The 72,089-nt window shown below is 37.5% G+C and overlaps 1 protein-coding gene across 4 annotated transcripts; it reads right to left on the bottom strand.

Moving 5' to 3' along the window:
• Nucleotides 1–53,104: 53,104 nt before the first annotated feature.
• LOC110915454 (alpha-mannosidase) lies at nt 53,105–68,375 on the bottom strand. 4 transcript variants are annotated; one of them, XR_004883465.1, is made up of 28 exons: nt 67,820–68,031; nt 67,612–67,695; nt 65,852–65,940; nt 65,585–65,759; nt 65,282–65,485; nt 65,030–65,101; nt 64,097–64,210; nt 63,922–64,022; nt 63,751–63,844; nt 63,499–63,666; nt 62,316–62,399; nt 62,131–62,193; nt 61,998–62,054; nt 61,534–61,887; nt 61,393–61,449; nt 60,637–60,696; nt 60,450–60,521; nt 60,312–60,359; nt 60,049–60,168; nt 59,885–59,950; nt 59,696–59,808; nt 56,256–56,807; nt 54,873–54,957; nt 54,627–54,737; nt 53,991–54,086; nt 53,875–53,922; nt 53,489–53,557; nt 53,111–53,412 (listed from the first exon to the last, which is right to left on the bottom strand). XR_004883465.1 is itself a non-coding variant. In XM_022160154.2 (27 exons), exons 1-27 carry the CDS (start codon nt 68,024–68,026, stop codon nt 53,224–53,226), a joined length of 3,000 nt encoding a protein of 999 aa, XP_022015846.1. In that variant the 5' UTR covers nt 68,027–68,375; the 3' UTR covers nt 53,105–53,223. The 4 variants fall into 4 exon arrangements, 2 of the variants coding, with proteins under 2 accessions (XP_022015846.1, XP_035840993.1); XM_022160154.2 differs by lacking the exon at nt 56,256–56,807 and having other exon boundaries at nt 53,105–53,412; nt 67,820–68,375; XR_004883466.1 differs by lacking the exons at nt 54,873–54,957; nt 56,256–56,807 and having other exon boundaries at nt 53,105–53,412.
• Between the last annotated feature and the right edge of the window lie 3,714 nt (nt 68,376–72,089).

Below are 72,089 nucleotides of genomic sequence, written 5' to 3'. Positions count from 1 at the left end.
CCCCCTCACAAAATGGTCATCATGTTCAGCACTTGGAATTTTGAAAATCAGTTCTCCAACATCAGTTGTCAAAAATCTTTTTGAATTTTTCAAAATATAATGCTAAAACACATAGAAAATATTTTTGGATTTTTCATATGAAATGCAATAAAGAAATATTTACAGACAATATTTTTGTGAGTTTGTGTAAGAGGATCATATCAGTTTATGAGACAAATCACTAACATCGTTAAGCTTCATTTTCATTTTAAGTTCTAAACAATTCACTTAGATTGTCAGTATATCGGTCCACTTAAATTTTCACACAAAGTTCAACTGTTTCGAGATACGAGATTAATGTCTTAAGAACTTAAACTTATTCGCGTGTCTCACTACTTGAATATACTCCCGTATCCATATCCCAATATTCAGTCTTACAGGTGAGTATACCACAAATGATAAATGTAAAGGAGTTAGATGCAAAACCGTGAGAGCTCAGGTCAGAACTTCCGTTCAGCAGAGAGATGACGGCTCGACTATTGGTGTGTCCCCTTTAGAGGATCTTTTCTTCAACAACAATGATTATCAATTTTATTGTTTCATCATTTTTGCTGAGGGCGAGCTTATATTTCAAAGCATTTTGCAAAGTATTATACGAGGACTAGGTCAGAATTCCCATTCAGCAGAAGTCTCGGGATAATACCCCAGATATCACTGAGTATAAAGACCTAGTATCTCAGAAAGAGGGACCTTTCAAACAAGATTTCGGGGGTTACCCATATATCCAAGAAATTGTTACCCACGATATAAGCAAGTTTGAAATTTAGGTTTATATCTCGTCACAGTCTACTAAATGTGTAAAAACCTACTGGCATATCATCAGTGAGATTGTTTAGCACATTTTTAACTTTCCATTTCTTTAGTATGTTGTGATAGTCCACTGATGTACTATCATTTCCTCTTTTTTCACAACAAAACTCATTTTTGATTTTATCATGTTTTTTACTTTTTCAAATTTTCTAATGTTTTTGGATTTTATGAAATTTTTACTCCCCCTAAAATGCAAACACATTTAAAGAAATTTGAAACCAAACTATACAGAAAGTTGACAACCGATATCAAATCACATCAATTCGCCATCCAATTGGCATAAACAATCAGAACTCCCCCTTTCAACAAACTATTTTCTCATTAAGATTTCAAAACACTTAAGTTTGTTTTAATCAAAATGATTTTTTCCAGAAAATAAGTTTGTTTTTACCACTTGTAGGTTAGGGTTCATCATCTTGTTCAATCTTAACCACTTGTAGTAAATCAAGTACAATTTAATGTCCTTGATTTACCATTTTGCAAATATGCACAATTAAAACCTCTGTATCAGTTGTAAGAACAAACTTGTACCAATTGTAAGTAAACACTTGTAGGAATATCACATCTACATAAATTATTTTTACCAACAAAGATGCCGATTCCTGCTTTACACTTACCAACCTGGAAGCTCCAGCAATTCCTGCGCTGATAAAAATTTCAACAACATAAAATTTATTCACAAAAAAAAATTCAAGAATGATGCTGATTCCTGATCCACAATTACAAACTTGGGATCTCCGGCAAGTCAGGTTTTTCAATGAAAGAAAATGTCCACCCAAGCCTGACCAGCCTTGGGTGATACCAACTCATCTGCAGTCGGGGTGTAAGTTGCTTTCTTTGTGGCATAAAAGTCTTTTACCCCTTTTGCCTTACCTTCGACCATCTTTCCAAAAATTTTCTTCACATTTCCACTAAAAGTTTACTCAACATCAAATTCATTCTTTTCAGAATAAAATTGATTCGAGATCTCCACTTTCCCAACTTTTTGTTTAAGATTCTCAGTCCTCAAAGGTGGAAAGTTCTCATCATCCATTGGAGGAACTGAGTTTTCACTCTTTTTAACAACATTTGGCTCCTCTGACTTTGTGGAATCAGATTCATAACCAGATTTTGCCTCAGATTTCTTAACAGCCCACTTTTGGTTGTCAAGCTTAACACTTCTCCTGTAAAACCTCTTTGAACATTCACCAACTTTATAAATTGAATTTTTAAACATTTTAAATTTCTCAGTTGGTGGTTCAGTTTTATCAACAACTACTTCTTTTAGTTTTCCAGAAACTTCCTATTTTGTTTTTGTTGCTAATGGACAATTCCATGCGATGTGTCCAATTTCCTGACACCTATAAGAGGTTCTAGTCTCTCTTCTCTGATGAGCTTCACTTTTCTTCTTTCCAGCAAGAAATTCTTGATTTGATTGACTCCAGAATGAGCTCCTCTTTTCTTCTTCAGCAGATAGACCTGGAACAAATTTTGTATTTTTAGAAATTTTCTCATTTTTATAATTTTCAGGGGGGATAAAACCAAGACCTTTCTTTTTGTAGTTACCATTATGGTTTGATTTCTTTTGAAAACCAGAACCAGAATTGTAACCCTTTTTCTTGTTTAAACGTTGTTGAACTCTTGAAGTGTATTTTTTAGGTTTTTCAATAAAATTTAAATCTTTTATTTCAGAAATATTAATTTCTGTAAGTTTGAAAACCTTTTTGATCATTTCAGGTTTAACACCTCTTATTGGAAACTCTTTATCAAAATATAATTTGTCAGAATCATTCAAAGTATATGCAACTTCAAATGTTTCGTCCTTCAAATTAGATTTTAACAACAAAAATTCTTTACTATAAACCCGTTTTCCCGACGTTTTTGAACTCCTGACAGACGAACTCGAACTCCCGACTGACAAACACGAACTTTCGGACTCGGACTTTGACTCTGACTCCTCATCCTTATCCAACACCTGATCGACCATTCTTTTAATTAATTCGGACTCATGATCTGTGTCGGACGCTGTGAATGTTGTCTGGTAATACATCGGTTAACTCGGACTCTAACTTTATATTGACCGCCTTTTTTACTTGTTCCTCATTTGGTTTTCTAGGCTAATACCCTTCCCATATCGGAGGTGAACACTTGTTATAACAGACACTCTGTCTCTTACCAGTATCCTTTTTCTTCTTTGACTTCTTTTCTTCATCTTTAAACGCCTCAAAACCTGCAACAGTAGGATAAATTCTGTCAATTAAGTAATCAGAACTTGTGTAACTTCTCAATAAACGTCTAATTCTTTCATTTTCAACTTTTTCACCATCCAACTCTTGCTTCCATTTCGCACATTCTTCAATGTAAAAAATTTATCTCTTTCTGCTTCGACATCATTGTTGCATTCATCATCTTCAAAGCAGCTTCTCTCTCCGAATTTGTTTTCTGCAAACTATTTACAGTTCTGTTTAATACATCGTACAACTCTTTCAAATTCTTAACATCAAAAAGCAACTTTTCTTTCAACTTTTCTGATTCACTAAACTTCTTGTCTTTTTCTTCACATTGTTTGCAAGGTTGCACACATGTAAGACATGGTTTTGTGACTTCAACAATCTTTTCGACCTCCACAATCTTCTCGACTTCAACTATCTTCTCCACTTCAACTATCTTCTCCACTTCAACTATCTTCTCCACAATCTTGATTTCTTTCATTTCTTTTGCAGCTTTTCTCTCTTTGAGTTTCTTCAATTTATCTGCAAAATAAAATTCAAAACTGTCAGAAGATAAATGAGTTTTTCCAACATTTATCTGTTCAATTTCTTCATCATCATCACTGCTTTCTGTTGAACTATCTTCTGAAGAAACAGATTTTTCATCTTCATCAGATAACACGGCCATCCATTCCTTTATCAACTATGGCTTTTGAACAATCTGAGCAATAAAAGCTTTAACATTTGGATCAGCTGGAATGTACTTGTTCCAGCTAAATCCTTCAGCCACTTTCTCATCATCTTGATCAATAATGCCATAGTAAGCTTTCTTGTTTGCATCTTCGATCATTTTCTCATGTGCAGTTTGTGAATCCTTTTGTTGATACGGTTGATTGGTAATTTGTTGATATATAGCCTTTCGATAGTAATCATACAATTTCACGGATTTCACGGATTTGCTCATAACCCATTTCTTAAAAGTTCATACAATTTCACGGATTTGCTCATAACCCATTTCTTAAAAGTTCACCAAATAACAATCTACAACTTACCACATGTTTGTTAATGTTGGGTGACGCAAATTCTTCATTCATGCATGATTTTCCATTAGATTTTAGCTTTGATTGGGCTGAATTTGTGTTGATGTTCTTGAGAGCTAGGGTTCATCCTTCTGCTCTTTCTCCTGATCGAAGTCACGCACACACACCTTGTGTGTGTGTGATATTTTGTTTAATAAATTTTAGTTTCCATTTTGGCACCCTAAGTCCCTCAAGATTCACCATATTCCCATACTTACCACAACTTCATTCCTTTAAATAAAACACTTTCCATTTATCCTCTTTTAACCCTTGAAATTTGTTAATTGTTAGTCACAAAAATTCCATTCCTAATATTTAACTTGTAACTATAACTAAGTTAACTAACTTAGTTACCATGTCACATCGTGTCAAACAAAACATGCTCAAAATTTAACATTCGGGTTTTGGGGTGTTACAAGTCTACCCTCCTTAAAAGAGGTTTCGTCCCCGAAACCTTGCTCATTCTTACTCTTACCTTTCCTTTGTACCCATTCAGAGTGCATAATACAATATGAATACATTCGAGATATTGGCCTAAAATTTTATTCATAATTAATGTAATTGTACGCATTGTCCTTGCCTACTTAAATTAAGCAAACTTTACCTTCACAAACACATGAAAGGTCGGAAACTTATCCAGAGATCTTATTAGTGTCATTTTCACTTTTTATGATTTATTTCAATCTATTATTATATCGTACACATTATTTCATTATGTTCACCACGATCAAACCCTAACACCCCGTTACTAACGTCCCTTCTACTTACTTTCTCATTCATTGAATGGTCGGCGTATCACTATACGCATACGATAAACATTCTATATACCAATTCTTACTCATAAGCAAGCTAAATGTTTTACTAACCTCGTTTCCATAGCATAATCCAATTGCCTGCGACCCGAATCGACCCAATTCATTGTGAGTCATGCGATACCTGGGTTGATCATATTTGTTCCTTGATAAGCTTCCTTTTAAATGCGTTCTTTCAACAATGTCTTGTTCAAATGAACATGGCCAACAAGCCTAGCATCAAGTTAGTATTTTCAACGATACTTACTGTCTTGTATATTCTATCAGAATTTCCACAGTTACATTCAACTTTGATCAAACATAATGTTTATTGCATTTCTTATTTTTATATTAATTCTTTCTCGACTTATTTCTCAAAACATTGGTACGTTCAACCTGTTTAAACAGGTCAATACATGACCATTACCTAACATTTTAATTTCTTTATTCTCCTCATTCATAACAGGTCGATACATATTCATTCCTTGGCATACTATTTCTACTCGGCCCTTTATGGTATTCAGTGTTGAATCACCTATGTCATTTTGAAATCCTTACTACTAGTATTTCACTTTACACATTGCGTTTCTTACGTAATACTTTTCAACTTTCGTAAATAATTATTTACCGACATCTACAATTTGACTCTTCAAGGTCAACTGCCACTCAGTACCTAGTGTTATACAAGTATCATAGTACGCGTTGTACTCACTTTCCGTTCGAACATTCTTACAAAAATTATTTCATTACTTTAACGTTTTCTTGCAAAAACCCTTCATCCTCGTCCATACCCGAGGCATTCACTTGGGTCATAACCGTCATTCATTCTAACTCCCAAAAGCCAATCTAAATACATGTCTAGCATGTAACTCATTTCAAGATTACCTCTTTCTACTAAGGTTTCTTGCCACTACAATAGCTTTCCTTGTTTTTATTTACTTGGCGAATCAATTACTTCGTGCTAACTTTACTAATACCTGCTTAGCAACTATCACTTACTTTGTTTAACTTGTTCGGAATTCCAATTGTAAAATACATTCTGACCATATATCTACCAATTACCCATTTATGGCACATTCCTCTCTAGTCGAGTTATAAGCCCCTACTCAAAAGAAAACATAACCTTGTACATACCTTGCGCGAATCAAAACCTTTGACTCGTTATCCATAACTTACGATGGCCATTTCCTTCCAATCTGTGGCATTGGATGATCATACATTATGCTCGCCTACAACTATAAGACTTGACAACTTAAAACTTTAAATATCAGGTTCAATGGCAATCCCTATTTGACCCGTATGAATCATTTATACATCTCAACCATCTTGCATACAACATGTTTACATAAACATACTTATATGGGTAGAAGTTTTAATCATAACTTGCGTAATACCTGCTTTTTAAAGAATATTTACTCGTTTGGTCTGTAATTACTTACAAATTCAAATCTTTCATTATATCGTTCCTTCCCTTCTATGATTCGAATCCGTCTCGAGGATTCTGACATATCATTCATATCCTTCCTTCTTTCTATGTTTCGAATCCATCTCACGGATTCTGACATATCATTCATATCCTTTCATTCCTTTCATGTTTTGAATCCGTCTCGCAGATTCGAACATCTCATTCATGCCTTTCATCCCTTGAATCCGTCTCGCGGATTCAAACATTGCATTCACATCTTTCATTTCTTTGAATCCGTCTCGCGGATTCAAACATTTCATTCATACCTTGTGGATCCGTACTTTCTTACGGATTCAACATTCTTCATTCTTATCACTCACACTTTTCACTCTTATGTAGTACTCTCAATCTCCCGAGAGTCTTACTACCCATTTCACCCACACGCCCACCTGCTACCTAATTCTAACGGATGATGGAAGGTGTGAAACACAAAGGTTAAGTGCGTTATCTTAAGTGTTTTAATGCGTTTTATGTAATTATATGCATTGAATGAGTTAACTACGAGAGATTGTGACTGTACAGGTTAATTTGCTTAATTCAAGGAAGTTAACTGGGTTAGAGATGAAGTGGAGCGTCCATCGTTGATGAATGCAGTATATAGTGATGTTCGGGATGTGTTTTGGATCATAAACTATCTTTAATGTGAGGACACAATATCAATAAGTATCACATCTAGAAAGTGGAGTTATTAGTGGGAAACATTGCAATAAAGGGGCAGCTAGTCACGTGGCTTTTGAAGGTTGTTTGAGAATTCATCATTATATCTAACATATGTTGACATGCTGACTTCATGGGACATCATTAGACAAAAGAAACTCATCATCACCTTTTGGAGGTTCATTAATTCCCAGTATACAAAGTATCATTATTCATGTGTATTAGAGAAATGTGGGGGATTATTGGGAGTCGTGATATATCATCACCACACAATACATGCAGCTTTTTATTGAAGAAAATGAGTCACGTGAGAAGCCAGTCAAGAAAATATCATTATTATGGCATATTATTTGAAGAAAGTAACAGCAACATTGACTTGGGTCTTACGGTTTCCAAACCGTGACTCACGGATCGTGCATGGCTTCACAAAAATCAACAGGGACTTGAACTTGTGGTTTACGAATTACATATGGGACTTACGAATCAAGACAAAAAAAAATGATTATGTGGGGTTTAATGTGGCGCACGTGCGTTTTTTTAGTGGGGAGGTTTTATGGGTTTTTAAACCCTAATCGAGGAGAATAACACAATTTTTTGGGGAGCCTTGAGGACATCATCAATATCAATCATCATCATTCCATCGAAGTGGGGGGCAGCCGTACTCGATTGTCTTTGAGCTCTCAAAACATCATCGATCATCATACACTTCCACAAATCGCCAAGTCATCATGTCTTCTATCTCATTCCAATCCTTTGAAGATCGCAAAAGCATCATGAGCGGCTAGTCGTCTCGTGACCGTCTCCGGGACTAGGGTTTATGTTTGAATATCGGGTTTGTGTATGTTACGAATTGTTGGATTAGGATTCGGTTAAACCTTCGGTTAGTCATTCCTATTGTTTTTGTTTTGATTAAACAATATTTGATTATCGTAATCATTCTTGTTCATCAATTATTTGGTTTGTTCATCAACAACCGGGATTAAATTCTAGGATGTCATTGTTTTAAACCTTTAATCATTGAACCGGTTAATGTTTATGAAATCTAAAATTGGTAATTAATTGGATTACTATTCATTTGCATCAATCTTTCGGTTTCGGTCGTGGATCATTGCAATCAAATATATTGTCCGTTAATTATTTATCAAAACTAGTTTACAAATCATGTCTATGTGATTTCCAACTGGTAGTAACTAAGTAAACCGATTTTCTGCATAACCTGAAAACCCGGAGATTGGTCCCTTTTCTCATAATTGTTTACAACTCTAATTTACATTTGTTTTCGCAATCATTCTCGAAACTGCAAAAAGCAATTAGTTAGAAGTAGATGATAATTACAAACAACGAACTTTCATACTTTCCACTGATTCCCCGTGGATTCGACACCCTACTTGCCCTCTACTAGTAAAAGGTGAATAGGACACTTTTTAATTATATTTTTGACCGACCTTACGACATCGATCAAAATGGCGTCGTTGCCGGGGAATCGGTGCGCTTAGTTTAGTTAGTTGTTTTTCTTAAAAATTCAAAAAATATAAAAAATTAGAAAACTCAAAAAAAATCCAAAAATATTTCTTTTTGTTTGTCTTTTATTTGTTTCGTTCAGTATTACGCTCGGTTTCTTGTTTGTTTGTGTGCTGGTGATTCTCGAGTTGCATGCATACTAGGTTTTTAAAGAAATCATCACCGCTCTTATTTGATCCAGAAATCGAAAAGACTGCTCGACAGAATCTCGTTCTTCTCCGTTCAGCAGTGAAAGCTAAAGCTCAGTCGTCAATAGTTGCTCAAGATCTTGAACAGGCAGCTCATGAGATGGCTGATCAAGAGCCACAAAACCAAGCTCCACAAAACGAACCACTCCTACCAATTCCTGATCCACCAATTCCTCTAAACCCAAATCCAAACCAAAACCAGCCCAATAACCAAAACCAGAATCAACCACCACCACAACCATTTCCACAATTCAATCCAGGCCCACAAAACCAACCGGGAAATCTAAATCTTCGACATGGGGAGATCATTCGTCACAACTAACCACAACATCAACACGGGTATGATGAGGGTTTCCAACACAGAGAAGGCAGTGTGCATACCTGGGAATCCGGTTGGCAAGAAGATGATAATCAGAATCAGTATGACGGGAGGTACGCGGACTACCGATATGATGAAGGTTATAATGTGAATCAAGGATATCTGGTACAACAACAGGTTAATCAAAGAAATCACATCCCGCGCCCGATTCCACAAAACCTAGTTCAACATGGAGTCCTGCAATTCAATGTGGGGAATCAAAGAGCTAATAATCGGGTTGGGGGCGATCAGATACAGTTTGTGGATGGTGTCCCACAAGTCATTCAAGGGGCACCCATTCAAGGCATTGAAGGTCACTGTCGACCAGTTGTAGTACCGAACTCGTCGGCTATAGTCACACCGATTGGAAATAATAACCGACCTTTTGAGGTAAGGCCTCAATACTTAGGCCATTTGCCCGAGTTTTATGGAAAAGGACTGAAGAACCATACTTGCACATTGCAAGTTTTTATTCAATTTGCCAAACAATTAGGGTTCGGGGTTTAAAAAGGATGAAGTTAAGTTGATGCTGTTTCAGTTCACCTTGAAAGACAAAGCTCGACGCTAGTTCGCGACATTACCTCCAGGTAGTATATACACTTGGCAAGAGATGCAGCAAGTGTTTTTGGAAGAGTACTACACCATGAATAGAACCAGTGAAGCTCGGGATGCAATCAGAGCATTCCAGCAACATTCAGGGGAAGCGTTCCATGAGGCGTTCACAAGGTTTAAGGAGTTGCTTAGGAAATGCCCCCATCATAGCATTCAGACATGGGAATTGATTAAAGCGTTCTATGATGGGCTACTTCCTGATGATGTAAGAGATCTCATAGCCATCAGTAATGGGACGTCTCTCACGAATACAGAAGCTGCAGATTGGGCATATTTGGAGAGACAGAGTGCTAATTCTAAGAGACAGGCACAGTCTAGCAGGAGAGCAAGATCAGCATCAGCGAGATCAGTTGATTATGAAGCTGAAGAACGGGTTGAGAAATTAAAACAGCAGAATTTGCTATTAGAGCGACAGGTAGCTCAGATGAAGTTGGGAAAGGGAGCTGAAGTTAGGGCAGCTAATGCATTCGCCGTATATACAGATTGTGGTGAGTTAGGACACTAGGTTGGAGAGTGTCTCGCAAGGATGGGTCCGAATGAAGAAGTGAACCAAGTATTCGGTGAACGAAAGCAGTATGATATGAAATCGAATACACATCATCCAGGTTTGCGAAAGCACCCCAATTTTAGTTACGGTAATTCTACTAATCAAATGAACCCTAATTTTCAGGTACCCATGCAAGGAAGCCAGCAGTATCAGAGTCGTCAAGGTAACTACTCGCAAGGTAATTACCAAACTCAGGGCCAATATAATCAGGGTAATCAGCAGGGGAACTCCTCAAGTGCTAGTGGTGGAACAAGTGATGACAAGTTGGATGCTATTATGAAGTTTATGAAGGGCATCCAAAAGGATAATGAAGTTCGAGACAAAACTTCGGAAGCAATGGAGAAACAGTTGGGGCAGCTAACAGAAGATCTAGCTCAGCTGAGAAGAGATCCAGGTAAGTTGCCAAGCACTACCACAGTTAATCCAGCACATCAGCCATCTAGCTCAAAGAATGGAAGAAATGTGCACATCAATACGGTAATTGTTCGTCCAACTTTTGACACTGGCAGCGTTGAGGTAGCTCTACCATCACAAGTAGTTGAGGAGGTGGTGGAGGATGTTGATACTGAATCCGGTTCTCAACATGATCAGGAAAGCACTAAGTTGAAAAAATCTTTTTGCGAAAAGGAAATGTTTAGGGAAGTTGATGGTAAGAAAGTGAAGGTTCCATATCCTATGGCTTTATTAGAACCATCTGAAACATTTATTTTGAGTAAACGGGGCCCACCAAGGGATAAAAGGTGGGAGAATTTTAAACAAGTTAAAATTAATCTACCCTTACTCGATGCGATTAAAGAGAACCCTGATCAGGTTGAGTGTTTGAAAGAGTTAAGTACCCAAAAACGACTTCACAAGTTTCCTAAAAAACTTGATTTGACTGCAAATGTGAATGACATTTTGTTGGGTACCCTTCCCCCAAAACTCCAAGATCCAGGAGCACCCATTATTTCAGTGCAAGTGGGTGAATTTAAAATAGACAGGACACTGTTGGATCTTGGAGCGTGTGTTAGTATCTTACCAGGGAGTCTGTATGACCAATATAATTTTGGTCCATTACAAAAAGTCAACACCACCGTGGTGTTGGCTGATCAGACTCCCATGTGTCCGAGGGGGATTGTAAGGGACATAATTGTGAAAATAGAAGAGTGTTACTACCCAGTTGACTTCTTAGTTCTTGATTGTGCCACAAGTTCAAAGAACACGCACCCTCCAGTCATTCTGGGTAGACCGTTCTTAGCGACTGCTCATGCAATTATAAACTGCGTTGATGGAACGGTAAGTATGAAGTTTGGTGACCGCGAATTGCGGTTAAATGTGTTTTCAAATGCGACTAATCCTCCCATTTCAGGTGAACGCTCAAAAGTTAAAAATGGTGATGAAAATGTCTCTCCTGCAAAGGAGATTCAAACCAAACAGGAGTGTTTTTTGGTTGACAGGTTTGACGTGGCAAGAAGCGAAGCAGTAAGGAAAAAGAAAGGTATGGCTCATGAGGAGTTTAAAACAGACAAAGGGAAGCCACGAGGGAAAAAGAAGAAAAACAAACCGCCTAAATGTGATAATGCAAAACAGAGGTTAAAGTTATTCGGTTCAATGTAGAATACAGTGGACGACTTACTAGAGCATTGACGGAGTACATACGTAGAGGCCATGGGACGCAAGCATCCCACTCGACCACCATAAGGGTATATCAGGTACGGTCTGGCTGAAGACCGATAAACTTAGCGTTCTCGGGAGGCAGCCCGAAGATGTAGAGTAGTGTATATTTGTTTTGTTTTTGTGTGAGTATTGTTGCAGGTTACCAGGTTATTAATCTCTACGGATGCAATGGTCCAAGTGTGGGGATGTTTGGTGAAGTCCCAATACGTTCTAGTTGTAGTGGCGGACAATGCATGGATTAGAGTTCAGTCAAAACTGTCCATACTCAATCTCCATTTAGACGGGGATGATCTGAACACTAAAAGTAGAGATCGACCCGAGTACTTGTTGGACCCGACCGCGAATGGAATGCTATACGGTCGTGGTGGAACATGACACATGAGGATTATACGATTAAAACCAGGGGAGTCTGTTCCACTTTTTATTATTGAATTTTTATTCGCGTATTTGGTGGTGTTAAACTTTATGTGTTAGGGAATGTGTTAATTTATTTGTTTTAAGAATGGTTGCTCATGATGTTTGTTAGTTGGTATTCCCGGGTTTTGTTTTAAAAGCACGATACATTGGGGACAATGTCGCCCAAGTGTGGGGATATGGAAACCCGGGAAGGGAAAGGCTTGGGACAGAGTTTGAAAGAGGTTGAAAAATGATTGAAAACGATGAAAAGCGAAAAAATTGAAAATTTTGAAAATTTTTAAAGAATTTCATCGCCTTAAGTGAACTAAATGGATACGAAAACCGAATGTTTCAATCACTAATGAGTTCCTTGCCGGTAGTAAACTAACATAGTCCCTTGTCATGGTCGTTCCTTTAAGTTTCATGAGAGTAGGGCCGAAAGGTGTTTTTAGGATAAAGAATTGAGAAGAGATGTCTATTTAGGGGTAACATGCTTTAGATTGCATATGCTACGTGTCGGCAGCCTTTTTACCCTTCTTTGGTGAGAATGTTGAACTTGTAGAATGATAGAATGATTTACATTATGGCTTCATTTTTTGAGAGCAGGGCGCATGTTATTCTGTGTTAGAACTTGTATGATTTGATACATGCTGAGATTGTGGTTTGACATGTGCACGTAAATGATAAAGGCATTAGGATATCCCGTACACTTGTTTGTTTGTTTATTTGTTTTGTGTTTACCTCGTTATCACCCTTAGTAGCCCTGTTGAGCCTATTTACCTTTCGTTTGTCCACCGAATGTGAATTGTTTTGATACCAACCGTGAACAACAAATTATGAATAATAGAAAAAAAAAGAAAAAGAAGAAGAAAAGAAAAGAAGAAAATATAGAAAAAGAAAAAGACAAAAACAAAGTTTTGTGAATATGGTTTATGTTCTTGGGTAGAAACCAACCCAAAAGTGTTAGTCGTTACATGTTTGCAAATAAAGTTGTCACGGTTTGGTCGTTTGTTTGTTCGCCACGAAATAAAAAATATGAATATAAGCCAAAAATTTCCCACCCTTATCCTAAGCCCAAAACCGAAAGTCCTTTTGATGCGTGTCGTGTTATACGATACAGTGGAGGTATGATTGTTATACAAGCCTATGATTACAGAATTTCATGTTGGTTTTGAGTGTTATAATTGCTAGCACATTACACGCTAGTTTATATTTTTAAACCGAGTGAAGAGTTGATTGTGAGGGGCGTGTAGCATGTGTATAATTCTAAGCATGTTAGTTTTGAATAGACAAGTCTTAAGTTTAAAAAAAAAATTTATGCACCAATTGCTTGTCGGACTGTCAATCCCGATTGTGTTAGTGTCACGGCCCCTGTACCAGGTTTGACCCGGTCCAGGAGCCGCGGGACAAAAAACCCGTGGTATTCATGTTTACAGCGGAAGTCTTAACAGGATCGTTTTAAACTTGAAAATATGCCCGAGTATTATTTATTTATACTTCGGGATAAACCCCGTAAATATCATAATTTCATTATTTTACAAACATGTTTATTTATTTATTTGAGCCACTACTTCAAGCTTGATAGTGCTCCGTAGCACGTGTACTTAATTCACAGTAGGTCACCTGAAACATGTTGTAAAAAGGTTTTGTCAGTGTAACACCTCGAAAAATTTCGTCCAATAATGTCTTGACACGTGTCATAAGGTTCCGGTATGTGAAAACAAACTTTAGAGGGACTAAAACTGACAAACAGTGAAAACTATGGAACGTAAGGGTCCAAAGTGTCAACAATGGATAAATAGACTCTATGATAACCCTACATAATGTTTACAACCTTAAACGAATGGTTCATGGATCATACGACGCGGAAATTGCACAAAAGTGAGGAATTACAAACTGTAGGGGCCAAAAGTGTCAACATGTTGAATTTATACCTCTGAGTGAACTTTTGGCAGACCCAAAGCATTGTAATGCTAAAATATACTCACTAGAATATGTGGTAAAAATTTCATGAAGTTTCGTCAACGTATGAGAAAGTTATGGCCAAAACCGTACTTGAGGGGCTAAAAGCGTCAACGTCGAATTTCATGACTTTTCGGTTGAGCGCAAAGTTACCCGAGGACATTACCATGTTGGTAAATGTCCCAAGGTTCTTAAAACCAAGTTTGGGGGTTTACGGGTCAAAATAAGCAGCAAATCATCGCGCGTGAAGGTCAGGGGCCAATTCTGCCAACTTTGGAAAGTTGCTGGCCTGACCAGGTCCTTACGGACCGTATGGGGAGGACCTTGCGGTCCGTATGACTTGCCCAGATGTACAGTTTCGCGAATTTTGCATTCTGGTCCGATTTTTGAAGTGGGGAACAGCTCATATCACCTCCTTTTGCACCAATAAACTTCCTTGCATGCCTAGGACTACTGGGAGCTTGCTATAACATCTGATTCCTCCATAAATCAGATTATTTCATTCATTTTCTTGAGCACTTGTTGCAAACAAAGAACACTAGCACTCTCAAGAACTCTCAAGGCACTTCTGGAGCAAATCTGAACGACAAGGCTGACTCTAACTGTTAACTAAGCTTCAATAGGACCTTTGTAAGCTTCTATATCAGTCTCTAATTCGTTCTTGCTTTGATTATTAGTAAAAGTCAAAACCGTTGTTCTTGTAGTTTGACTTTTCGATTAAACGAGTTTTACTCTGTCATTTCTCAAATTGAAACCACTAATATGTTGGTATTTATGTGGGAAACAAACCCTCAAAAGGGTATTCTCTGATTCCCACTTTATGCATGCTAATTGTCGAGTCAAAGTTGTTTTTAAAAAGTCAACAGAAGTTGTTTTTGCAAAAATAAGCTTAAATGGTAATGTAGATGACATGCAATCCGTTTGATCATCAAAAATAGCTTCATAAGGAATATAAGAATATGTTTTACCATGATCAACTCGACAATCTTTAGTATAAACCCGGATTGGAACCGAAAGTCTTATAAAACGACTTTTTCGTTGACTCTTGATTCGGATCCGTGCATGCATGTTTGAGATCTATATTGGAGTGTATATTAGACCACTTTTATTTTGGTTAAACTTTCTGGAATTTTTATATCTCGAGTCTATACTTAGCCGATTCATTTGCATGTTTCCAATTTATGCTTAAAGTTGACTATTTTGCCCTTTTTGATATAAAACGTGATTTTTGGAAAAGTGAAATAGTAGAAATCTTTATTTCTAATATATAAACTTGCACCGAAAATTCGAGATCAGTTAGTGGTCCAGATTTTGAGTTATGGCCGATATCGTAAAACTATATCTTAAAGTTACATAAACGGCGCATTTAGCGTATAACCTATTTCAGGCCACGTTTTGGTATAAAACTTATTATCCACTGATGTTATATAATATTTGGGGATTTTTGATGATTTTTATTTAATTTTTGGCTGATCGGATCATACGTCGCTAAGTCGATTCGGCTAATGCCGGTTTTGACCGTTTAAGCCATAAAATGAGTTTTATACATCCTTTTGACCCGAAACCTTTTTCCACTGATTTTGTATGTTAAATAAATTATTTTGAGCATTCTGGAAATATAAAAATCTCAGCTTTCTTTTGAAAACCCGGAAACGGCCCTAGATCGCATTTTTAGCATTTTTAACGCATAGTAAGCGTTATACTCATTTTAAACATATAAGACTCATACCCACTGATGTATTTAGTATATTTTCATATAATAACAGTAAGTATAAATGTTTGAACTCAGATTTCCAGTTTTGGCAGTTTTAGCCCTTGTGAAATTACTAAAATACCCCTACGGTGCATAGTTTGATTTTAAATGTTAAGTTTGGTATATGGGTCATACCCTACTGTTATAATAAGTTAAATGAAGTATATTTACTGTATAAACCAGACCCGAAACTCAGATTTCTAATTTGACTCTTTTATAATCTTTTAAATGACCAAAATGCCCTTATAAGGCATAAATTGAGTTTAAAATTAGTCCGGGCAATATAGAACATAACTTACTGATGTTATATCATATTTAAAGCATATTATCTCAGGGAACTTGCAGTTGACTCCTTTGGCTACCCGTAACGCCCTTTTAGCGTTCGGTTCGGTTTACGTAACTAGTTTGCGTAAATTGACCGAAACGGGTCAAACGTTATCATTTTTATCTCAAAATCCAGAATGTATTTAGTATACCCATATTATACAAGTATTCAAACTTGTCGGGTCTAAATCACATTCTATCCGGTCTTTCGTTTAATCGTGCGCTTGTACCGTATCGTCCTTAAAACTAACCGGTCTAAGCTAAAGCTTAAATAAAAGACCCGTTAGGAATCTAATAGGTTATTATAAACCTTTGTTCCAGATTAGGAGGCCCAGTAAAAGCTACCTACACTTACCATTTGTGATTCATACTTGCTCAGGTAAATACATTTTGACTTATTTTCCCTATACGGGCTTGGGGTACGGTATATAGAATACCGCTTGATCGAGCGCACAAATCCTGCGCCCTTGGGTGTACAGTCTTGAATAGTTTGTGCGACTCATTTAAACAGTCTTGTTTTACTTTAAGGGTTTGGGGGGTTATTGACCGTGTCCCGGATATCCTTGGCATTATCTTACGAGATGGCCACGACCAGAGCACGGGGTGTAGGCGTACACCCGGCGTGTATAACTCTTTAATGTGGTGTGTCATTTAATCTTTAGCCCGGACAGCAGATCCCGGGCCACCAAATGTACGAGTAACATGTAATTCGTTCACAAGTTTATATTGCATAATTATCCCAAGTTAATAAAAATATTTATGCCTTGTGCATTTAAATCAATTTTCAATCATTTTCAAAATGAGTCAGTTGATTTGTATTTACCAGTGTAAACTGACGTATTTTTCCCAAAAGGTTAAGTGCAGGTACTAAACGAACTAGGCTGGCTGTTTCCTAAGAGCGTCCACTATAGTCTCGCAAGCTCGGACGACAAATAAACTGTTGAACAATTTATCATATTTTATTTGATCCGCCTGTGGATCCGTTTCAACTAATTATGATGTTTATTATTACATTTTAAATAAAGTTGAAATGAATCTATTTCTGCTTCCGCTGTGCATTATTATATTGTGTTGTTTGTCTATGACGATGCCAACCACGTCACTGTACCCCACACCGGGCCCACTGGTGACACGTGGAGAACGGGGTGTGACAGGTTGGTATCAGAGCCAACGCTGAGTGAATTAAACACTAGTCTTTTGCGTTTAATCTCAGTTACACAATTGCACCTTCCTCGATTTTCGAGTCTAGACAAAGAACTTAGGAAATGTTCAAAATTTCGTTTGATTTATTTTTATTTATTATTAGCTTTGTCTTATATATTTTGTTGTGCAACTTGTTTGATTTTTGACAGGTTCATCATGCCGCCACGTATGCGAGGACGAGGAGGATTTGCCACATCACATGACCACGAGGCAGGGCCTTCGCACAGGCGAGCCCCATCAGCATCGCACAACACTGCAGCCCATGATCTTTGGAGATCATTCGCCGAGCCAGCCGGGCACTCGGTATCATTGAGTACCTCGCCATCCCTACCTCACTCCTTTGGGCCACACTCTGAAAATGGGCCCCACGACTCCCATGGATCTTTCATTCCATTACACCAGTCACCTCACCACTACCCAGCACCAGCTTATCAGGGCCTATACAACCCTGATGCTTACTTGGATGAACCAGTGGGTCATAACCCACTAGGACCTGAAGACCACTTCTCTGGTGGTAACGAGATGGAGGTCGACGAGGACACTGACCCTTCCCTGCCACCGTCCGGCACGCCTAACCATCCCATTGAGATATCGGATGGGTCACCATACAGGGGATCACCATTCAATGGTGTTGACAGCTACGAGGAGAGGTTTAAACAGCATGATTGGTTTTACACCCCCAGCCGTCACAACTCCCCCATGCACCAGTCTTACCACGGTTCTCCCGTGCACTCTCAGCACCACTCCCAGCAGCAGCAGCTTCAGCAGCCGCCTTTGCAGCAGGACCCATCTGAGGCCTTTTGGCGCGACGTGATTACTCCGTCGCCACCACCACCGCCGGTTTTGCCTCCTCCGCCTCAGAGGCCAAGGAGGAACGCGCGTATGTCTACGCGATGAGGGATTCGCATTGCCACCCCTCGACATTCAGGTAGCGGCCGCTACTCGCCGCTCCACGAGGAGTCAGAGATGGGAGAATCTCAGCATTCCGTCTCAGAGGTTACTTCTGCGACTATTGCGCCACTACCGCCGCAGAACTTTGGAGAGCCCATCCCTGCGTATGCTAGCGCAGCACAGTTCAACCCTTTCGAGCCGACTTTTCCTCCCGGTTATGATTATACGGGAGATCCCTACTGGTTAGTCTCAGGCTACAACCCTCTCAACCAGGAGAGTGCTTTTGGAGGTCCCTGGGCTACGGGACAATCAGCTTTTGGATTCCTACCGCAGGGATACCAGCAGCCGCAGCCTCCGCAGCCACCGCAGTACCAGCCACCGCCGCCGGCGCCGATGATGTCGCCACCGCAAGTCCAAGAAATCCTGCAAGGGATACACGACGTGCGACGGGAATTGCAAAATGATCGCCGACACAACCGCGGTATGTTCAAGAAGATGGTTGACCTGATTAAGGGTAAGAGTAAGAAGGATTATTAAATCCTTTGTTGTTAGCTCACTTACTCATGTCCCTGCGTAGACATTTATTCCTGTATTCTACCCCTGCGTGGGTATATTTCTCTTGTTCTACCCCTGCGTGGGTATGTTGTTCCTGTTAACCCCTGCGTGGGTTTTGTCTTTTCGTTTGTTTTGTTTGTTGTTATTTGTTTTAGCCCCTGCGTGGGCATGTTATTTGAGAAAAGTCCCGTTTAGGGAAAAAGTTGTACTAGTTTACTTCAATTTAAATGGTTAATTTAAATTTTTCATTTTATTTATGTGCATGAATTTAATATTCAAATAAATGGAAAATATCAATTTTTATTTGATTTACCATTTTAATAAGAATCTTAGTAAGGTAGAACCTAGCTTGAATGTCTTATTAACAGGCCTGGCCAGTATGGTAAAACCTGGTTGAAAAGATTCAAATCCCTGTTAACATCTGTAAACATGTTAACATTCTTGGCCAAGCGTGATCTGTAAAATCACATAAGCCACCCTTTTTAATAAATTATCTACAGATTATACCTGTATACAAGTCTGATTGTGACTTGATACCTACGGGTTATGACTATGTCGTATAAAGCAAAAAGGCAGTTGTGGTCTATGACTCCCTGCCAAGTAAAGGGTTATTTGTTTAATTATACAATACTAATCCTATGAAAATCTAAATTTATAATTTAGAAGTTGTCCGAAGTGACTAGGCCTATTGTGCCAATATATATATTTCATTCCATAATATAGTTGCTAATAAAAGCCCTGAATGAAATTAAATAAATTAACTATTATGATTCTTAATATCATGGTTAATAAATCGTCTAGAACGATAATACTGTTAGGTTTCTAAATAAGACTTCGTCCTTTTATGTAGCTTAAAGCTACATGGCTAAATCGGAGGAGACCAACAGTCATTCTGGAGAACACCCAGATGATACAAAGATTCACGTCACTGGTGCGGAACTGCAAGCACTGGTTGAAAACGTTGTTGCCAAAGCTATGGATAGGCAATTCAGAGAATCTAGCGGGACTCGGAGTAGGACCCGGACTGTAACGCACGTCAAGCCCAAGACTCATTCAGAGGCTCATAGTAAGCCACCTTCTAAGAAGAATGAGCCGAAGAAGGATGAGGGGGATAATCACTCCTCCAACCACAGCAGTATTCCTAAGCAAGAAATCAAGCTGAAGCATGATACGCACAGCAAGTCCTGTACGTACAAGTATTTCGTTTCATGCAAACCCAGGGATTTTACTGGGGAAAAAGGGGCAGTTGACTGCATGACATGGATTGATGAGATGGATACAGTTGTTGACATCAGCGGGTGTGCTGATAGGGACGTTGTGAAGTACGTGTCCCAGTCATTCAAGGGAGATGCTCTAGCATGGTGGAAGTCCCTTCTACAAGCTGCCGGTAAGGCCGCTCTGTACAGCTTGACATGGGATCAGTTTGTAGCCCTAATCAAAGAGAATTTCTGCCCGCAGCACGAGGTCGAAAGGATTGAGTCGGATTTCGTATCCCTGGTAATGAAGAACCTCGATTGTCAGGCATATCTCACCACGTTCAACACCTTATCTCGATTAGTGCCGTATTTGGTGACCCCGAAGCCGCGAAGGATTGCTCGATTTATTGGGGGTCTGGCACCAGAGATCAAAGCGAGCGTTAAGGCATGAAGGCCTACGACATTCAGATCCGTAGCTGATCTATCCCTCTCCCTCACTCAAGATGTAGTCAGATTGAGAGCTATGAAGAGCTCAGAGGAAAACAAGAGGAAACGTGAGGACGACACCTCGCGAAGATCTGAGAAACGACACAGAGGGAACAACGACCATAAGAAAGGGTCGGGATTCAAGAAAGGAGATCAGTCGGGTGAAAAACCCAGATGCAAGACCTGCAAGAGACACCATTTTGGGAAATGTCGTTTGGAAGCGAAATCCCAGTCTCACGAGAAACGATGTGGAATCTGCAAGTCCACAGACCATAAAGCCTTAGATTGCAAGAAGATTAAGGATGCAACTTGTTTTGGGTGCAACGAGAAAGGGCACATCCGGCCAAATTGCCCAAAGAATGCGAAGAAAGCTGACGACGGAAAGAAGACTAATGCGAGAGTCTTCAGAATGGACGCCAAGGAGGCAGTTCTAGACGACAACGTCATTACAGGTACTTTTCTTGTAAATGATGTTTTTGCTAGAGTCCTATTTGATTCAGGAGCTGATAAGTCATTTGTAGATGATAAGTTTTGTAAATTGTTGAACCTTCCTGTTAAAACCTTAAGTGTGAAATATGAGGTGGAATTAGCCGATGGAACCATAGAAACCGCCTCGACTGTTCTAGATGGATGTGTTATATCCATTAGGAATCATTCCTTCCCGTTATCCTTGCTTCCCTTTAAGCTAGCTGGATTCGATATAGTGATAGGCATGGATTGGTTAGCGCAAAACCAAGCCCAGATTGTGTGCAACAGAAAGCAAGTAGTAGTGAAGACTCCGTCTGGTGAGTCACTCACTATTCAAGGAGATACCCAGCATGGATTGCCTGAGCAAGTGTCCATGCTCAAGGCATCCAGATGCATGCAGAAGGGATGTGTCATTTATATGGCACAAGTTACCATTGATGAGCCGAAGCCGAAGATTGAAGATATCCCTGTTATCTCAGAATACACTGAAGTATTCCCTGAAGAACTACCCGGTTTGCCACCAGATAGGCAAGTGGAGTTTCGGATAGACATCATTCCAGGCGCTGCGCCTGTAGCAAGAGCACCATATAGATTGGCACCAACGGAGATGAAGGAGTTGAGGACATAGTTGGATGATTTGTTAGCTAAAGGTTTTATTAGACCTAGCTCGTCTCCTTGGGGAGCACCAATCTTGTTCGTTAAAAAGAAGGATGGGTCGATGCGTCTGTGCATCGATTACCGTGAGCTTAACAAAGTCACTATCAAGAATAGGTATCCGTTACCCAGGATCGACGATCTGTTCGATCAGTTGCAAGGAGCAAGCTATTTCTCCAAGATCGACCTGAGGTCCGGTTATCATCAGTTGAAGGTTAAGGAGGAAGACGTACACAAGACAGCGTTTAGGACTCGTTATGGACATTACGAGTTCCTAGTGATGCCGTTTGGGCTCACCAACGCACCAGCCGCATTCATGGATCTCATGAATCGTGTCTGCAAGCCCTATCTAGATAAATTCGTCATCGTCTTTATTGACGACATCCTTATCTACTCGAAGAGCCAAGCTGACCATGAGAAACACCTTCGTTGTATTCTCAAACTTCTGCATCAGGAGAAACTTTATGCCAAATTTTCGAAGTGTGAATTTTGGCTTCGAGAAGTCCAGTTCCTTGGACATGTAGTAAGTGAGCGTGGTATCCAAGTAGATCCCGCTAAAGTAGAAGCAGTCATGAACTGGCAGGAGCCGAAGACTCCTACCGAGATTCGCAGTTTCCTCGGATTAGCAGGATACTATAGGCGATTCATCGAGAACTTTTCGAGGATTGCTGCGCCCCTAACTTCGTTGACTCGTAAGAAGATTAAGTTTGATTGGGGCCCTAAGCAGCAGGAATCCTTCGACATCCTGAAGAAGAAGTTGAGCAACGCGCCAGTGTTGACATTGCCCGATGGTATTAAAGAATTTGTGGTGTATTGTGATGCGTCACATACTGGCATGGGCTGTGTACTCATGCAGAAAGGCAAAGTCATTGCCTACGCTTCTCGACAGCTCAAGGTGCATGAGAAGAACTACACCACCCACGATTTGGAATTGGGTGCAGTAGTATTTGCTTTGAAGCTATGGAGACATTACTTGTATGGAACCAAGTGTATAATATATTCAGATCACAAGAGTCTTCAGCATCTGTTCAATCAGAAGGAATTGAACATGCGTCAAAGGCGATGGATGGAAACTTTAAATGATTATGACTGCGAGATAAGATACCATCCAGGCAAGGCAAATGTAGTTGCCGACGCCTTAAGCAGAAAGGAAAGGGTGAAACCAATCAGAATCAATGCCAAGCGCATTGAAATAAGAAATAATTTGAACAAAAGGGTGTTAGCTGCACAGAAGGAAGCTATGTTGGAAGCTAACTATCCTGCAGAGAAGTTAGGAGTAACTGAGGAGCAGTTATCCTACGACAAAGATGGAATGCTACGACTAAACGGACGAATATGGATTCCAGTTTATGGAGGACTTCGGGATGTTATCCTCCAGGAAGCCCACGGCTCTAAATATTCCGTTTATCCTGGAGCTGATAAAATGTACCAGGATTTGAAAGCAAACTACTGGTGGATTGGTTTGAAAAAGTCAGTAGCTGAGCATGTAGCTAAATGTTTGACTTGTGCGCAAGTCAAGGCTGAGCATCAGAAGCCGTCAGGTTTGCTTCAACAACCTGAAATTCCCAAGTGGAAATGGGAAATGGTGACAATAGATTTCATCACCAAGTTGCCGAAGACGAAAAAGGGAAATGATACCATATGGGTCATAGTAGATAGACTGACTAAGTCAGCTCATTTTCTACCCATCAAGGAGACGTATAGCTCCGATATGTTAGCTCAATTATACGTCGATAAGATTGTAGCGTTACATGGTATACCTATATCTATTATCTCCGATAGAGATACTAGATATACGTCGCATTTTTGGAAAAGTTTCCAGCAATCGTTGGGCACTCGTTTGAATTTTAGTACGGCTTATCATCCTCAGACCGATGGTCAGAGTGAGCGTACTATTCAAACTTTGGAAGACATGCTTCGTGCATGTGCGATCGACTTGGGTGGTAGTTGGGATAAGAACCTACCACTGATTGAATTCTCCTACAACAATAGCTACCATTCCAGCATAAAAGCTGCGCCTTTTGAGGCTTTATACGGTAGAAAGTGTAGATCGCCCATCTGTTGGGCAGAAGTTGGAGATGTCCAACTGTCAGGACCAGATATCGTTTTTGAGACGACGGACAAGATCGTTCAGATTCGCGATCGTTTGAAAGCTGCCAGGGATAGGCAGAAAAGTTATGCGGATCCTAAGCGCAAAGACTTTCACTTCGATGTAGGTGATAAGGTATTGCTTAAGGTATCACCTTGGAAAGGAGTGATGCGATTTGGAAAGAAAGGCAAGCTAAGCCCGAGGTACATAGGACCTTTCGAGATCATCGAACGTGTCGGGTCAGTTGCTTATAAGTTAAACTTGCCTGAAGAACTTAGCGCTATTCATAATGTGTTCCACATCTGTAATTTGAAGAAGTGTTTCGCTGACGAATCACTGGTTATACCGCATACAGATATACACATAGATGAGAGTTTGAAATTCGTGGAAAAACCTTTGTCGATTGAGGATCGACAGGTGAAAAAGCTTCGAAGGAAGCACGTGCCTATTGTCGATTGAGGATCGACGGGATAAACCCCGTAAATATCATAATTTCATTATTTTACAAACATGTTTATTTATTTATTTGAGCCACTACTTCAAGCTTGATAGTGCTCCGTAGCACGTGTACTTAATTCACAGTAGGTCACCTGAAACATGTTGTAAAAAGGTTTTGTCAGTGTAACACCTCGAAAAATTTCGTCCAATAATGTCTTGACACATGTCATAAGGTTCCGGTATGTGAAAACAAACTTTAGAGGGACTAAAACTGACAAACAGTGAAAACTATGGAACGTAAGGGTCCAAAGTGTCAACAATGGATAAATAGACTCTATGATAACCCTACATAATGTTTACAACCTTAAACGAATGGTTCATGGATCATACGACGCGGAAATTGCACAAAAGTGAGGAATTACAAACTGTAGGGGCCAAAAGTGTCAACATGTTGAATTTATACCTCTGAGTGAACTTTTGGCAGACCCAAAGCATTGTAATGCTAAAATATACTCACTAGAATATGTGGTAAAAATTTCATGAAGTTTCGTCAACGTATGAGAAAGTTATGGCCAAAACCGTACTTGAGGGGCTAAAAGCGTCAACGTCGAATTTCATGACTTTTCGGTTGAGCGCAAAGTTACCCGAGGACATTACCATGTTGGTAAATGTCCCAAGGTTCTTAAAACCAAGTTTGGGGGTTTACGGGTCAAAATACGCAGCAAATCATCGCGCGTGAAGGTCGGGGGCCAATTCTGCCAACTTTGGAAAGTTGCTGGCCTGACCAGGTCCTTACGGACCATATGGGGAGGACCTTGCGGTCCGTATGACTTGCCCAGATGTACAGTTTCGCGAATTTTGCATTCTGGTCCGATTTTTGAAGTGGGGAACAGCTCATATCACCTCCTTTTGCACCAATAAACTTCCTTGCATGCCTAGGACTACTGGGAGCTTGCTATAACATCTGATTCCTCCATAAATCAGATTATTTCATTCATTTTCTTGAGCACTTGTTGCAAACAAAGAACACTAGCACTCTCAAGAACTCTCAAGGCACTTCTGGAGCAAATCTGAACGACAAGGCTGACTCTAAGTGTTAACTAAGCTTCAATAGGACCTTTGTAAGCTTCTATATCAGTCTCTAATTCGTTCTTGCTTTGATTATTAGTAAAAGTCAAAACCGTTGTTCTTGTAGTTTGACTTTTCGATTAAACGAGTTTTACTCTGTCATTTCTCAAATTGAAACCACTAATATGTTGGTATTTATGTGGGAAACAAACCCTCAAAAGGGTATTCTCTGATTCCCACTTTATGCATGCTAATTGTCGAGTCAAAGTTGTTTTTAAAAAGTCAACAGAAGTTGTTTTTGCAAAAATAAGCTTAAATGGTAATGTAGATGATATGCAATCCGTTTGATCATCAAAAATAGCTTCATAAGGAATATAAGAATATGTTTTACCATGATCAACTCGACAATCTTTAGTATAAACCCGGATTGGAACCGAAAGTCTTATAAAACGACTTTTTCGTTGACTCTCGATTCGGATCCGTGCATGCATGTTTGAGATCTGTATTGGAGTGTATTTTAGACCACTTTTATTTTGGTTAAACTTTCTGGAATTTTTATATCTCGAGTCTATACTTAGCCGATTCATTTGCATGTTTCCAATTTATGCTTAAAGTTGACTATTTTGCCCTTTTTGATATAAAACGTGATTTTTGGAAAAGTGAAAGAGTAGAAATCTTTATTTCTAATATATAAACTTGCACCGAAAATTCGAGATCAGTTAGTGGTCCAGATTTTGAGTTATGGCCGATATCGTAAAACTATATCTTAAAGTTACATAAACGGCGCATTTAGCGTATAACCTATTTCAGGCCACGTTTTGGTATAAAACTTTTTACCCACTGATGTTATATAATATTTGGGGATTTTTGATGATTTTTATTTAATTTTTTGCTGATCGGATCATACGTCGCTAAGTCGATTCGGCTAATGCCGGTTTTGACCGTTTAAGCCATAAAATGAGTTTTATACATCCTTTTGACCCGAAACCTTTTTCCACTGATTTTGTATGTTAAATAAATTATTTTGAGCATTCTGGAAATATAAAAATCTCAGCTTTCTTTTGAAAACCCGGAAACGGCCCTAGATCGCATTTTTAGCATTTTTAACGCATAGTAAGCGTTATACTCATTTTAAACATATAAGACTCATACCCACTGATGTATTTAGTATATTTTCATATAATAACAGTAAGTATAAATGTTTGAACTCAGATTTCCAGTTTTGGCAGTTTTAGCCCTTGTGAAATTACTAAAATACCCCTACGGTGCATAGTTTGATTTTAAATGTTAAGTTTGGTATATGGGTCATACCCTACTGTTATAATATGTTAAATGAAGTATATTTACTGTATAAACCAGACCCGAAACTCAGATTTCTAATTTGACTCTTTTATAATCTTTTAAATGACCAAAATGCCCTTATAAGGCATAAATTGAGTTTAAAATTATTCCGGGCAATATAGAACATAACTTACTGATGTTATATCATATTTAAAGCATATTATCTCAGGGAACTTGCATTTGACTCCTTTGGCTACCCGTAACGCCCTTTTAGCGTTCGGTTCGGTTTACGTAACTAGTTTGCGTAAATTGACCGAAACGGGTCAAACGTTATCATTTTTATCTCAAAATCCAGAATGTATTTAGTATACCCATATTATACAAGTATTCAAACTTGTCGGGTCTAAATCACATTCTATCCGGTCTTTCGTTTAATCGTGCGCTTGTACCGTATCGTCCTTAAAACTAACCGGTCTAAGCTAAAGCTTAAATAAAAGACCCGTTAGGAATCTAATAGGTTATTATAAACCTTTGTTCCAGATTAGGAGGCCCAGTAAAAGCTACCTACACTTACCATTTGTGATTCATACTTGCTCAGGTAAATACATTTTGACTTATTTTCCCTATACGGGCTTGGGGTACGGTATATAGAATACCGCTTGATCGAGCGCACAAATCCTGCGCCCTTGGGTGTACAGTCTTGAATAGTTTGTGCGACTCGTTTAAACAGTCTTGTTTTACTTTAAGGGTTTGGGGGGTTATTGACCGTGTCCCGGATATCCTTGGCATTATCTTACGAGATGGCCACGACCAGAGCACGGGGTGTAGGCGTACACCCGGCGTGTATAACTCTTTAATGTGGTGTGTCATTTAATCTTTAGCCCGGACAGCAGATCCCGGGCCACCAAATGTACGAGTAACATGTAATTCGTTCACAAGTTTATATTGCATAATTATCCCAAGTTAATAAAAATATTTATGCCTTGTGCATTTAAATCAATTTTCAATCATTTTCAAAATGAGTCAGTTGATTTGTATTTACCAGTGTAAACTGACGTATTTTTCCCAAAAGGTTAAGTGCAGGTACTAAACGAACTAGGCTGGCTGTTTCCTAAGAGCGTCCACTATAGTCTCGCAAGCTCGGACGACAAATAAACTGTTGAACAATTTATCATATTTTATTTGATCCGCCTGTGGATCCGTTTCAACTAATTATGATGTTTATTATTACATTTTAAATAAAGTTGAAATGAATCTATTTCTGCTTCCGCTGTGCATTATTATATTGTGTTGTTTGTCTATGACGATGCCAACCACGTCACTGTACCCCACACCGGGCCCACTGGTGACACGTGGAGAACGGGGTGTGACAGGTTGGTATCAGAGCCAACGCTGAGTGAATTAAACACTAGTCTTTTGCGTTTAATCTCAGTTACACAATTGCACCTTCCTCGATTTTCGAGTCTAGACAAAGAACTTAGGAAATGTTCAAAATTTCGTTTGATTTATTTTTATTTATTATTAGCTTTGTCTTATATATTTTGTTGTGCAACTTGTTTGATTTTTGACAGGTTCATCATGCCGCCACGTATGCGAGGACGAGGAGGATTTGCCACATCACATGACCACGAGGCAGGGCCTTCGCACAGGCGAGCCCCATCAGCATCGCACAACACTGCAGCCCATGATCTTTGGAGATCATTCGCCGAGCCAGCCGGGCACTCGGTATCATTGAGTACCTCGCCATCCCTACCTCACTCCTTTGGGCCACACTCTGAAAATGGGCCCCACGACTCCCAAGAGCGTCCACTATAGTCTCGCAAGCTCGGACGACAAATAAACTGTTGAACAATTTATCATATTTTATTTGATCCGCCTGTGGATCCGTTTCAACTAATTATGATGTTTATTATTACATTTTAAATAAAGTTGAAATGAATCTATTTCTGCTTCCGCTGTGCATTATTATATTGTGTTGTTTGTCTATGGCGATGCCAACCACGTCACTGTACCCCACACCGGGCCCACCGGTGACACGTGGAGAACGGGGTGTGACAGTCAGCGGGAAAATACTGAGTGAATCATTCATTTTGATAAAATAACACATAGTTATAAATTACAGCATAAGAGCGATTACTATGGCAATATCTTAATTAATATCTGGCCTTGCCACCCGTGTGACGATGGTCATACCACTATTGGGTCCAGTCACCCAATTAGTGACGTTTTGTTACTGTTAGGTCTTATTAGCCTAACCCCTGTTAGGGCTTATTGCCTAACTGTGAGAAATTAGTAATGTGCACAATACCCCACTAGCCAGTGATTTAAGATAACCACGACTTAATCCCTGTAATTATAACTTTTGAAAATAATTTGAGGTATTTAAAACAGTTGATAAAAAGAGAATGACTCACATTGCTGATTTAACGGGCAAGGTATAAGCCTACTGATTAGCCTTGATTAAACCTAATTTAATAATAATGCACACACAACGGGTTAGTAACTTAATACAGCAGTTACGACAATTCACGAGATTAAACCCTCACAACGATTAACAAGTGCAATACTTAACAATTCAATCGGATTCACAACGAATAACAGAGCATAGTCCGAATTTGAACAGCACTCAAATATTCAAGTTGAAATCACGACGAATAATCAAAGTAGAAGCTCAATTTGAGCAGCACTCAGACAATCGTTGGATAGTTATAATCGATCGGATGTTGAATCGTAATAGCGATCGAGTTATTACCCTGATTGCGGCAGCACTTCGTGACCCGTGTGTGTTTAATGGTACTACTACTGCTCTAATTCGACGTTCATAGGGAATTTGTGCGTCGTTTCAACTTCCTCAGGCAAGTCCCAAGGTCCTCTATTTATACCCGAAAAATAGCCTCGCTTACGGACCGTAAGCCGTAACCCTTACGGTCCGTAAGGGGTGCGGTCTAATTATAGGGTAGCCTAGTTGGTGGTATAGGTTTGATGAGTCAACTACCTCGACCATTCTCAGCTTAGACAATGAAGATTGTTGATAATTATCACTAGGGTTTTACCCCCCTTGAGTTTTAGGGGCCCTGATCCTGATTCCGATTGGGTTCTGAAAATTTTAGGGTTAATGTAGAATTACTTAGGTGTCTTAATTAGGGTTTCCTTAATAGATAATTATCATCCTAATTACTAATTTTCAGGAGAGTTGTTACATCCTCCCCACCTTAAGAAAAATCTCGTCCTCGAGATTTACTGGAATAAATGAGGGTATTTTCGCTTCATTTTTTATTCCAGTTCTCAGATATATTCTGGTCCTCTCCTCGAATTCCATTTGACCTTGACCAGTACTAGTCGCTTGTGTTTGAGAAACTTGACTTTTCTATCTTTGATCTGTAGTGGTTTCTCTACAAACTTCAACTTTTCGTTTACCTCTATATCTTGAAGAGGTACTACCAGGGATTCGTTAGATAAACATTTCTTGAGATTGGATACATAAAATACATCATGTATTCCAGCTAGCTCTTCTGGTAGTTGTAGACGATAGGCTACTGGTCCTATATGTTGAATTATCGGAATGGCCCAACGTACCTTGGACTCAGTTTTCCTTTCTTACCGAATCGTACTACTCCGTTCCAAGGAGAAACTTTCAGAAAGTACTTTATCTCCGACTTAGAATTCTAATGGCTTGCGGAGATTGTCTGCCTAGCTTTTCTGGTTTTGGGTAACTTGGTAACAAAATCCATTGTTATGAGTCTCCATTTCTATACAGGGATCTTTTAATTGTTGTAGTAATCCTAAAGATTTCTGGTGTTTGGCCTTAAATTGTGAACAGGTGAAACATTTAGATACGTATTCAACTACATCCTTTTTCATTTCTATCCACCAGAAATTGTTTCTTAAATCTTGGTATATCTTATTGTTTCCAGGGTGCATGGTATACCTAGATTTATGGGCTTCCTTTAAAATCTTATTCCTGGTACCCAACTTCTTTTCTTGTGGAATTTCCAAATTCCATCACTTCCTTGTTCCAACTCTTTTGTTCGTCCTTTCATTCCTTCAGCATCATCCTTGATTGCTGTTGTTTGAACATTCTTTAATTGTTCTATTAAATCTAACTGTAAATTTTAATCTAAGTGTACGAATTTCGCTTTTGTTTTTTTTTCATGATACTTACGACTTAAGGCATCTGCAACTACATTTGCCTTTCTCTCGTGATATTGAATATCACGGTCGTAATTGCTTAGGATTTCCATCCACCTCCTTTGCCTCATATTTAACTCTTTTTGCCCAAATATGTACTTTAAGCTTTTATGATCTGTAGAGATTGTAAACTTATTTCCATACAGATAATGTCTCCAAATCTTAAGGGCAAAAATTACTGCTCCTAATTCTAAGTCATGAGTCGTATAGTTTTCCTTATGCTTTTTTTTTCAATTACCTTAAGGCATATGCAATTACCTTTTTGCGTTGCATTAGCACTTATCCTAATCCTACTTAGAAGCATCACAGTATACTTCAAAATTTTCCGTTCCTTCTAGAAGTGCTAATATTAGAGCATTGGTAAATTTCTGCTTTTAAAATCCTAAAGGCTTTTTGTTGTCTAGGTCCCTACTTAAACTTAACTGTTTTACATGTTAGCTTAGTTAAGGGTACGGCTATCTTAGAAAAATCTTTAATAAAACACCTATAATATCCAGCTAACCCTAGATAACTCCTAACTTCGGTTGCTGATTGCGGGGCCTTCCCCTTGGTGATTGCTTCAATTTTGGAGGGATCTACGTGAATACCTTTATGATTCACTATGTGTCCTAAGAATTGCACTTATTGGAGCCAAAATTCACATTTTGAGAATGTGGCATGCAGTTTTTCTTTTCTTAACAAGGTTAAGAGTGCATGCAAATGCTTACAATAGTCCTCCTGATTTTAAATAAGTATATCATCGATGAAACAATTACGAATTTATCCAAATACGGTTTACACATTCTATTCATCATGTCCATAAATGCAGTGGGGGTCTTTAAAACTCGTAATGTCTATAGTCCTGAAAGCAGTTTTAGATATGTCTTCTTCCGGTACCTTCAATTGATGATATCCGGAGCGCAAATCTATCTTAGAAAAATACCTAGCTTCCTGAAGTTGATCAAATAGGTCATCAATCCTAGGTAATGGGTATCGATTCCTAATTGTAACTTTGTTTAATTCCCTATAATCGATACACATTCTTATTGATCCGTCCTTCTTCTTTACAAACAATACTGGAGCTCCCCATGGGGAGGAACTTGATCGTATAAATCCTTTACTTAATAATTTATCTAATTGTTTCTTTAATTCTAACATTTCAGTAAGTGCTAACCGATATGGTGTCTTAGCTATCGGTACAGTTCCTGGAATTAGATGAATTCTAAATTCTATTTCTCTATTGGGTGATAATCCTGGTAAGTCTTGGGGGGAAATATCAGGATGTTCCGATACAATCGAAATGTCTTCTATTTTCTTATCTTTGGTATCAACAATTATCGATACCATATATGCTATTCCTTGTTTCCTTGAATAATTGGCCAACTTTATTACTGAAATTAAATTTCGGTGACTTTTGTGGTTTATCTCCGGTTATTATTACTAATTCTCTTGCGGGTGTATGGATTTCTATGGACTTTTATTATAGAGAATTCAAGCATGGTTGGCTATTAACCAATCTATTCCTAATACAACATCGAATCCGGCTAAATTTATTAGTAACAAGTTTTTGCAGAAAATTTATATCCTAATTCTGTCTTTGCTTCTCGCAAAATCTTATTTATTCTAACGGAATTCCCATCTGCCGTTTCAACCGTAAAAGTCTGCCTAAGGTTGGTTAAGGGTAATTTAAGGACTTGGCAGAATGAAGTATTTATAAAACTTTGGTTTGCACCAGAGTCAAATAATACTTGCATAAACGTTTGTGAACTAAAACGTACCAACTATGATGTCAGGCATTAGTTCCGCTTCCTGAGTGGTTAATTGAAAAGCTCTTGCGTTTTTCTTGGTATTCCTTTCTGCCGATTTAGCCTTGTCATCTGCTGGGTTGCCTAATTTCGGGCAGTTTGTTCTGAAATGTCCGGTTTCTCCACAATTGTAGCAGGTTATTGCCTTCTTTTCCTGCAATCCTCTTCTCAATGTCCTAGAATTTTGCAGTAATTGCAGCATCCTTTGCATTTTCCAAAATGCTTTCCCTTGCAGGTATTGCAAAATGGGATAGTGGAAAATCGTCCGGTTCCTCTTTTTCTGAAATTGCTACTATTACCCACATGAAATTCTTGGGAAATTTTTTGGGCCAATTCCTTCTTCCTATTTTCTTCTCGAGTGCGTACCAGTCCGTCAGTTAGAGTGTTGGCTAACTCTACCGCATCGTCAATCGTGCGGGGTCTCGCAGCTTTGACAATGTCACGAATCTCACTAATCAAACCCCGGATATAGCGAGAGATAAGTACCGGTTCTGGCGAAGCCAGAGTAGGTACAATCCTGGCATACTCAAAGAATTTTGAAGTATACCCTCGACAATCTACATCCACCATTCGGTGACTTAAAAACTTATTTGCCATTTGCTCTTTCTCATATTCGGGACAGAATTTTCTTTCTATTAATTGCTTAAATTCTTCCCAACTCATGGCATAGGCCACGTCACTTCCTTTAGCTTGTAACACTGTATTCCACCATTCTAACGCTTCTTCTTTGAAAAGGTGTGAAGCGTACATAACCTTATCTTCCTCAACACATTTACTTATTCTGATCACTGCCTCGGTTTTCTCTAACCAACGCAGTGCCATAGTTGCCCCTTCATTGCCTGCGAACTCTACAGGTTTACAGGCAAGGAATTCCTTGTAAGTGCAACCAAGCGTTGCAGCTTTCCTTTTCTTAGGGAGCGGAGCTTGTCGTGGTTCCTCATTATGATTAACATGATCATTGCCTCCGTTTACGCTATTACTGAAGTTATCTTCAGAAATACGTTTGCTAGGAACGATTTGCTGTGGTTCTATCGGATTATTAACAGCAGCAATGATTGCTGGAATAGCGTTGGCTATCCCTTGAGCAATTATTGTTGGAATAGTGTTGGCTATCCCTTGAGCAACGATATTTTCTATATCCTGTCTAGTCATATATTGATCCCCTGATTGTTGCTCAGATTGATTAACCTCGTTAACTGGTTCATTATTAGCGTTTTCCATTGGATAACTAATTTATAGATAAATAATTAGTATACTGGAAGTAATCCAATGTTACCCTTAATTGCACATAATTACGTAAACAAACCAAAATTTCTAAAATTTTTATTATATCATACTTCTATATACAACCGTTTTATTATTTATTTTACACATACTGATTTTACTATTACTATTACACAACCAAAATTTCATAAATCCCCTATCCTTTTGTCATATGATATTCTAGTAACGGTGTTCCCTCTGATCGTATTTCCAGGAGATTTGTTTCCCAATCTCTTGGATCCTATTCCCAACATTCATTAGTTCTTGGTCAAAGTGGCGGAGTCTAGCTATATTCTCGTTACTCATTGGTGGATTTGGTTCTGGATCGAACTGAGGAAAAAGCTTATAGGGATTGTTTTGTAACTGTATTTCATTAGCCAACCATTCGTCTATTTCGAAAGGTCGCGAGTGGATTGAAGGGTTTGGAATGGCTGGTTCTATGTTTATTAATAGTTGTGTTTCTTTAACAGTCTTGATAGTATTATAATCTATCAGTAAAAAATCTAACTCTTCCTGAGATGGTAAACCCTCAATTTGCCTAGAGCTTTCCCCAATTTCTATTTTCTTAGGTGTGGGTTTTTCGAGAGGTAAAGCGTTGAATTCTATAGGTTCCTCTATGTCTGGTATATATCTATTGAAATCTCTGGAAACTTCTATTCTTACTGGATAGAGATTTAAATTCTGAAGGGCGTCAGACAAGTCAATCATGTTGTTTAGCAACATACACACAATTACTAAGTCAGAATTTATAACAAATTTGGTAGAAAATTTTGAAATACTATTTCATACTATTTAACTACCAAACAACTGAAATTTAAAACACCCTAGGTTTTATTTATAAATTTATTTTACTGAATAAGATAAAGGTGCTAAAGCTTAGGTCAGGAATTGCATTATTTGCTACATTGGCTAGCCTATAAAGATCTGCCCATCCTATACCCAATTAATCAGATAATAAAACATATATTCATAGAATGACAGTTAGAAAATTTAAATATTTTTTTAATACTTAATAGGCTTAAATCAGTGGCTTGATCAGTGACTCTGATACCACCTTTTTCTGTCACGGCCCCCGTACCAGGTTTGACCCGGTCCAGGAGCCGCGGGACAGAAAACCTGTGGTATTCATGTTTACAGCGGAAGTCTTAACAGGATCGTTTTAAACTTGAAAATATGCCCGAGTATTATTTATTTATACTTCGGGATAAACCCCGTAAATATCATAATTTCATTATTTTACAAACATGTTTATTTATTTATTTGAGCCACTACTTCAAGCTTGATAGTGCTCCGTAGCTCGTGTACTTAATTCACAGTAGGTCACCTGAAACATGTTGTAAAAAGGTTTTGTCAGCGGGGAAATACTGAGTGAATCATTCATTTTGATAAAATGACACATAGTTATAAATTACAACATAAGAGCGATTACTATGCCAGTATCTTAATTAATATCTGGCCTTGCCACCCGTGTGACGATGGTCATACCACTATTGGGTCCAGTCACCCAATTAGTGACGTTTTGTTACTGTTAGGTCTTATTAGCCTAACCCCTGTTAAGGCTTATTGCCTAACTGTGAGAAATTAGTAATGTGCACAATACCCCACTAGCCAGTGATTCAAGATAACCACGACTTAATCCCTGTAATTATAACTTTTGAAAATAATTTGAGGTATTTAAAACAGTTGATAAAAAGAGAATGACTCACATTGCTGATTTAACGGGCAAGGTATAAGCCTACTGATTAGCCTTGATTAAACCTAATTTAATAATAATGCACACACAACGGGTTAGTAACTTAATACAGCAGTTATGACAATTCACGAGATTAAACCCTCACAACGATTAACAAGTGCAATACTTAACAATTCAATCGGATTCACAACGAATAACAGAGCATAGTCCGAATTCGAACAGCACTCAAATATTCAAGTTGAAATCACGACGGATAATCAAAGTAGAAGCTCAATTTGAGCAGCACTCAGACAATCGTTGGATAGTTATAATCGATCGGATGTTGAATCGTAATAGCGATCGAGTTATTACCCTGATTGCGGCAGCACTTCGTGACCCGTGTGTGTTTAATGGTACTACTACTGCTCTAATTCGACGTTCACAGGGAATTTGTGCATCGTTTCAACTTCCTCAGGCAAGTCCCAAGGTCCTCTATTTATACCCGAAAAATAGCCTCGCTTACGGACCGTAAGCCGTAACCCTTACGGTCCGTAAGGGGTGCGGTCTAATTATAGGGTAGCCTAGTCGGTGGTATAGGTTTGATGAGTCAACTACCTCGACCATTCTCAGCTTAGACATTGAAGATTGTTGATAATTATCACTAGGGTTTTACCCCCCTTGAGTTTTAGGGGCCCTGATCCTGATTCCGATTGTTCTGAAAATTTTAGGGTTAATGCAGAATTACTTAGGTGTCTCAATTAGGGTTTCCTTAATAGATAATTATCATCCTAATTACTAATTTTCAGGAGAGTTGTTACAGTTAGTCTATGGGACGGGTATGACTTGGGACTTAAACTGTTGCATCGGTATAGGGGTTTAGAGGTGTTGTCACTATGGTGAGTAGTTCCGTAACGGTTTGCTTGAGGACAATCAAAAGTAAGTGTGGGGATGTGATGGAAGGTGTGAAACACGAAGGTTAAGTGCTTTATCTTAAGTGTTTTAATGCGTTTTATGTAATTATATGCATTGAATAAGTTAACTACGAGAGATTGTGACTGTACAGGTTAATTTGCTTAATTTGAGGAAGTTAACTGGGTTAGAGATGAAGTGGAGCGTCCATCGTTGATGAATGCAGTATATGGTGATGTTCGGGATGTGTTTCGGATCATAAACTATCTTTAATGTGAGGACACAATATCAATAAGTATCACATCTAGAATATGGAGTTATTAGTAGGAAACATTGAAATAAAGGGGCAGCTAGTCACGTGGCTTTTGAAGGTTGTTTGAGAATTCATCATTATCTCTAACACATGTTGACATGTTGACTTCATGGGACATCACTAGACAAAAGAAACTCATCATCACCTTTTGGAGGTTCATTAATTCCCAGTATATAAAGTATCATTATTCATGTGTATTAGAGAATGTGGGGGATTATTGGGAGCCGTGATCTATCATCACCACACAATACATGCAACTTTTTATGGAAGAGAATGAGTCACGTGAGAAGCCAGTCAAGAAAATATCATTATTATGGCATATTATTTGAAGAAAGTAACAGCAACATTGACTTGGGTCTTACGGTTTCCAAACCGTGACTCACGGATCGTGCATGGCTTCACAAAAATCAACAGGGACTTGAACTTGTGGTTTACAAATTACATATGGGACTTACGGATCAAGACAAAAAAAATGATTATGTGGGGTTTAATGTGGCGCACGTGCATTTTTTTTTAGTGGGGAGGTTTTATGGGTTTTTAAACCCTAATCGAGGAGAATAACACAATTTTTTGGGGAGCCTTGAGGACATCATCAATATCAATCATCATCATTCCATCGAAGTGGGGGGCAGCCGTACTCGATTATCTTTGAGCTCTCAAAACATCATTGATCATCATACACTTCCATAAATCACCAAGTGATCATGTCTTCTATCTCATTCCAATCCTTTGAAGATCGCAAAAGCGTCATGAGCGGCTAGTCGTCCCGTGACCGTCTCCGGGACTAGGGTTTATGTTTGAACATCGGGTTTGCGTATGTTACGAATTGTTGGATTAGGATTCGGTTAAACCTTCGGTTAGTCGTTCCTATTGTTTTTGTTTTGATTAAACAATATTTGATTATCGTAATCATTCTTGTTCATCAATTATTTGGTTTGTTCATCAACAACCGGGATTAAATTCTAGGATGTCATTGTTTTAAACCTTTAATCATTGAACCGGTTAATGTTTATGAAATCTAAAATTGGTAATTAATTGGATTGCTATTCATTTGCATCAATCTTTCGGTTTCAATCGTGGATTATTGCAATCAAATATATTGTCCATTAATTATTTATCAAAACAAGTTTACAAATCATGTCTATGTGATTTCCAAATGGTAGTAACTAAGTAAACCGATTTTCTGCATAACCTGAAAACCCGGAGATTGGTCCCTTTTCTCATAATTGTTTACAACTCTAATTTACATTTGTTTTCGCAATCATTCTCGAAACTGCAAAAAGCAATTAGTTAGAAGTAGATGATAATTACAAACAACGAATTTTCATACTTTCCACTGATTCCCCGTGGATTCGACACCCTACTTGCCCTTTACTAGTAAAAGGTGAATAGGACACTTTTTAATTATATTTTTGACCGACCTTACGACATCGATCAACGGACATACCTGTAGCAATTATCACGGTCCCACAAACGTCATATGTTTCTTATGTACTGGCCAGGTACACAATCCACATACTAGTTTCGTGTCTTCGTGTAATCGCCACCTTATGTCCAAAGGATTAAGTTTCGGCAGGTGTAATATTTTCAAAACTTCTTTACCATGTTGTTATTATATTCATCTAAATTTTCTTTCACTTGTTTAATTATACCATTTCATACGTCCACACGTTAAGTTTACGTACCTGGGGTCAATTCGTGTTATTACTTGCCTTGATGCCGGTCCTAGACCGCATTCACGGATCATCCCTTCCGAACAATTGCGCTTACCCTTCACATAACATACTATTAGTTCCCTTCAAGTTCATAATCTAATACCTACTTACATTTGCTTCTACCTTTAGATCTTGATCAAGTCTCGGATTGTACGGGTTTCTTGTTACAAGAGCACACAGGTTTGAGTTCAAGTATTCATCTTCTCATACTTGATTTCATTCAAACCATGGCTCTGATACCAACTTGTAATGCCCTAACACGCTTTTACTGAAAAGACGCAGCGGAAATTCGTACCATAAAGTTTCTTCCATTAAAAACGTCTTAATTTACTCGAAGTCCATTTAAAGGTGACAATTTTACAATAAATACATCAATAGAACTCATTTGCGAAATAGAAACAAAAACTATGTTTGCTAAATTACTTATTCAAGCATCCCGTACAATCTAACTTGTGACTCGATCCTTGATCTTCACTCCTCGGTGATCCTCTGAGCCTCGCACAACCTACAATCACCATACCAATTCACACGTTAGTACACATTATGAACGTATCAAGATTCATACTCTTTTACTTTCCATTCCGTTATTCCTCAACGTAAGGCGTTTCCATCTGAGTATCCATTTCCTGGTGAGACTTCAACATTGTACCTGTATTATACTTTATTCTCAAGGTACACTATTAATAGCATCAATACTCAATCGTATTGAAAACATACGAGCATACTTACATGCCTACTGGCATACATTTATACATACATACTTGCATCCACATATAAAACGAATCATAACTATACTCGTGCGTACCCTCACTAGTGAAAACTATACTTACACACATACATACGTACCCACGTACTTAATTCATCACCCCGCATACTCACTCACGTATCCCGTTCCTACTCACACATCAATAACACTTTTAAATATCTTTCGGGTATGCTTCGGATCTTTGAGAATGAGTTCCATTCTCACCCGTAACTTACCAAGCCCTTTGGTAGGATTGAGGTGCATTATAAAAACTTATCAAGGCTTGGAATGGGTTCACGGGGCCCGAAATCGAAGGAAAACGAATGATTACGTAAACCTTATAAGTTGCACCTGACCTCCACCGTAAGCTACGGTGGCTACCGTAGCTTACGGTGGCCTTCAACCCTTACGGTACATTTCTACTGCCTTACGGCAGGAAGAAAGGCCTAGTACCTACCGTAGCTTACGGTGGCTACCGTAAGCTACGGTAGAGCCCAGTTCAGCCAACCATTTAGAAACTAAAACTCGCATAACTTGCTCGTTTTGCATCCGTTTCACTTGAAACGTATTTCTAATTGTCCGTAAAACATTTCCCTACATATTAGACTAAGAATCCCTTCCCCGGGTCCTTAATCCTTACGAATTTCATTACTGCTACCTTATTTATACATGCTTATTCAACCCGTTTAATCACATCAAATTACCTTCGACTTACATAACTACCCTCGCCTAACTAGATCAATACTTTATCTTAAAACTTCCATTATTTCATAACCTTACATAATTTCCCCCACATTCATAAACATAAAAACTCTATATGCATACTAAGAAGTGAGTCGGAAGTCACTTACCTTGTGCTCGCCGTGTTTATGCTAGTTTCTTTACAACATTGTTAGCATATATGCTCATACATAATAACATCCATTTCCAACACATGGGTCACATTGACTTTCACTAGTCCATTATAACATACACAAGTCCTACTTTAACAATTATTTCATTCCAATTCCACACAATTTAACATATCATCAAAATAACACATGGTGATCTATTAGGCATCACATTATCTTCCTAATCTTACAATCATGTTGGATAAGCCTAGTCACAACATTTCTACATTCATTGACTTTCAGAAAGTCAACTATCAAGCAACCTAAATTCCAATCTAAACACACACATACATCAGATCGTGGCATGTTAGAACATAACCATTATACTATATACGCTTCACACTCATGTAGTAAGACACATACAACCACATTCACCTAGATTTCACATATGTACATAAACAACTTCCATTCATACTAGTATTTATGTAATCCTACATGTAGCATCATAACCCATGATTCGCCAACCTAAATCATCATTCTAATATTTCTTCTTCCTTATACATTCACGTTCTTCACAATTAATTCATAGCCATATTTATAAAGTCCAGCAACACATGGTGTGAATTGTATCATTTAAGCATAAGGTACCACTCCTAAAGCATACTACTACCACATGATACTAGAAAATTAAATCTTCTACATGAATCATATCTAAAGCACACTTCTTATGTTAATTCACTATTCAACACACCATTATCACTTCATATACACATTCATTCATTATTTACATCCAATCTCATCTAATAATCCCACCTATGCATTTCATCAAACACTTGATGTGCATGCCATCATTTAAGCCTATAGTACAAGTTTTTTATGCATACTCTTCCTAGTTCATAACATAGATCATAGATCATCAATTTCAACTAGAATCATATAACTTTTATACCATTATCTAACAATTACTCTTTACATACAACATCAAATATCAACATCACACAAGTATTGAACATGTATAATCATCCATATCATCATCTCTACTACTACAAGTGGGTTTCACCCCAAAACATCAAATTACTCAAAACCTTGCATAACACATGTTCTATTTAATGATTCTAACACCCATTCATGCTTAGTTTCATACAATTTCACGGATTTGCTCATAACCCATTTCTTAAAAGTTCACCAAATAACAATCTACAACTTACCACATGTTTGTTAATGTTGGGTGATGCTAATTCTTCATTCATGCATGATTTTCCATTCGATTTTAGCTTTGATTGAGCTGAATTTGTGTTGATGTTCTTGAGAGCTAGGGTTCATCCTTCTGCTCTTTCTCCTGATCGAAGTCACGCACACACACCTTATGTGTGTGTGATATTTTGTTTAATAAATTTTAGTTTCCATTTTGGCACCCTAAGTCCCTCAAGATTCACCATATTCTCATACTTGCCACAACTTTATTCCTTTAAATAAAACACTTTCCATTTATCCTCTTTTAACCCTTGAAATTTGTTAATTGTTAGTCACAAAAATTCCATTCCTAATATTTAACTTGTGACACCTGTGTCACCGAGACCATCAAACAAATACCAAGCCGATGAAATATTGTATTTCATACTTGGGATCTTGTATAAATATGTGTATCTTTTGCACATATCAATTCTTGTTTAATTTTAAACTCTACAACGCTTTCTGGAGAATTATACGCAAACTGGTGCGTAAACGTACTCAGTTTAATGCGACAAATACTCCGGAACACCATCATATACTTAAAATACCTTAAATAACCTTTACATAACTTAGAAATAAGTTTTGAAGGTTTTGGTATGGCAAAAACAAGTTAATTCGCTTACAGGGACTAAACTTGACAAACTACGAAAGTATGACAATTCATACTAAAACAGACATTCTGGAACATGTCCATAAGTTAAACATGCCATAAATATCCTCTCCATAGCTTAGAAATAGGCTTTGAGGTGTTCGGTGTGCTAAAATAAACTTTTGGATCATTCAGGGACTAAAAGTGTCAAAAATTGCATAAGTTTGCACTTTCGCGCATAACTTACGTTCTGAATACATCCAGACATCCAAAAATTTATGTAAGCATCATAATATTATGCCTTACTGTTTGGCATAAGAAACAAATCCATTCGTCGCGCAATTTGGATCGTTTTTCGCGCTTATGCGCATTCCGTCGTAATTAAGCGAACATCACGTTCGTACGACCAAAGGAACTGACATCCGGAATATTTTTGAGCATGTTTCATGTCCACAATGTTTAGGCATCATTTTAGGGCCTTAAAATTGGCTTTACGGGCCTTGGAAGTGTTGGAAATATCTTAAATATGCAACAGGGACTAAACCTATCATTTCTGAAAGTTGTGCTGATCAGACAAGGCCAGGCGGCCCGCCTGAGTTTTTTGTGTATCCTGACGCGGGCCGCGTCAGCCCTGCAGATGCAGAAACTCGTTTTTTTGCTGATTTTGGCCTTTCAATCACTCCAAAGGGCAATGCCCTTTTACAATCTCTGGAGTTAGGGTCATTATATGATACCACAACATCTTGACAAGTGTACGCACGAGATTCGATCACGTTTTTCAAGAAACGATCCTAACGGTTTTGCTTTTCCTATAAATACCCCCCCATTTGTGTTAAAACCCACAAAACTGATCAAAGAGCTCTAAGTTGATGCCATTGCTTCATACCTGAGCTCCTGGATCAAGTTTCGCTTTCGGGGACCCTTCGTAAGTGTTCTTTCGTTCTTTTAATCGCTTTCTAGTGCTAAAGTCAAACTTTGTTTGACTTTCTGCGTTGACCAGCTTATGGTCAACACGAAGTTTGTTGGAACTTCATAACGTGAGCGTGATCACGATGGTTATAGTCCGTAGTGACTATACCTACTGATTACCACGTTATCTAGGCTCAGTGACGAGTCGTAGTTTCGGCCAAAATGCGCATTCTTGTGTATTTTGTAACCAAACTACTCGTGAGTATCAAAACCGTTTGTTTTGATACCAAACCTGTTTTTCTAAACTTAGTTAAGCATGTCTTAACATGCTTAGCTCGTCACTTTTAGTTTAGTGCTTATATAGGGTCGTAAGGTAAGCGATCTAAACCATCGCTTATACTTTCGAACTCGACCCATTTGGTCGATCTTTAGGATCCGACCAAACACTTTAGGTGACCATAGTTGTATAGGGAATAACCTTCCGAGGTTATACCTTATGGTCACGATGTTAGGCGTTCCAAACGCATTCTACGCGAACGACGCGTTAAGATAGCATAAGCTACCTAAACGGGTCGTAATGGGTCGTAAGCACTTACGTTAGGTTTCATTTTAGTATATAGGCTTTGTTAAACCATATTACACGAGTCTCCATACTCGTTTGGTTTACGAACCCGCATACTATCCGATCCTCCGATTTAGGTCCGGTATATTAACATAGTTACCTATATTAGGTGCCATTGATATCCGTGATCTCTAGCGTTATTTGGTTGTTAAACAAGAACTTCAAAGCAATCTCAGGTGAGTACATAGAACCCCATCTTTCAAATGCTTTCAAGGTGTCTATGTGAGTACATAGACCCCTCTTTTACTGTTTTCCAAACTGTTTTGGGGTGGAACACATGTGCCTACTTGTTACTTTTATGCTTTCAATGTTTTCATATCATATGCTTATATATGTTCGTTAGTACATATATAGTACATGATTTCATTGTGTTTATGCTATGTATGTCCATTGTGTGCATACTTAGTACAATCGATTTACAATACATTTCATGCTATGTACGCCCATTGTGTGCATACTTGGTACATCACTCTACAATACATTTCATGCTATGTACGCCCATTGTGTGCATACTTAGTACATCACTTTACAATACATTTCATGCTACGTACGCCCATTGTGTGCATACTTAGTACATTGTTTCACATTGCATTTCTGTTGCATATGCTCATCCAGCATATGAACACATTATACTACATTTTGAACCGTTGTAACCATTTGACTATGTGAACCGTCTTAACCCTTTGATTATATGAACCGTTCGTAACCTTTGAACCGTGTGAACCAGTTGTATCTGTTGACATGATTTACATTTGACAATAGACATTTGACTATACATAAACATTTCTACAAAATCCAGAAACGGGTCAAACCTTATCATTTTTGCTTCAAAATCCAGAATGTATTTAGTTTACCCATTATATACAAGTCTTCATACTTGTCGGGTCTAAATCACATTCTAATCCGGTCTTCGCTTAATCTTGCGTTTTGAACCGTAAACCTTTCATTAAAACTAACCGGTCTAAGTTTAAACTTAAGTAAGACCCGTTAGGAATCTAATAGGTTATTAAAACCTTCATTCCAGATTTAGGAGCCCAGTAAAAGCTATTTGCACTTGCTGATTGTTATACGGCTGGGATAAAAATTATATTTTTGCTCAGATAAATACTTTTAACTTAATTTCCGTTATACGGGCTTGGGATATGGTATTATAATAATACCGCTTGGTCGGGTATGAAATCGTACAATCGGAATGTGATTAAAAAGATGCATAACCCGTTTTAATGTGTTTTGTTTGATGCAATGCCTTTGGGGGGTTAATGACCATGTCCTGGATATCAACGGCTCATTTATTAAATGGCCACGGCTTAAGCACGGGGTGTAGGCATACACCTGACAGTTGCATATGTATAAACGGTATCTCACATCTCTTATGGGCATATACTTGTGGTGTGTCAATTAATCTAATCCGGCTCTTCTAACCAGGTCCCGAATGGACGACAAACATATAAATCTGTATACAAGATTATTTTAAAATAATTGTCCCAAGTTATAAAAGATTATTTGTGCCTTGAGCATTTAAATCAATTTTCTTAAACATTTTCAAAATGAGTCGGTTAATTGTATTTACCAGTGTAAACTGACGTATTTTCCAAAAAGGTTAAGTGCAGGTACTAAGCGAAATGGGCCGGCTACTCCTAGTATCAAATAAAGAGTCTTGCAAGCTTTTGATGCTTAAAATCTGTTGAACAATATTTCTTTTATTTTAGATCCGCCTGTGGATCTTTTACCCGTTGTGTAATACTTTATGTTACTTTCGAATTGGTTTGTAATATTTTACTTTAGACTTCCGCTGTGCATTGAACTGTGATTATTTGACTATGATGATATCAACTACGTCACGATACTCCCCACCGGGCCCACCGGTAATACATGAAAATATCGGGGTGTGACAGAGTATCATAGTCAATTCTTGCCAAGGGCATTTTTTGACCATCGCAAAAAGGCTGCATTTGATTGTTATTGGAAAGTCTGCTAAGCTAACTGCTGATTTGCTCAGATATGAAGAAGAAGAAGGTTGGATGAAGGTGTTTGCCTTCAATAATTCTCGTATATTTGATTATGTAGATAGGAGCCGAAGGACTAATATAATTGAAAACAAGTGGCTGATAACAAGCATCTGGGGGGATATGGTTGAAGTTGATCTGAGCAACGAAGTTCTGAAATACCTACAACATGTTGACAACTACAATGGTCCGAAAGGAGCTTTATTTACCGAGACTACTGTTTCGCCCATTGATTAGAAATTAGTATGCTATATTTTACTGAATGTTGTTTGCTGTTTTGAACTTTGTTTATTATATAGTTACCTGTGTTTGACATTTGTAGTTTTTATATAATTAGTTGTGTTAAAATTATTAACCATGTTTGTTAATTAAATTAATTAAATGAATATTTAGGTTTGAGAGTGTAAAAGCTTGTAATATTGGCAAATGTCTGTTTAAATGATGAAAGCTCTGTTATTGTGAATAGATGTTTGAAAATAAAACAGTGGTTGATACATCTGTTGAGTATGGTCAACAAATGGATGAAAACAGATGCTTGAAACTACTGTTGGGATAAAGCAGAGTGTTGTGGAGAAAACTGTGGTTGAAACCGCTGTTTGATTAAAACGGTGGTTTAAAACCACTGTTGGGTTAAAATAGTGTTTTGTGGAGGTTAAAGGGGATTGAAACGACTGTTGGGTTAAAATATTGTTTTTTTGGAGAAGGAACATGCTTGAATGAAAATGTTATTTCGTTTACAAAAGATTAATAAATTGTATATTTTTGTATTTTTATACTCTAAACTTTAAGTATTTAAGGTTGAAGTTGAAGTTGGGGGGATATGGTTGAAGTTGATTTGAGCAATAAAGTTTTGAAATACCTCCAACATGTTGACAACTACAGTGATCCGAAAGGAGCTTTATTTATCGAGACTACTGTTTCGCCCATTGATTAGAAATTATTATGTTGTATTTTATTGAATGTTGTGTGCTGTTTAATTTGAAGTTTGTTTATTATATACTTACCTCTGTTTGACACTTTCATATTTTATATAATTAGTTGTGTTAAAATTATTAACCATGTTTGTTATTTAAATTAATTAAATGAATATTTAGGTTTAAGAGTTTAAATGATGAAAGCTCTGTTGTTGTGAACATATGTTTGAATATAAAACAGTGATTGATACATCTATTGACTTTCGTCAACATATGGATGAAAACAGATATTTGAAACCACTGTTGGTTAAATGTATTTGTTGTGGAGAAAACTATGGTTGAAACCGCTGTTGGGTTAAAACGGTGGTTTAAAATCACTATTGGGTTAAAATAGTGTTTTGTGGAGGTTGAAGGAACATGCTTGAATGCAAATGTTATTTCGTTTACAAAATATTAATAAATTGTATATTTTTGTATTTTTTATACTCTAAACTTTAGGTATTTACCGACTGACTTATCTATTTATAAGTCTATAAATATAACCATATTCATCATTTATATTTGTTATGCATGGTTTTCTAAGAAACGACCCGTGTTTGCACACGGGTCTTACCGCTAGTACATACAATAAAGTAAATCATATGGGGACACATGGCACTCTATGAGGTGATCTCAATAATTTTTTCCCTCCTAAATAAATAGACATAGATAATATTTGCTAATAAGATTTAAATAAAAAGTATATTATTTTAATCAACAAATTTTATCTTTTTATCTTTTACCCTAAACAAATAGATATAAATAATATTTGTTAATATGATTCAAATAAAGAATTGTATATAAAATTAAATTTATTCAACCCGTGCAATACATGGGTTTTTTTAAATATATTTTTTTATTATTTAGTATATGAAATTACATTTATTCAAACCGTGGAAGACATAGGGTTTTTAAAGATGTAACTTTTTTATTTTTTGATATATAAAATTTCATTTATTCAACCCGTATAATACACGTGATTCTTACGGATATAACTTTTTATTATTTAAAATATAAAATTACATTTATTCATTCCGTATAATACATGAGGCTTTTTAAAGATATATTTTTTATTATTATTTGTTATACAAAATTACATTTATTCAATCCCTATAATACACATTGTTTTTAAAGATATAACATTTTTATTTTTGGTATATAAAATTAGATTTATTCAACATCTACAATACACGGGGGGATTTTTTTAATGATGTAACTTTTTTATTATTTAATATACAAAATTACATTCATTCAACATGTATAATACATAGGGTTTTTAAATATATAGTTTTTTTATTATTTGGTATATAAAATTACATTTATGCAACCCGTACACTACACAAGGTTATATAATAAAAGAAATAAAATGAGGACATTTTCCATTGGGTTGAAATGCATATATTGATAGTTTGATACTAAGACTTTTCTTTTCAATAAGTAACGCACACAAAGTGGTAAAAGTGAATAAAAAAGAATCAAAATAGTTATATCTTTCTTTAGGGAATATTGGATTTCAATAATAACAACTATTCGTCGTTAGCCGCCAATAGTCCCAACTTAAAAAATAACCACTGGCAGTTCCAACTATTAACATATTGGCCTCCAATGGACCCTGACTAACAGAACCCTAACGCCGTTAGTCTCCAGTCGCCGAAAAAAGCGTTTTTGGCCGGAAAAATCAATGTTTTTTGTCTCAAACCTCTTTGTAACCTTATTACTTATTTTAGGATCCTTATTCTACTAAAAGCTCCAATTATTGAGGTCGCCGTAAATTCTTTCATCACTGGAAAACTTCTTTTTGTCCGGAAAACTCAAGTTTTTGGCCGGAAAACTCAACATTTTCGTCTCAAACCTTTTTGTAACCTTATATCGGACCTTTAGGAACCTTTTTCGGGCTAAAAACGTTTTTCCGGCGATCGAAGACTAAAAACGTTAGGGTTCTGATTGCCGGGGTCTATTGGAAGCCAATATGTTAATAGTTGGGACAGCCAGTGATTATTTTTGAAATTGAAACTGTTAGCGGCCAACGGTGAATAGTTTGGATTATTAAAATCCAATATTCCTTTCTTTAATTCAACTTTTCCCAAGTTGTGTTGATGTGAATTTTGATGACTTTTTTTTTATTTTATAATTTTAGGAGGTTTATCCAATGAAATTCAATGTTATTAGAGGATTCTCCCATGAAATTAATTGTTATTAATTATAACTTATGAATTTATCATGTATGTTCAATCAAAACTATCAACAGTAGGTTAAAAATAATAAGTATTTCCAAATAATAAATTACATCGTTTTCATTAATCAATCTGTGTAACACACCCATAACCTAGTTTTTAGATATATAGTAAAAAAAACTAAATTATACATGGAGACGTTGCCATAGGCGGCTGCCTTGTTATATCAATCATGTATTTCACACTTACCCATTACTAAACAACTTTTTTTTTTAAACTAAACATCATTAAAACAAACCTCTGACCCAAACGGGTAAAATGCCAGACAAACAACAGCACCTCCGACCCAAACGGGCAAAGGGCAAAAAAATTACAACATGTACAGAAGGTATTTACACCAGTCCGTCCACCTAATGTAATCACATATAGATCTATTTTTAGCTCAATCATAATAACCTCTAGATTTTACCTCCCCTATGATATCATATCTTGCAGGCTACAATTTTTTCTGATTAAAAACCACATCATTACTAAACAGCTATGGGGTGGTTAAGTCGCTACGTATCTTGCCTATGGACTTTAATCAAAGGACTACAGACATCCTTACCAACTACTCATGAATAAGAACGTCAATAAGGTTCTCTGATTTGGTGACGAAAATCTTTTTGGTTTAATTCTTAAATAGTTTTTTCAACATTTTGTAAAAGAAAACAATTGAATTATATGAGAAACTTTAAATAGTATTTTATCGATAAGATTCCTTGTCTTTTTGTTCTTTTCCTTAAAAATAACAAATACAAACAATTTGATAGATAAGTATTAAGTAGAGACTAACCAATAATACTTTGAACAATGAGTTAAAAGTAACTTTTTGCAAAATGTATGACAACACGTAAAGTGCAATTTGATTCGCAAAATCCCTTTATATAAGTGCTTCGGGTTCCTTATAAAAAAAATCGATGTGTGTATTGTATTTTATTTAAATCAAGTAGTTTTAGAATATTGTTATTTATATTAAATAGCTTACAACCAACATCTCAATTTATTTAATTTAAATTATTGTAAATTAGATGATCTCTGAGGCAAGTTAAAATTTATTTTTTATATAAGTTTGTGGGAAAATACACATATCGTCTAGTTGTTAAATCATCCGAAATGCTTTTGTTTCTTGAATTTAAAACTCATGAACTTGTGGTCTAATGATATGATGTCTGCCTCTTATAAGAGTGACCGTGAGTTTGAATACTTACAAGTACAAAATTGGGTGATATTTAGATAAAAAAAATAATATTAAAAAAGTAAAGACAAATTGAATGATTTGTGTGTTCGTAATTTCACGAAGCATGCGACAAATAGCATGACGGGTGAATTTAATCGATGATGGATAATTTGTCAAATATTTAAACTACTACAAACATAAGTGGCTGACATCAGCCGGTAATAGTGCAGCAATTCAATTGGGCAAAAAGGGCGGCAGGGATAATAGGGTCAGGGAGCTGCCTGACACTCTCCTATTGACCCAATAAAGTTACGATTTTATCCTAATTTAAATTTACGATTTTGCCATCAGTTTAAATTTATGTTTTCGCCCCCGCTAAAAATGAATTTACACTTTTGCTCCCAGCTAAATATTTCAATTTTACCCCCGGTAAAAAAAAGACGATTTTGCCCATTTCAATTTAGAGTTTTACCATTAGTTTTTTTCGTTAAAAATACGATTTTTCCCATGAGTTCAAAATTATGTTTCTACCCCCACTTAAAAATAAATTTACGCTTTTGCTCCTGACTAAAAATTCCAATTTTGCCCTCGGTTCAAAATTACAATTTTGCTCCGTATAAATTTATAGTTTTGCCATTAGTTTTTTTTCTCACAACCAAGTTACGATTTTACCCTCAACTTAACTTTACTTTTTCCCCATCGTTTTTGTTTGTTTTCCTGGTGACATTACAATTTTGCCCCCAGTGTAAAATTACAATCATGCCGGCAACTTCCTGGCACTCCCCTGTTGGTCCATTTAGTTTACAATTTATCCCCGAATTAAATTTATGATTTGACCCTCAGTTAAAAATTACGTTTTTTCCATCGTTTTAATTTTTTTTACCAAAACCATAAAGATTTTTTGTTTTAGTTGGTTTACTACGGTCTTATCATCGTTTTTGTTTTTTTTCCTAACAAAATTATAGTAGTCTTTTCTTGATTGGTTGAGAATTATTCGGCCATCGCCCCGCAACGCGGGCAGGGCATCTACTAGTTGGGGACATATGTGATATTTTGATTTAGAGTTAATTCCTTTTTTCGTCTCCGTGGTTTGTCAAAATCACTATTTCAGTCCATTAGTTAAAGTTGCGATTTCAGTCTCTGTGGTTTCACTTTCGTAACCATTTCAGTCCCTGTGCTTTCACTTTCGTAACCATTTCAATCCATTTATTATGTAAGTGCAGGGACTGAAATGGTTACGAGGTGGACTGAAATGGTTACGAAAGTGAAACCATGGGGACTGAAATCGCAATTTTTAAACTAATGGACTGAAATATTAATTTTTAACAAACCACAAGGACAAAAACAATAATTAACTCTTTGATTTAACACAGACCAAGTGTCTGAGTCATTAGACATCCATGTAATTTACTCTTTAAATTATCATTAAACACTTTTTAAGTTACATGTATGTTGTAGTAAAAGTAGGGGTGCTACATAGTGGGTTACGAGGGTCAAACCATTATAAAAAAGAAAATTTTACACAAACGGAAAATCATGTAATACATATAAATCCGATCATAACAAGTATATTTATAGGTTCACACGAATATGACGCATTCAACCCGAAAATAAAATTTAATTCTTTCTTTTCATGTGTTAATACTCCAAGTTTACAAACTTACTACCAAAATTACAAATATGTGTATCAAATGATTATGTTTAAACAATAACCCCGATTTTCATTTCTCTTTTAAATAACACACTTTTTTTTTTGGTAAAAAACTTACAAAATCAAATTTGGCAATCCGATTACTAAACTTGTTCAACCTAAAACCCACCCTAACCCGTTTAGATTAAACACAACTCTGCAAGTATCGTGTTGGATACCCATCATATTATCATATCATGTAAGAAACTCATTCATCAAAACACTTGGATAACAAGAAGATATAAATTATTACAAGTATGACTAACTAGCACATGTGCTTAATAATTGCGGTAACCCAATAACTATTTCTTTATCTATGGGGTTATTAAAGTTTCTTTTGGTTTCCGATTTCGTGTTATCAAGATTTTCATGATTTTATATTTTACGGATTTAAATTGTCAAATCAAACCAATTGATGGACACATGTCGATACGAGAGACATCTATTTTTTAGTTTTCTTGCGATATATTTATGTTTATTTTTATCTTAAAAATTACAAGTTTTAAAATAATTTATTAAGTTATCCCATATTTTAAGTCGACGTTTATCTATAATTATATCTCTATATTTATATTTATCTTCTAATATATACTTATCTTTAGTTTATTATTTTGCGAGTAAATTGCATAAAACGTCCTTTATGTTTCCTCAAACTTGCATGTTCCAGCTTTAATGTTTAAAACTTGCTAAAAACATCCTTTAAGTTTATTTTTGTTGCTGGTTTAATCCTTTATGACTAACCAAGTTAATTATCTCAGTTTATTTCCCTCACATGCCTAACATGTGAGGACCCACTATCGTTTGATGACCGACATCAACTGACTCGCAAAATGGAATGGGGATGTGGTGCAAACGCAACTGCCTGAAACCCAAGCAAAATTGCCTCTGTTTTCACCGGAGATGTAGTCCAAACACAATTGGATCTCTTAAATTTATGGGGCCATTCACATGGAGCAAGCCCCTTTTCATTCTGAGCTATCAACATTCACTCGGAGGAAAGATCCAGCCCGCGTTTCGCTGACTAAATGCCAAACAAGCCACATTTGCAGGTTGATAGCCTCATGTTAGTTCTGTATGTGAATTCAAATTGAAAAGTGCATATCATTTTTTTAATTGTTTTCCTCTTTAGTTTTGATTACTTGATTGAGATTACATGCATTAAGTAGGGAAGAATAAAAATTAATATTTAGGTACAAAGCAATGAGTCATGAATGGGGAAGAAGAAATAAGTGGATTTAATGGACTTTTGTAATACACAAGTTTATAACCTAATAATAGAAAATAAAAAAACAAGTAAAATGTTATAATATGTAAATAGTATATCAAAGTTCTTTTTACCAAAAACGTATTTTGACACTGTGTGTTAACTGATTACATTATATTTATTCAAGCCGTGTAGTACACGTGCTTATTCAACTCATGTTATACAAGGGTAATTAAAGATGTAATTTTTTTATTATATAAAAATATATTTAATCAACCCGTGTAATACACGGGGTTCTAACCTAGTATTAAATATAATAAAAATTGAACTTTGTAAGTAAATGAGTCAAAACTATCACAAATACAATAACAATAAAACTCGTATCGAGCCATTGTTATGCCATTGGTGCATTTTGATAAATTATAAGATGCATAGATGTATATTTTAAATTCATAACCTTTAACATCATTCTCAACATGAACTAATCACCTAAGCATTCCAATAGAGTATACTTCAAGAACACGTAAAATCAAACTTGTAATATGAAAGTACGAATCTCCATAGGACCCAACTCGACAACAAGAGCCGAAGGGTCAATGGGTCCACCTCTAACAGTTGGTGGTTCGCTCCCACTTCCGCCTTCAACCTTCCATGGCATCCTCTTCATCGCCGACTTGTCTTGATTTGCAGATAAGCTTGTTTCTTTAATCGTCTTGATCTATACAAAAATGATTCGATATGGTTACAATAGCAAGATAATTTGCTTATTTAAAACTATTAGTGTGACGGTGTACCGATTTTGCAGCAAACATTTTCTTCAGTTCCACTTTGACTAAGGTCGAAAAGTCGACATCTTCACCAGCCTAACAACATTCATACATGTAACAAAATGAGTTTAGAGAACTTAATCAGAAAGACAATATATTTTTAATTAGTTTAAGTTAGACAATATTTTGTGAGTTAATTTTGTTATGATTTTAATTAGTTTAAGTTAGACAATATTTTGTGAGTTAATTTTGTTATGAAAATAAAACTATGTATATAATCATTTTTTCTATGAAATAAAACTTACCTATTATAATTCTATTATATAAGTACTATAATATATTTAAATAAAAAGATATAGTATTACACCTATTACAAAACACAAATTAATAACACACAACTAAGGTCGAGTTACCTCGTACAGATGGGCTAACCGAAGAAGCACACTTCCGTCCTCCAATTCCTACATAAACAAAGGTTAGATATCAAAGGTGCATTTGTGAATCATTGTGTAACAGCTCAAAATGTTACCTGAAGTGTAATTAACGCAACGTTAGGGGGCAAACTATAGTCCGGATCCATTGTTGTTGACCTTGTTGAGTGTGAAGCTTTATAATCATCTTGAGTCTGTAAAGTAAACGATTGTAGATGATGCATTCTGAATAAACTATCACACGAGTCTAGAAAAGCAGGCCAAGGAGCCTAGCCCTAGGTGAAGTAAGAGCCCAAACCAAAGGAAACCATCATCAAGAAGGGCAAATGGTTTGAACTCTCAGAGGACCAATTGACTCGGTTGACTTGTGGACGTTAGTAGCTAGATAATCGTAGAGGTGGCGATTTTGACCTACTTTTTTATTTATCTTTAACAAGGCAAAGGAGTAAAATAAATGTAAAAAAACACTAAAAAGGGCATGGGAGTTGAAAGTAACACTATGTTTATTTATTTTACATAAAACCTCAAAGAAATAGGTTACTATCTACTGAAATGATATGACTTGTGTAATTATATTTGACACTAATTTTTTTTGGGTCAACCCAAACCATTGAAACCCGTACAAAAACTAACCCTGTCCCATTTTGACTCGTTATACAATACGCCCATTTGCCACCCCTTACTATACGTTACAACACACACCTCTTTCAAATGGTATGCAAACACAAACATACCTCATGTGTAAAGGCTAGGAGGAGAGGTGAATAAATCTCTTGGCCCGTTGTTCTACGCCACCGTGATCCGTTACCATTGTGGTCAATACTCATATAATAATTTCCTCGAATCTGAAACCATGTTGCATTTCGAAGTCTTAGCATTCGTTTCATATATCATCTATTTCTCTTTATGGGTCCCATCTGCACCTAGATGGGACCCAAAAAATCGGGTAAATGAAAATACAAGTGTTTAAACTACCATACCGTAAGTCCTTGACAGGTGCTATTACTACACACAATCTCGTCAAGGGCTTCACCCACTCCTCTATGATCATCATACAACATACGCCTTTGAAAAAGGAAAAAGAAAGAGTTAATTACTGTTTTCGTCCCTGTGGTTTGTCAAAAATCACTATTTTAGTCCATTAGTTTAAAAGTTGCGATTTTAGTCCCTGTGGTTTCACTTTCGTAACCATTTCAGTCCCTGTGGTTTTACTTTCGTAACCATTTCAATCCATTCATTCTGTTAGTACAGGGACTGAAATGGTTACGAGGTGGACTGAAATAGTTACGAAAATGAAACCACAGGGACCAAAATCGCAATTTTTAAACTAATGGACTGAAATAGTGATTTTTGACAAACCACAGGGACGAAAACAGTAATTAACTCAAAAAGAAAATATTCGGTCACTTTTATACACATATATGGAATCGTAATAATATCATCACAATATCTCCACCTTTATTATAATTATTAGTTTTCATCCATATAGGTTTTTTCCATTTATTATGCCTCTTCATCTCTATATGTACTCAGAGGTTTTTTCCTTTCTTTGAATTAATGAAAACCAATTACCTTGATTTCCTTCCACAAGATGATCAAAACTAAATTTAACAAAACGGTGGGGAGTTTACATCAAACCGAATGCTCAATTTCTATATCGATCATGGAATTTTAATAGAAACCACTTGCCCACACACACCATAGCAAAACGGTGTGGTTGAACGAAAACACCATCAACTTCTCGAAACCGCTAGGGCACTCAAGTTTGAAGCAAAATTATCCTCAAAATTTTGGGGAAAGTGTGTCATGACAGCAGCCTACATCATAAATCGACTTCCTTCCAAAACCATTGGAAATAAAACGCCATATGAACTTTTGAAGCTTTTTGGTTGTCTTGCCTATTATTATAGCACTGACGCAGGAGGTGATAAGTTTTTGAGGAAAGGGCGAGACTAGGAGTGTTTTTAGGTTACCCACCGAGGACCAAAGGTTACAAAGTGTATGGTGTGGAACATGGCAAAATTGTTGGGTTCTTTGAAAACGTCTTTTCATACGACACCAATGCATCCCGTGACAAAGATGATGAACCTGAAATTTTTGAATTCCTAGCATGGTATTATGATGATCATGTTGGTAAAACCATAGATAGAGAAGTTGAAAAGGAGGACATGGAGGGTGATAACACTATTAGTAATATGGCAGAAAACATGCATAGGGATGAAATACCCATGAAAGTTGAAACAAATGACAATGAAGATTAAGAACAAAATATAGAACCAACTATGGCCGAACTTATGTCCAAACAGAAGACACAAGTGTGGCAAATGATGAACCGACAAGAGAAAAGAGAATTAGAAGATAACCTGCTCGATTAAACGATTTTGTTGTAAAGCTTCCCCCATATGTCTATCCTGTACAAACCGCACCAAGTCAAGAATCCTCAACACTACATCCTTTGTCCAATTTTGTTTCACATGAAAAATTTTCTAGTTCTCACAACGCCTTTTTAGCGGCCATCAATTCCAATGATGAGCCAATGAACTTTAACCAAGCTATGCAGGATGAAAGGTGGAAAGAGGCCATGAAAAAAGAGATCCGTGCTTTTGAAGAAAATGGTACGTGGACCCTCAAAAGCTCACCAGAAGGAATACGTGTTATAGATTCAAAGTGGGTTTATAAGGTGAAATATAGGCCAAATGGAGAAGCTGAGCGATACAAAGAACGTCTAGTAGCAAAGGGCTTCACCCAAATGGAGGGAGTCGATTACCACGGCACCTTCGCCCCTGTTGCGAAACTTGTCACTATTAGAACTCTTCTAGCCGTGACAGTCAAGAAAAACTAGACCATCAATCAACTTGACGTGAACAACACCTCCCTAGATGGAGATTTAAATGAAGAGGTCTAATTGAAGATACCTGATAGAAATCGAAACTCCGATTAGATAAAGTAAAACGAAGAAGATAGTCGGCCCAATTCGAGATGGGCTATTCTCCAAATACAAGGTATAAAAACCTTAATTTTAAAAAATAAACATTCACCCCTAAAACTAGATAATTCTGGAAATTAAAAGACATGAACATAAGGCAGTTTTCCCCCACTCCTCCATCTCCTAGATTCTAGGATCTTGCCCCCAATTCCTATTTTTTTTTATTATTTTCCCGCCACACAGAACCAACTGGATCTGACCCGACCCAGTTTGACCCCGACCCATTCTTGGGTTTGTATCAATACTGCCTGCCCCAAAAGACGACTTGTCCTCGAGTCAATAAAAAGGAAGTTGGCCCGTTTGTAGCTCGTTTTCCGAAGCAATAAACAGCTCCAAAAAAGGGGGGATAACCAACTGCTGAAACCCACCGATGAGCAGCCAGCTTTCCTGTAGTATGTTGTAGTATGGTCAAGTAAAAGCCTTTGCATGACCATTTAAACACCTCTGAGATAGGAAAAGGAAGTTTCCCAGAAATCAACTTATCTACCCATGATATTAATGGTAGAGAATTCATAAAATATTCTAATAAGGCCCCTATTGTGGATAAGATATTGTCTTTTCCCACTGTTGCACAAGGAAGTTTCCCAGATGGTGAACCCTTGAAAAACCCACCAGTTTGAATTTAATCTTTGAATTGAACCCTGATTGTATCTCTCCTCGGAAACCCAAGACAACATAATCTCACCTTCAAGTGTACTTGACCTGCTACTTAAAATATCAATCTCTGATTTCGTCACTATCTCAACCGAACTTTGTTCCTCCATAATCAAGTTCAAATCTCTCCCCAAACCACCAATTTTCTCCAACCTTTTTTGATTAAACTCCGCCACCATGTCCTTCCCATCATCATTGGCTTCTTCACAGTTACAGTCATCCCCCGTTAGACTATTCCCACCGGCTTCCGTATCCAGACTGGATCCAATATGGTACCCCTTGTGAAGGTAATCACGTTACAAGAAGTTGGCACTTCTGATTTTATGGGAATGGTTTCACATCCTTGGCACCCGGAGGGTGTTCCATAGATCCGAACCTTGATTGCTTCAACATCGTCCTTCATGGTTGCAAAAATAGCAACTAATCGTCTTGCAAATTATGCTAACTGGACAACAATCGGATCAGGTCTTGAGCCTTCGATTTTGATCTTACTATTCCGGGTCTGAACCATGAATGCGTCGATTTCCCGAAAATGGAACCAATGATAGAAACCAAAACTCTGATTAGGGAAAGTAAAACGAACAAGATAGTCGGCCCGATTCGAGATGGGCTGTTCTCCAAATACAAGGTATAAAAACCCTAATTTTAATAAATAAAAATCCACCTCTAAAACTAGATAATTCTGGAAATTTAAAGACTTGAACATCAGGCAGTTTTCCCCCGCTCCTCCGTCTCCAAAATTCTAGGATCTTCCCCAGTTCCTAATTTTTTTTATTATTATTTTCCCGCCACACAGCACCAACTGGGTCTGACCCGACCCATTCTTGGGTTCGTATCAATACCACAAGGTTTTTCTAAGGAAGGGGAGACTAGAGTCTGCAGGTTAAGAAAATCACTTTATGGGCTCAAACAAGCATCTCGAAATTGGTACCAAAAGTTCACGACTTCTCTTCTTGAACTTGGCTTTAGACAATGCAAGGCAGATTATTCTCTTTTCATCCATAAACAAGGTGAGAATTTTGTAGTTGCCCTAATTTACGTTGACGATGTCATTGTGGTTAGGAACGACATCACCAAAATACAAAACACAAAGGATGAGCTTAATAAGCAATTCAACATCAAGGATCTAGAGCATAGAGCATCTTAAATACTTTCTTGGTATCGAGGTTGCTCATACATACATCTGAAGGTCTACTCTTGACCCAAAGAAAATATACCCTAAATATTCTTGAGGATTGTGGGTTGAAGGGGTGTCTGCCAAGTTCATTTCCTATGGAATCCAATTTTAAGGTAGATAAGGGAGACACAAAATCGAAAGTGGACACATATTGTTACCGACGAATAGTGGGACGATTACTATACTTGCAAGCTACTAGACCCCATGTCACATACTCTGCGAATGTTCTAAGTCAATTTGTTGCTGACCCGAGACAAAATCACATGGATGCACTTCATCGGGTCTTGCGGTACATCAAGGCCACCCTAAGGCAAGGTATATTATTACCACGAGATGGAGGTTCCACCCTCACGGCATATTGCGACTCTCGTTAGCTCGGATGCCCTTACACCAGAAACTCTAGAACTGGTTATTTACTTCTCTTGGGAGGGGCACCAATTTCTTGGAAAACGAAGAAACAGTCAGTGGTCTCAGGTTCTTCTGCTGAAGCAGAATACCGTCCCATGCCTTCCACTGTTAGCGAGGTCTTATGGATGCGGTGGCTCTTACAGGAGTCAGACATACCCATGACAGGACCAACACCTTTGTTTTGTGATAACCAGGCAGCTAGACACATTGCAAATAACCCAGTTTTCCACGAACGGACTAAATATATGGAGATGGATTGTTATTTTGTGCATGAAAGAGTGGAGACACAATAAATTAGGCCGCTAAACATTAATTCCAAGATGCCAATTGTTGATCTCTTTACAAAGGGACTAGGAGCAGCCCCGCCAACTTGCACACTCCGACTTGAGGGGGAGTAATGGAATCCACCTTTATTATAACTATTAGTTTCCATTGATATAGACTTTTTTCCATTTATTATGCCTTTTCATCTCTATTGTACACCGAGGTTTTTTCCTTTATTTGAATTAATGAAAACCAATTACCATTGATTTCTATATAAATGAGACTAGATATCATAGAAAACGAGGATCAATCACCTATGAAACATAATCTCCATTTGCCCGTTACTGAGGCTAGCTCCGCCAGTAGCCCGATCAACAAGAATCGACAACTCAGTTTTGTTGTCTGTTGTAAACATCCCAAGATTAAGCTGCAAATAACACATTTTACAAAACACACATTCAAAACTATTGGGCCATGTCTTTGTTAAGGCTACCAAGAGTTACCGGGTAATAATTCCCGGCAACGGGTTGAGTGACTTCAAGCGGCCAGTCTTCTCTGTAATCCCGTACCTGATAACAAATCTATAATTACTTCCCTAATACAAATACTAGCAAGATTAACCGTAGAAAATTATAGCAAAACACATATCGGGCTTTTAAGATTTTACTCTTTTGAGGAAGTCTCTTCCGTTAGAATCGGTATAGAACAGCTTGTCGGTGACCATATCAGCTGTAATTCTTGTAATCACTTCTTTTGCAACACCGTCATCCGTCGGAATTGGACCGATCTAAAATCATATTCATTTTTTTTAGAATTTAGTGTTCTAAATATAGACCATAAAATTTAATATATAGGGTCCTTATACAATTTAATATACCGACCCACTCTATGTGGGTCCGCCCCTGCATAAAACAGATAGGATATACTTACAGTGAACTCAAATTCAGCATGCTCTTTGTCTTTGTATAGTCTTGTCACCTGAAAACAAATAATCACAAGACATTTAAACAAAAACCACCGGATCTTATTAAACAATGTCGTATCCTTCTGCAGCATCGAGATCCTGACCTGATAGATCCACGGGTTGAATTGTTGGTGAACCTCTTCAACGAGCGGTCCACGAATGACTTTAACAGGTACCTAAAGGTGAACCATTTTAGTACTTAACGAAGATATGGCCCGGCCCGTTGCTTTCTTAACCGACAAGCGCAAGCCAAAGAGGTAACTATATTTGAAATAGGGGAAGAGTACGTACTGATCTTGAAACAATAACTGGTGGTGAGTCACTCGGGTGGAAAATGTATGCTCCGGAAGGCTGTGGGAAAATATAGTAAGTTTAGCCTAAACGGGTTGGGTTGGCGGGTTCAACCCGAACCCGGAAATTTTAGACAAACCTGAACACGACCCGAACCCGAAAATCGTGTCATACATATGAATCAGAACACGACCCAATATTCATGGGTTGACCGAACATGATCCGTTTAAATTTATCTCCTGAATTTTTTTCACAAGTTAATATATTAAAATTAAAATTTACTAAAACAAACTGAAATTTATATAATACAATTACATTTTAGTTATAAAATCTTATGTCAAATTCTCTTTCTAAGTTATAATTATGGCATAAAATACATACCCAATTTAATTTATGACATAAAACATATTTAAAAAAATATAAATATAATAAAAATGGATTAAACGGGTCAACCCGCTAACCCAACCAGGTTGACACGAGCCCAACCCGTTTAGCTAAACGGGTCCGCGGGTTCAACCTGAAACAGACCTAAACCTGTTTAGACCAAACCCAAACCCAAACCCATGAATTTCGTGTTAGGTTCGTGTCGTGTTTTCAGGTCAGTGTAAGAAATTCAAACCCCCAAGTTTAGGAATAGTAAGATATTACGAATAGCCGCTTGTCTAGGTAAGAAGTTTTTAGTTTCACTATCTGGGGCCCATCTCCGCCATGGAAGTGGGACCCACAAAGTGAAAACAGGCCAAAATATTATCGCACCTGGTTACCCGCTCCACTACCATACCAAAGATAGCTTTGTTGTATCGGTAAATCAATCTGGAAATCCAAGAATACTAGTAAAAAACAGAAAACCGTCATTTTATCAAGTTTTAGTGACGAAAAAGTAAAAACATAACTTACACTGGTTCTAGAATTAATAATTCTTTTTAGTTGTCCAGACTGCAATGAAAACAACATCTTCAAACTTCCCGGTCCGATTTCAATAGTGTCATTTTGTGGCGTATGATCTGCCACCGAAACAGCCGTAAAGGTACCTTTTCCAGGTGTTTGGGTAACAAAGTAAGTGTTCCAACCCAACGGTGGCACAGATGCTTGAAACAAAAGCCAATATTTCGGAACGTCTTTAGGTGAAATTCCTAAATAAGCCTCTGTGTAAAAGCTTCTTAGGTTGCTTGTTATGTTATCAAATTCTATGAATTGGGCTTCAACCGTATTGCCCTCGTTGTCTTGGACGACAAAGTTAGCATCTTTGACCTGTCGAAACCAGTTCGGTTGACCCAATAATGCTTTTAAATTTTTACAATTAAAATGGTACAAAAAGTATAGCAAATGTTGAAACTGTTTTGATCGTAATAAAGACTTACAGGGATCCTGATAACATCCGTGCGATTCCATCCAAGAGCGTTATACGCGACAATAACCTGAATAAAAACAAGATTTCTTTAATGGAATAGTCATAATAAATAACTGATCTTTATATTTTGGAAGCTGCATTACCAAACTCTTCCCAGAAGGAATGTTTTCGACCGGTGGGCAAAAACTTATATTGAGCAGCGGACACTGACAGAGAAAATTACCGTCAAATGAATCGTTACAAAAATTAAAGAACAAAGCTGGTGATATTAAAATATAATAAAAATATAAAATATATAAAATTAAATATAAGTTTAAATCATCATCACCTGGCTAAATGTGGATGTGGATATGGTGCAGTTACTTGTAGAACTTGTTAGGCATGATAAAGCTGAATTGACAACAGCCTCAGCCTATGGGAAGTTATAGAAAATGAATATGCATATAAGTCACACTTTGGTTAAATAGAAACTTTTCAATTTGAAAAGAGTATATTGTCATTTTCGTCCATGAGAGCATCCACAGTAGAGGTATTTTTTCGTGTTTTTAAGGAGAGAGGGTGTGAGGTGGAGGAGAGAGAATGTAGTGGTGTATGTGAGAAAAAATGAGAAAAAATGTAGGGAAGAAAGGTTTGTGAGTGTGATGTAGGAGAGAGGAGAGAGAAGATAAATATTTGATGGGTATTTTGTTTTTGAGAGGGCAAGAGAGAGAAATTTATGGGCAGGAGAGAGGAGAGAGGATAGAGAAATGATGTTTTTATGGTTTGTGAAAAGATCATGAGAGAGAAATGATTTTATTGGTTGGGCAAGCACACACGTGGCACTTAAAAACGTGATCTAAAAACATCCTTACTGGAGATGCTCTGAGGTTTGACCACTGTTGCGACTTTCATCCGAATGTTTGTTTTCCCGAATCTGGGTCCTCGTGGTTTCAAAATCTTGTCATTTCCGTCCCTGAGGGCCGTCGCAATAAATTGCTAAACCTTAGGAACGAAAATGGCAAGATTTTAAAACCACGAGGACCCAGATGCAGAAAAACAAACCTTTGGATGAAAGTCGCAAAAGTGGTTAAACCTCAGAGACGAAAATTGTTAGTTATATTAAACTTTGTTATGTTTATATTTATTCGAATTTATAAGTAGACAATATATGTATGATATGTACTCTATTATTAGATGATAAGTTTATGTATGCCGGTGATAAGCGGGTGATCAAATTCGAATAACTGCCGGAGGCAGTTACCCGCCAAAAATCAACCGCCAAAAATCTATGTATTTATACAAGATTTCCGGCAACATGAACATGTTATCAACACATTCTTATTTCCGAAAGAATTGTCCATTACCCTTTGTTCTCGATATCCATTGTTTTATTTATCATTCTGCATCATGCAAATCCAATTCGGATCTCTCACTAACACCGACCCAAACCCAACTCTTAATTCCGCTGCATATGTTTCTTCTGATCCCCAACAAAAATGACGATTTACTCGAAAGATAAATTACAATATTACCTCGAGAGCTCCAATTGCTAAGCGTTTTTGGTAGTCATTTGTTGTATGTTGTTTAGCAGTACCGGAAACAGCATCATGATGTTGCGCAATTCCTAAAGCATCCCCAAGACTCAAAGTGTTCGGACCGTTATTTCGCCTTCCAACCAAAAACTCAAGCTGCCTTGATGCCTGATTTATTTCTCACCAACTTTTATTTTGAAATTATTTCTACAAATGGGAAGTTAGTAAAACATCTTATTTTTATAGTTTTACCAAATAATATCCGCTCAATGATCGTACGTATCCTTTGAAGGCAGGGCGACTTGTAAAATAACCCGTCCAGTAAGAATCTCCATTATTCGCGTATCTTCACACATAAAACAAGAACATTAATGAAACTTTGTAAAACTGATTAGATTTAAGAAGGTTCTAGAAGAAACTAACGGGAAATAATCATGAGTTTTGAGTGGCCAAGATATATTTGAAGCAAGTTTTGCATCTGTGTATATAGATGGAGTGGAATATAACGCATTTACTCGACCATCCTGGAATTATAAACATATTTGACATAAAACTAAAAACATGAAATGGGATAGAATTATTATTGTTAATATTATACCATGTTAACATAGTGAATTAGTTTGTCCATCTGCTTAAACCAAGATTCCGCATATTGGTATTTGAAGTCCTCTCCCATTGTCCACATAATATGATTTGTCCTTGTTACATTTGCCTGTTTGTTGTAGAGTGAATTTCAAGGATTGTCCTTTATCTTTATACCCATTTTCAGGCGCTGTCCTTTATGTTCAAAATTGACGAGTCTTGTCCTTTATGTTTTCATATCATACACGTTTTGTCCTTTAGACCTAACCCAGTTAGTTTTTTCAGTTAAATTTGGTCATATGCTTTGCACATGAGGGCATTTTTGTCAATTTAATGGTAAGTTCAGCGGCAGATTTACAGCTCAAAGCTTCTGCAACATTTGAATTGACAAAAATGCCCTCATGTGCAATGCACATGACCAAATTTAACTGAAAAAACTAACTGGGTTAGGCCTAAAGGACAAAACGTGTATGATATGAAAACATAAAGGACAAAACTCGTCAATTTTGAACATAAAGGACAGCGTCTGAAAATAGATATAAAGATAAAGGACAATCCATGAAATTCACTCTTTGTTGTATTTACAAAAAAAAAAGAGTGAATTGCAAGTTTTGTCCTTTATCTTTAGGCAATTTTGTAAGTTTTGTCTTTTATGTTTAAATTTGACGAGTTTTGTCCTTTATGTTTGAAAATCAAGCACGTTTTACCCTTTGGGCATTAAAAATCAAGCACGTTTTGTCCTTAAAAATCAAGCACGTTTTGCTCCAAAGGGTAAAACGTGCTTGATTTTCAAACATAAAGGACAAAACTCGTCAAATTTAAACATAAAGGACAAAACTTGCAAAATGGCCTAAAGATAAAGGACAAAACTTGCAATTCACTCAAAAAAAATCATTATTTCCAAAAAAAAAAAAGTTAAATCAATTTAAAATAAAATAAAGAAGGTTACTTGGAAGACTGAAGCGTTAATGAAATCATTAACTCGTTTCTCAACATTCATATCAAAGAGAAGAGGTTCGTCCTATAATTTCATCGTCGTAAGAAACAAAATATTTGTGAGTCCACTTGTTAGCAGGGTATTGGTGAGTCCCATGAGTTTTCCCCAACGGGTTCTCATGGTCAAATTACCAAAAAAAAAAAGAATATCAAATTTGTAATATAAATAAAAAGAAACTTCTCATTTGAATGTTAGCAGCGGAACCTGAACGGGCTCAAAAACTCCGCTAACTTCAAAATTAAATCCATCGGGGGGACTATAGTGTCTCGGAAACACATTGGTGAATATCTGAGATGATGAACCGAATGTTTTTGAGCCACGCCATACGACTTCAAGACTTTTATCACCCTTCCGTTTTGCTCTATCTTGATAATCAATCCGTGCAAAATGTAGTGAATCAAACCCGAGCTGAATAACAGCAAAATCACTCATACAACATATTACTATTTTACCAAAACATACAACACTTCAAACTTTTTTGATGATAAACGAAGAATTTAGAACTACCTCTGCTCCTAAAAGATAAGCTTGAACGGCAGAATGCCCAAACGGATCAATCTGCCAACCAGCCCGAGGAGTTACGTTGAAGTTAGACTTTATTAAATCATGGCCCAAAGTCGTTTGATCGATCATGTCTATGTAGTGTGTAGCTGCTTCATCATGCATGCACCAGCCTCCGTTTCTAGTCCAGTAATTGTTCCAAACAAACGTTAAAACTCGGGAATATAACTGTATAAAGATTATGTATTAACAAAACGTGTGTTGATCGCATACACGAATTCTAATTGGCCTGTAGAAACGAGCTTTTTCACTTGATCTTTGATCCCCTCACTTTGAATTAGCCACCATCTTCTGAAAAAGGCCTGTTTTGTGGATTAACAGCTTGTATATTGGTTAGTCCTATTTTAAATTAGAGTGAATTTCAAGTTTTGTCCTTTATCTTTAGGCCACTTTGCAAGGTTTGTCCTTTATGTTTAAATTTGACGAGTTTTGTCCTTTATGTTTAAAAATCAAGCACGTTTTACCCTTTATGTTTAAAAATCAAACACGTTTTGTCCTTTATGTTTAAAAAATCAAGCACGTTTTGTCCTTAAAAATCAAGCATAAAGGACAAAACGTGCTTGATTTTTAAACATAAAGGACAAAACTCGTCAAATTTAAACATAAAGGACAAAACTTGCAAAGTGGCCTAAAGATAAAGGACAAAACTTGAAATTCACTCAAATTAAATTAAAGACATGAATAAATTTGTAAATTAAGGCAATAAATGATTTACACATTTTACACTAATAAAAAAAAAGGAAAGCTGATTGATGGAACTCGGGTCTAACAGTTTGTTGGGGCAAACCGCCCATGGGCCCCGCACGTCCACTCATAGCCCAAGTTATTCTCATATTATGTTTGGGCTATTTATGTAACGTTTTCCCAAGTCTAGCTGGTCCATGTAAAAGTTTGTTTACTCTTGGGAGTCGGGTCCTATGCAGTTATAACGGTCCAAAATCAAATAGCGGTCAAGGTCCGCTTGCGGTGTGCACATATAATGTATATATGTGTGAGCGCTCAGGGGGCAAAAGTGAAATGGTACTAACTATAACGTTATTTTACTAATTTCGTGAAAATAACGTTAAAAGCGGCGGATGGTTAATCATGCATCATGTGGTGACGTTGATAGCTGAAAGACACGGGGGTACATGCAACAATCAGTCTCTGTCCCGATTGTTTGAGTGTTATGTGTCTTAGGTCCAAGGCTTGATACAAAACTACAATCGAGCTGGGGGTCTCACTGGAAGCAGCCTCTCTGTTCCTACGGGGTAGAGGTAAGGCTGTCTACATCTACCCTCCTCAGACCCTACCTTTGCTTTGCTACTGGTGGGATTTACTGAGTATGATGATGATGATGATGATAATGATGTTATAGCGGTAATTTTGTATCATGCATATTGTATGTATTTATATGTATATAAATAAATATATATTGAAAAATGTTAATATTTTTTTCAAAATTTATAGTAATATCATATTATCATGCAAAATATTAGTAGTAATATCAGAATCCAAAACATGAATTGAGGAAGTCCAGCGATTTAAAGATTTAGGTTTAATTTTGTTGAATGATGAACTGATGAAGAACCAGCGAATGAAGACTTTTAGTCTCGATTTCGGTTTATTTTTGGGTTTAGGCCTTTACTTTTGGGTGTATTTATACACAAAAAGTTTATTAATGCGGGCTTTACCTTACTTTTGGGCTGATATAAGAAAAACCGCTAAAAGCAGTGCTACGACCGCTATACGGGTTTCAAAATAGCAGTCCAATAACAGGATTTAGCACCGCTAATAACGGGACCACTATTTGGACCGCTATGGGTTCGTATGTCCGCTAAGCGCTATAGCACGACATTGACTGCATAGGTTGGGTCAACTACGTATCACACAATAATCTCAAACGGTTTTGAGCGTTTGGATTCAAAACGCCTATCCAAACACACACTCAACGTAATCAATATAAAACAGACAAACTGAAGTTAACATAATACCATTTCAGCAAATATGAATTTCCTGTTTGGATCACGGAGCAGGGACATAACAACCGAATCGAGCACATTTTCAACACAGGCAACCTATACAACACCACATCAGGAACAAATTCAAATTTAAAAAAAAAAAAAAAAAAAAAAAAAAGCAACACACAATCAATCTGCAAGCATGAAAACATCAAGTCCAAATCATAATATATGAATGAACCTGTATACTGTTATTTGATCCAATAAAGTACTGATCAATTGTCTTCAACCAACCCACATCATCATGTGAATGTGGAACCAAATGAACATTCAACTTCCCCTCAACAATGCCACCACCAGTGTCATACCCACAAGTCAACTCACAAGAAAGAAGAACACAAACCACAAATGCCCATAAAAAGTTGGGAGTTTTTAACAAATGAGACATGTTTTTCCCTCAAATTCAAAGAAGCCTTATCTACATCCACATATATGATGAAATATAGTGCCAAAATATAACGACTTTTTGGCATTGGTTTGGTGGGATACAAACAAAATAAACACATCGTTGTCACTCAGCCGGCGGATTGAGTAATAGATTGGGTGGAACAATACTAAACTGTTTGTGGTCGCTGTATTCTGTCCAAAAAAATTGATCTTTTCAAGATTGGCGTTCAGGAGTCATGATCATCAACAGTTTTGAGTGTTTGGATAAAATCGACATAAAACAAATATATGTTACTTTGGTGGGTGGTAAGAAGGGGCTTTCGACAAGGAAGGGCTTCCTTCTAGGCTCATGTTCGATTTTTCGTGATGAATGTTGTAGGCATGGATAACCTTTTTGAACCAACTTATTGATTTATTAGTTTTTTCAAAAAGCTAATAAAGAGATTTTGTGTTTGGCAAATCTAAAAAGATTTTTCAAAATGACTTTTTGTGAAAGAGAAAAAGTCATTTTTGAGAAGTTAGGATAGTGTGACTTTTTGAGCAACTTATAACTTTTTGAGCTCTTTTAGTCATTTTAGAGTAAACTGCAATTTTGGTCCCTGTGGTTTTGGCACTTTTGCCATTTTAGTCCAAATCTCAAACTTTTTACATCTGGGTCCCTGTGGTTTGCATTTTGTTGCCATTTTAGTCCAAAACTCAAAATATCTCATTTTTAGTGTTTTAAGGTCCCTTTTTTGTCTTTATCTGCAGGGGTAGTTTGGTCCATTTAATTTTCATTAAATCAATTCCTTTTATTAAAAACCCCAAATATACACCCCCCTCTACCTTTCTCTCTCGTTCCTGCTATACACCACACTTCCACCACCAAACCAATTCCTTAACTCTCTCTACAAACTCTCCCTCATATATACAGATCCATCGCCGAAAACCCACCATGAAAAACCCTCAAATCCACCACCGTAACCACCCAAAATCCCCAAATATTCACTAGAAACAAAAACTCAAAATCCCCAAATATTCACTAGAAACTTCATAAAACACCCAAAATCCCCAAATACTCACATTTTCACTTACCAGAAGTGGATGAACCCTAGCTTTCTTGTGGTTGCTAAATCTACTGCCGGAAGTGGATGAACCGTTGTTGGAGTTGTCGAGATTGATCACCGGAGTGCTTGAATGATGTAGAGAGATGGGGGCGGTGGTGGTAGATGGGGGCGGTGCCATCGAGCTCATCATCTGCAGGTCGCCGGCTCCACCGAGGGGAGGGAGAGCAGTGAGAAAGAGAGGTCGAGGGGAGGGAGAGCAGTGACCAGAATAACATGGATCGGAGGAGGGGGGCTGTCGTGGGTGTTTGTTGTCGGGTTTACGGCCGGAACCGGCTGTTTCCCGGTGACCAATGAAGAGACGGAAGAGCAGAGGATTGTGGTGTGGTGGTTCGTCGAAGGTGTGGCGCCGGAGATCCTCGACGGCGAGTCCGGTCGCCGGATCTGAATCTGAGAGAGAACATGGTCTTTGTGTGCTGCTGGACTTGAGAAATGTGTGTTAGGGTTTTTCTATCTAGTGACATTAAATAGAAAAAGATTTAAAAAATGACTAAAATGCCCCTGCACTAAAGGACAAAATGATCAGTTTTCAACAGTCAAAATAGAGGGTTTTTGGATTTTGGACTAAAATGGCAACAAAATGCAAACCACAGGGACCCAGATGTAAAAAGTTTGAGATTTGGACTAAAATGGCAAAAGTACCGAAACCACAGGGACCAAAATGGCAGTTTACTCGTCATTTTACATCAATAAGCTAAGCCAAACATTTTTTAAAAAACAACTTATTGACTTATTGGCTTTTCTCACCTTATAAGCTAATCCAAACACTTTTTTAAAAACTCCTTTTCAAAAAGTCATAAGTCAATAAGTCCTTTTCACAAAAAGTCCTTTTCACAAAAAGTCCTTTTTAGGTTAAATAAGCTTAGCGAAACATGCCCGCAATCTATCTGCAATACTAGCAAAACAATCTTAGTGGGTGTTTGGGATTTCTTATTTTACACCAACTTTTAACTTATTGACTTCTTAAAAGTTAATAAGTTGAAAAATAGTGTTTGACAAACGGAGGACTTTTAAAATGACTTTTACTTTGCACTTAATAAAGGGGTTTTTGAGAAGTCACAAATTCTTAGTTCTTAAAACCCAAAAGTACTTTTAGGGACAAATTCCCCATTAACCCCTCCACAACTACCTTCATCTCAGCCGCCAACATCTCCATTCATCATCTCCAACTACCTAGCAATTACTCCATCTCTGTTCATCAATTACACCAGACTCCTACTCATCTCTGTTCTCATTAATCTTCAATTGATTGTTGATCGATTGTTCTGTTCATCTGCGCCAATAGTCAAAATATAGTAAAATTGATTGTTGATCGATTGTTCTTTTCATTTGCGCCAACATCCCCATTCATCATTAATCTTCAATTACTCCAATGATGAAACAATGGTTAACCGGGCAGGGTTAACACACTGGTCTCGTCAAGAAGGGTTAATCCCTTCCTCTCGAGGATCGCTGGCTGGATCACCGGTGGTTGATCTCCTGCACAAGGAAACAAGCCGTGACTCGTAACAAGGAGGATGGAGTGGGGGGTGCTCCTTGTTACCACTCTCCGGCGTGAGAATCAGTAGTTTGCTTAGGAAGCAAAGTAAGATAGTAGTAGTAGTGAGAGAGTTGTGAAGAGATACCTCAAACCTGGTTTGGGGTTGGTATTTATAGCCGAGGAGTGAAGGAGGATGATGATGGATGGACTGACAACGTGCTGCACCTTTGCAGGTGTGTCAGGCTTGTCGGTTATGGAGGTTACGCCACGTCAGTCCATTGCTTACGTAGCTCTGACAGGAAACTGCCATTGGTGCCACTTGCACTGTGGTGTCAGTCCCACTTGTTGAATGCATAGGATGCGGTGCAAGCCGCATCGCTACGTGCGGTAACATCTGAAGTTACCGCGTCTCCTACTTGTGATCAAGGAATACGCGAGATGGGGTGCTAGCCGCATCGTCGTCTTGCCTGCATCCCTTGTCGTGACGAAAATGCCCGTATGGAGCGGTGTCAACCGCACCGTTACGTTCATCTCCTTCTGTGCCTAAGGTAAGGCTTTCTTTGTATTGATAGAAGTGTTCGCTGGATGCGGTGCGAGGCCGCATCGCTGTGAATACTTCCGTTTTCATACACCAGATGCGATGCTATGTCGCATCACTCTACCGTTCTCATGTTCCATGTAAGTCCTCCTTCGTTACTAGATAGATTGGATTCAACCCTTGTGCCGACGCGTTCTCGCATGGGCACAAGTAGGTTGTTAGCTAGTGGGGGTTTTGATAAGGGTAATGGTCACTCGCGGTCGATGCTGACGCAAAATCTGGGACCATACCCCTTCAAGTCCCCCCAGTCTAGTGTTGCTGCCACATACAAGTTGTATGTGGGAGGAGTACTGGAATATGGTGTTTGGAAGGTAGTTTGGAGTCTGGAGAAGATCCTAGACCATGTGTGGTCTTTTCTGTATGTAAATCAAGCTGGAGGTCTGGAAGGGTCATCTGACGCCTCTTCCGTATCGGTGAAGGAATCTTCGTCTGATGCGAGATTCTCAGCCGATTTATGTCACCAGGTGGCTTGCCACCTGTTGTTGTGTCGAAGGTCTCTTGGAGACCTTGTTAGTAATGCTGCACAAACTTCGAACCAACCTCTGAGATGGTGGTTTGAAGGTATGTAGAGGTTTCCCATCCTTTAAAGGTGGGCTTTTCTTCATACCAATTGTTGAATTGGTGCATGAAGAAGAAAAGAAACTTTTGGACCAATCTTTGAGACTGGGATCAAAAGTTGTTGATGCTTGTAAGTGCTTTGCTCAAGCTCTATGTTCAGCATCTAGCTATGAGACGACGATCCCTTTTTTGTTGGGTTTTCGTGTTTGTCGTCATAGCTCTCTAGTAACCGCACGTTCTTTGCGGTTACCTCGTTGCGTCATTGTTGGCCATGTTTGGTCGAACAACGTATATTCGTACTATGGGTAAATAAACATGGTCATAG

This window comes from Helianthus annuus, chromosome 16 (assembly GCF_002127325.2).
Source record: "Helianthus annuus cultivar XRQ/B chromosome 16, HanXRQr2.0-SUNRISE, whole genome shotgun sequence".
Classification (NCBI taxonomy): domain Eukaryota; kingdom Viridiplantae; phylum Streptophyta; class Magnoliopsida; order Asterales; family Asteraceae; genus Helianthus; species Helianthus annuus.
Note: the sequence above shows the minus strand (reverse complement) of the source record. Positions and strands in the feature narration are given on the sequence as shown.

What these genes read in the sequence shown, in the direction of transcription:
- LOC110915454 (XM_022160154.2), bottom strand. Translation starts at nt 68,026, where the DNA reads ATGTCTCATTTGTTAAAAACTCCCAACTTTTTATGGGCATTTGTGGTT. An exon ending in CATTGAGCGGATATTATTTG is followed by an intron (nt 63,667 to 63,750) that starts GTAAAACTATAA and finishes GAAATAAATCAG; the next exon opens with GCATCAAGGCAGCTTGAGTT. An exon ending in ATGGAGATTATGTTTCATAG is followed by an intron (nt 54,958 to 59,695) that starts GTGATTGATCCT and finishes CCTTTTTCAAAG; the next exon opens with GCGTATGTTGTATGATGATC.